This window comes from Gopherus flavomarginatus, chromosome 18, assembly GCF_025201925.1.
Source record: "Gopherus flavomarginatus isolate rGopFla2 chromosome 18, rGopFla2.mat.asm, whole genome shotgun sequence".
In the NCBI taxonomy this organism is placed as follows: Eukaryota; Metazoa; Chordata; order Testudines; family Testudinidae; genus Gopherus; species Gopherus flavomarginatus.
The window spans coordinates 19,550,518-19,616,555 of NC_066634.1; the positions used below are offsets into that span (position 1 = coordinate 19,550,518).

The 66,038-nt window shown below is 60.5% G+C and overlaps 2 protein-coding genes across 4 annotated transcripts; one reads left to right on the top strand and one right to left on the bottom strand.

The window, feature by feature from the left end:
• Nucleotides 1–11,925: 11,925 nt before the first annotated feature.
• Nucleotides 11,926–43,833, bottom strand: RTN2 (reticulon 2). Of its 3 annotated transcripts, none has more exons than XM_050927828.1 (10): nucleotides 43,756–43,833; nucleotides 39,792–39,836; nucleotides 33,331–33,819; nucleotides 28,640–28,894; nucleotides 19,953–20,160; nucleotides 16,814–16,952; nucleotides 13,786–13,855; nucleotides 13,578–13,624; nucleotides 12,907–12,965; nucleotides 11,926–11,988 (listed from the first exon to the last, which is right to left on the bottom strand). In XM_050927828.1, the coding sequence occupies exons 1-10, from the start codon at nucleotides 43,784–43,786 to the stop codon at nucleotides 11,946–11,948; spliced, it is 1,386 nt and encodes a 461-aa protein (XP_050783785.1). In that variant the 5' UTR covers nucleotides 43,787–43,833; the 3' UTR covers nucleotides 11,926–11,945. The 3 variants fall into 3 exon arrangements, with proteins under 3 accessions (XP_050783785.1, XP_050783786.1, XP_050783787.1); XM_050927829.1 differs by having other exon boundaries at nucleotides 33,331–33,842; nucleotides 43,756–43,787; XM_050927830.1 differs by lacking the exons at nucleotides 28,640–28,894; nucleotides 33,331–33,819; nucleotides 39,792–39,836; nucleotides 43,756–43,833 and adding an exon at nucleotides 25,610–25,683.
• Nucleotides 43,834–46,581: 2,748 nt separating this feature from the next.
• PPM1N (protein phosphatase, Mg2+/Mn2+ dependent 1N (putative)) lies at nucleotides 46,582–49,709 on the top strand. The gene is given in 6 exon segments (XM_050928244.1): nucleotides 46,582–46,960; nucleotides 46,963–47,144; nucleotides 47,146–47,492; nucleotides 48,069–48,185; nucleotides 48,803–48,853; nucleotides 49,646–49,709. Coding segments are annotated over 6 exon segments (1,140 nt in total).
• Nucleotides 49,710–66,038: the final 16,329 nt, after the last annotated feature.

Genomic DNA, 66,038 nt, shown 5'->3' on the forward strand with positions numbered 1-66,038 from the left:
TCTATGGGTCCCACCAGCTGCCGGGGGGGCCCCCGGAAGGCAGCGTCACTGAACTGGATTTAGGTTGTGAGCCGCCTTGCCTGGAGCGCAGGGGACTAGACTAAGTGAGTGCTCCCGGTCCCTTCCCGCCCTCCACCTCTGGGACTCTGTGCTTGGAGGCCAGAGAACAGGCTTGGCCGGGCGCGACGGGCAGAGCTCAGCCTGGTTAGCTGAGCAAAGGGAGGTGAGGCCATCACCCGGCTAAGCACCTTTGTGAGGAGAGAATCCCAGGGCCTGAAGGGCTCTTGGACCCAGGCGAGGCAGGACAAGAGCTCAGGGCCGGGGGCTGCAGCTGGACACGTTCGCACTGGGATCAAGGCCCAGATGTTCATCAGGGAGGGTGGAGGCTCCATCTCTAAGTGGTCCCAGGCCAGTCTGGCTCCTTTGGAGAAGACGCTTCAGCCAAGCCTGAGTGATTGGGCCCAGTACAGAGGGGCTGGGCGAGAAGTGATGCCCTGCGTTACGCACAAGGCCAGGCGAGAGGGTTTCATGGGCCCATCTATCAGAGCTGCGGGGGTAGGGTGACCAGATGTCCTGATTTTATAGGGACAGTCCCGATAGTTGGGGCTTTTTTTATATGGGCTCCTATTACCCCCCACCCCACCCCCCCCGTCCCGATTTTTCACACTTGCTGTCTGGTCACCCTATGCGGGGTGGACTTTTTTTGGGCAAATAACAACTTTGCTGAAAAATGCAGTTTTCACAGCTCTCAAAATGATTTACAAATTCCGGTCACACCTGACAAATAGCTTTGGACAAAAAAACTAAACAGGGTTTTTAAGTGTTTCAAAAGAGTGTTTTGCTTAGGAGTTTATTTCAGACAGAGACAGCAGAGCCCAGCAGGGGGCAGCAGTGTTGTGTGAACTCACACCCACCCACCCACCCACACACACACTTGTAAAACAACCCAGCCTGGAAAACCAAACCTCAACCCATTCCAGTTGGTCTCGGGACCCAACAGCCAGCAGCACTCAGTCAGTGCCATGGCTCCCACGGTATAGAGGAGGAAACTGAAGCTCAGTGTCACAGCTGGAGCTAGAGCCCTGGAATCCTGATAACCAGCCCCCCCTGCTCTAACCACTAGGCCTCCCTTCCCACCCCAAGCTGAGGATAGAACCCAAGAGTCCTGGCTCCCAGCCCCCTGCTCTAACCATTAGGCACCACTGCCCTTTGATTAGCACTGCTAAGAGGCATTTGGCGGAAAGGGGCTGTCATGGACAGATAGCTAAGGGTTAATGTCTCGTTCACCTGAGGCGCCTGACCAGAGGACCAATCAGGAAACCGGATTTTTTCAACTCTGGGTGGAGGGAAGTGTGTGTCTGAGTCTTTGTTTTCTGCCTGCCTGCTTTCTCTGAGCTTTGGAGAAGTAGTTTCTACCTTCTAGTCTTCTGTTTCTAAGTGTAAGGACAAAGAGATCAGATAGTAAGTTCTATGGTTTCTTTTCTTTGGTATTTGCATGAATATAAGTGCTGGAGTGCTTTGATTTGTATTCTTTTTGAATAAGGCTGTTTATTCAATATTCTTTTAAGCAATTGACCCTGTGTTGTATCATCTAATACAGAGAGAACATTTGTACTTATTTTTCTTTCTTTTTATATAAAGCTTTCTTTTAAGACCTGTTGGAGTTTTTCTTTACTTCAGGGAAATTGAGTCTGTACTCACCAGGGAATTGGTGGGAGGAAGGAATCGGGGAGATCTGTGTGTTGGATTGCTAGCCTGATTTTTGCATTCCCTCTGGGGGGAATAGGAAAGTACTTTTTGTTTCCAGGATTGGGAACAGAGAGGGAGATTCACTCTGTTTGGGTTCACAGAGCTTGTGTCTGTGTATCTCTCCAGGAGCACCTGGAGGGGGGAAGGGAAAAAGGATTATTTCCCTTTGTTGTGAGACTCAAGGGATTTGGGTCTTGGGGTCCCCAGGGAAGGTTTTTCAGAGGGACCAGAGTGCCCCAAAACACTCTAATTTTTTGGGTGGTGGCAGCAAGTACCAGGTCCAAGCTGGTAACTAAGCTTGGAGGTTTTCATGCTAACCCCCATATCTTGGATGCTAAGGTCCAAATCTGGGACTAAGGTTATTACAGGGGCCACTGGAGGAGGTGTTGTCAGGGGTGAGTGACAGCCCCCACCCCCAGGACCCTCCCATGAGGGTGACACTTTGCTCACTGTGACAGAGAAGTTGGGGACTGGCTGGTGTGAGGTCGCCACTTAATGGGTGGTATCAGGAGTGCAGAGAGCAGCCAGCTCTCTCTCTCGCTCTGTCTCTCACACACACCCATCTCCAGGGAAAGGGGGGTTCAGCCAGGGCCGTCCTTAGGCATAGGCAACATAGGCAGCTGCGTAGGGCACCTGAAAATTTGGGGCACCACTGGGTCTTAGTGTCCACCCTCTTCTTTTCCTATCCTTGTTCTGACCCTTCCTGCAGGCTCCCACAGATGGCTGCTCTAGCCTGGTGAGTCTTCCTTGGGAGGGAATCTAGTAGTTAAAAGTGAAAATACCTCCAGTCTGCCAGACCTATTAGCACAACATTGAAACTGTTAAAGAGACATTCAGGGGGTAATAAAGCCATTTAACAGGCATTTGCCAACCCCAAGGTATACATTGACAGGTTTCAGAGTGGTAGTCCTGTTAGTCTGTATCAGCAAAAACAAGGACGAGTCCTTGTGTCACCTCAAAAACTAAAAAATTATTTGGGCATAAGCTTTTGTGGACTAGAACCCATTTCATCAGATGTCCACAAAAGCTTATGCCCAAATAAATTTTTATACTGTCAGTTTCTGACTTTACTGACAAAAACAGTTGTGCATTAATGTAATATTTACACAGAACATGTCAGTCTACAGGACCTTAGTTTAAAATTTGCTTTAAAAATATTTCATTAGTGAGCTGGTGAAGATTATAAAATCACATTTCTAAAAAATGCTTGCATAGAGTTTTAGATGCACAATCATCTTTAGCCTTAAATGTGTGGATCTTCACACATAGTTTTTTAAATAAATCCTTCAAAAGACCTCCTTTATCTAAAATACACATTTTAATTACTATAGTTAAAAAAAAAAGTGCTTCCAAGTCTTCCTGTCCTTTCTGTCCATCCCTTCACCACCTCTCCCCCCACTCCCCACTGAAGAGAGCCCTTAAAGGGACAACAGTCCTTCCCTTCCAGATAGCTGGACAAAGAGTTCCCTTTCTTTACTTCTGACTATCCGACAAACTAGTTTTAAAAGAACCCTCCAGCAAAATCAGTACCTTAGTAAGACAAAATCCTTGTTATACCTAAAATCTTTGGAAACATATTTTTTTAAAGTTGGTGAAATTTCATAACATGTCTCTTGTTATGGAGATCACACAAAGTAAATTACTGTTCCCTTTTTCTAAAAGCAATGAACATTGTTATGAACACTCTAAACCTCTCTGATTAATTTAAAAGAATGTCTTTGTTTCAGCGAGTTAAATATGTAGTAATCTGGAATGCTGGCTTAAGATTTGAGTACATTTAAAATATAAATTCAACTTAGAAATACTGATGAAGAAAATGTAAAACAGAGAAGAGCTGCATCATGTATTCCATTATATGTAATGTTGTATTCAGCAGGACAGCTGACTCACCCTTACTATGAAGTTTTTGCAAATAAATCTCTGACAAACTTCAGGGCATATCAAAAAACCTGTGACTGACATTTTTTATTCCCAAATTTTAGTTCTTTTAATTAGGTACTTTCTTCATGTCCATTCTGCATGAGGGAGAGGGCATGGAAGTCTCTGCGGGGAACTGTGACTCTCCGCCACCATGAGGCAGGCTGGGCATCTCATTATCCTTTGCTGTCAAGTCCCTCCTCCCCCTCCCCCACCAGGCTGTGAGCTTGGGCTGCCAGCCGGCATAGGGGCACCAGTTTAATAATACTGCCTAGGGCCCCATAAATCCTAAGGACGGCCCTGGGTTCAGCCCCTGCCTGAGACAGAGCAGACTCCCTTGAGTGCTTCTGCCCCACTTTGCAGATCGTGGCAGAGGCTCCCCCAGCCTGGGTGCCCAGCTGTCCCGTTTGTTGCCCCGTGTGACACCCAACTCTTGTGATCCGGGTGCCAGGGCTCTAGGGGGGACCTGCTTTCAAGGCCCCTCTTCCAACAGCCCCATGAGGGGCTCAGTGACAATGTAAGGAACTGATGAGGCACCCCCCCACACACCCCCAGTGTCAGACTGGGAGAGCCAGGCCTGCCCACACCTCAGCCCTGTCTAGGGGTGAACCTTCCAATGAGAGGGAATGCCAGCTACCTGGGGCACTGCCCATTCCTGGAAGGTGGATGAGGGGGCATCCAGGGCACAGTGGAAAAGGACACCTGGGTGGGCATCATTCCAGCCAGGGAGCTGCTGGGATGCTCCATCAGCTGCAGAGAGGGAGCATCTCCCAACCCCCAGCTCGACCTGATGTCCAGGCTAAGCCCAGCTTGGGACTCAGGATCAGCCCCTGATGGACATCAATGCCCCCTCTACCTTTGGTCACCAGCCTATGGAGTCCTGGGCTCAGTTGCCTGCTATGACACGGCCCTCCTGAGCGACCTTGTCTCTGTGCCTCCAACCCCATCTGTCCACTGGGGTCACGGCCCTGCTGGAAAGTGACCCACTGCACCCCAGATCCCTGAGCCCCTTGAATCCTCTGCACCCCCTATCCCTTTACCAGATGAAATTCACCCTGGGATATTTAAGGAACTGGCTGTGGCCATCTCAGAACCATTAGCAAAGCTCCTGAAGGGTGGGTCAAGTCCCAGAGGACTGGAGAAGGGAAAACACATCATATTTATCTTCCAAAGGGGAACAAAGACCCCAGGAATTCTAGACCAGGCAGCCTAACTCTGATACCTGGAAGAAATTACTAAACCCTGTTCACACTGGGAGGATAATTCAGTGATAAGTTACCGCCAACATGGATTGGTCAAAAGCAAGTCATGCCATAGGCGCTGACTCCAGGGTGCTCTGTGGCTGGGCCACCCATGGAAAAAAATAAATAATGGGGGCTCAGTCAGTACCCACCAACCACAGCTGTTTGGCAGCACCCCATATCAGCTAATCAGGGGTGCCACCAAACAGCTGTTTGGCCACTCGGGAAGGGCTCCTGGGAAGGCACACTACTACTCTCCTCCAACTCTAGCAAGGACCTGAACTCATACTGGCCCTGCAGCCCTTTTTATACTGACCTGCTGGGCCCTGATTGGCTGCATCCCACACAGCCGCTCTAGGCAGCTTGGAGGACCTCTCTACTGCCCTTTAACTGATTGGTTTAAGTATAGCTAAGCGGGACTCAAGTTTCACTATATAAACGGGGGTCCAAAAGGCAGTTCTTTGGGAGTTGGTTCTAGGACACAGCCTGGAGAACAGAGGTGCCAGACTCACTCTGCCAACCACACTGCGAAAGTGAAAGTGAAAGTCCCCCAGATGATCTGATCCTCACTGACCATCAAGAAAAGTTCATCTGCCATGTTGGGAGCGGTGAGCACTGTCTGTGTAATGTGTGCATCCTGTTTGCTAATAAATCACAAACCTGCAGAGTGTAAGGTTATGCCCTGAGCCCTAGGCTAGGAACTGAGTAAAGGAGGGTGCCCCTAGAATGTGCAAGTAACAGAGAATTTTGTGCGGGTAACACCAGGAGTCCCCTGTTGCCTGCAGAGCTGGGTTGGGAGGAGCTGACGCAGAGCCTACCTGCCTGCCTAATTGGGGCATGGTAGGGAGAGAGCCGAGGCCCTGGGAGGCTGAGGAGGTGGGATGGGCTCTCATGGGAGGTGAACCCAACCACTGACCCTGCTCCTCAAATGCCAGGCACTGTCAGGATCCCTCCTCCTCCTCCAGCAGCAGCTGCTCTTCCCGCCCTCCTGGTTGCAGAGGCCAATGGCAGTTACTGTGGGAACTGGACATTTGGTGTCCAGTCAACATAACTGACTGGACACTTCATGGGTCTCCTTTTGACCAGACTTTCCAGTCAAAAACCAGACCCTGGCAATCCTAGGACTGAGCAGACCTGGGCTACTCATTGTAGGGTCTCTGGGCTGGAACCCAGGGTTGCAGGTGGGCCCAGGCTCCCCTGCCGGCCATGGGGATAGTGGCCCTGAGTCTGAGGAGGGGCTGAGTGCTGTATGGAGACAGCCTTCGGCCAGGGGTCCTGCTGGACTCTGTAAACCCAGAAGGGGTGGACTAATTGTTGTACTGGCCGGAGGGCCGAGTGCCTGGGAGTAAGGCTGTTGCAGAGCGAACAGCGAGGGGGCACCTGCTGCAGCAAGAGCCCCATTCCCTGATCTAGACACAAAGAGGCACTTTTTTTTTACTCACCTGGTGGCGCTCTGGGTCTTTTGCAGTGGGTCCTTCACTTGCTCTGGGTCTTTGGCGGCGGGTCCTTCAGTGCTGCGGAAGACCCGGAGCAAAGACCCAGAGTGCCACCAGGTGAGTCATCCCCGCCAGGGCCCTGTTGAAACTATTCAAATTGGGCCCCACACTTCCTAAGGAGACCCCGCTCCCGGAAACCCCCCCAGGGCAGGCTCCTGTGCAGATTCAGACAGGCTACAGGGTGTGATTCCCAGAGACCCCCCGCAGGGCAGGCTCCTGTGTGGATACGGATGGGCTACAGGACGTGATTCCCAGAGACACCCCCCCTGCCCCAGGGCAGGCTCCTGTGTGGATACGGATGGGCTACAGGGTGTCCCTCCCAGAGACTCCCCAGGGCAGGCTCCTGTGTGGATACGAATGGGCTACAGGACGTGATTCCCAGAGACTCCCCAGGGCAGACTCCTGTGTGGATACGGACGGACTACAGGGCGTCCCTCATGGACAGACCCCAGCTGTAAGACCTTTAATGCTCTGCCAGGTATGGCCAGGTTTGCCGAAATGAGGTCTGGGTGTGCTGCGCCACCTGGTGGCAGAACCGTACAGTACAGTTTAGCATCCCATTGCGGCATGGACCCCAAGGGGCCGAAGGGGTGGCCTGCTGGAGGGGGGTGGCCTGCCGCAGGACTGGGCAGGGAGGCAGACAAGGTGGAAGTGGTGGCGACGCCCATGGACCTCGCAGTTCACCCCGCAGCCGCTCAGAGGTCACAGAGGGTGGTCGAGACAGGCTGCGATTGGGCCCGGCCCAGACACAGGACTGGCCCCGATGGGCACACAGCCCCAGCTGGGATGGGTGTGGGTGGTGGCAGCAGAGGAGTCAGCTGACACTAGTCACTGCAGACCAGGCCTTGCCAGCGGAGGTCCAAGAGTTCCTGCGGAAGCAGCACCGGGCATGAGGGAAGAAAATGGACAAGGACATCTCGTGGCAGGTAACCTGGAGCAGAAATGAGATGCCCTGCAGAGGGCATCTTCCCCCACGGGCTAATCCTGCAGCAGGGTGTGTGATGGGCGTGCACCCCACCCCAGCCATGAGAGGGTTAACAAAGGCCTGAGATGAGGTCAGTTCGTTCCCCGGCCAGTCCTGGGTGTGGGAAGGCCCAGGTTCGTGGAGATGGGAGCCGAGCTGGGCAGGGCTGGGCCGCACTAGCCAGCCAGGAAGCTGTGAGCAGAAGGGGGCTGCAGCGGGAGAGGGAAGGGGCTGCATTCTCTGCCTGGGATGAGGGAGGTGGGAGTCCAGGGGGAGCCCAAGCCCTGAGAGGCCGCCCTGGAGCAAGGAGTCAGCCACAGGCTGGGATGGGCGAGGGAGCCCCAGGGAGCAGAGCAGCTCCCACGACCAGACAAGAGGAGACGGAGAGGCTGGTAGGAGGCAGTCCAGGGAAATAGCAACAGGGCTGGGGCCTGAGCAGACCTGGGCTGCTCGTTGTAGGGTCCCTGGGCTGGAACCCGGGGTAGCAGGTGGGCCTGGGCTCCCCTGCTGGCCACGGGGATAGTGGTCCAAAGCCCGAAGAGGGGCTGAGCAGTGTCTGGAGACGGCCTTTGGAAGGGGTCCTGAACTCCATTATCCTAAAGGGATGGGCTAAATGGTGCACTGGCCTGAGAGCCCCATGCCTGGGAGAAAGGCTGTTGCAGAATGAGCAGTGAGGGGTTCCCTGGTACGGTGCGAGCTACGTTCCTGACTGAGCTGTGCTAGCAGTGAGTGGGAGTCAGCAGCATGCCAAGTTCTGACAAGCTGGAGCAGGGTGCAGGCACGTGGGGTGAGGGGATTGCTCCCAGGGGGCAGCTGGGTGGGCAGGGGGAGCCATTGCTGTTCCCCTTGGTTGGTCTTTTTGAGGATGTCGCTGCCAGGCCAAGCCCTGCAGTCGTCTCCCTGGGAGCAAGTTGCTCTGGGGTGGATCTGGCATTGCTGGGTGCCAGATCAGCACCATGGAGAGATAAAACCAGCACCAGGTAAAGCCTCTGACATCCATCCCTCCCCCATGCTCCAGCCCTGTGGCTTGCACCTGTCAGACAGAACCCCCATAAGCAGGGGGCTGGGGGAACGGGCTTGAGGGGCTGCCCCATCCTGCTGCAAAAGAGCCACCTGCAGGGACCAGGTTACACTTTCGATCCCAGATATAAACCAGCCGCTGCTCCAGACCAGCATCCTGGGCTGCCGGGAAGCCTGTGGCACAGGGAGACGGGAAGCCGCTGGCCCAGGGACACCCAGGGAAGTGGTGTCAGTGCTCAGATTAGAACCCAGGAGACTTGGGAGCCGTCACCTTTCTCATGGGCCAGGCAGTGCAGGGGCTCAGGCTCTGGCCAGGGAGTGGTGTCTAGTGCAGGGGTCAGCAACCTTTCAGAAGTGCTGTGCCGAGTCTTCATTTATTCACTTTAAGGTTTTAAGTGCCAGTCATACATTTTAACGTTTTTTAGAATGTCTCTCTAAGTCTATATAATATATAACTAAACTAGTGTTGTATTGTAAAATAAACAAGGTTTTCAAAATGTTTGAGAAGCGTCATTTAAAATGAAATTAAAATGTTGATCCTTCGCCGCCGGTCTGCTCAGCCTGCTGCTGGTCTGGGATTCTGTTCCGCTAGGCCGGCAGCGGGCTGAGTGGGGCCTGCGGCTGGGACCCCAGCTGGGAAGGGTCCGGCAGCCAGAACCCCAGACTGGCAGTGGGCTGTGCGGGGCTGGCAGCCAGAACCCCAGACCAGCAGCGGGCTGAGCGGGGCCGGCGGCACGGACCTCAGACTGGCAGCGGGCTGAGTGGGGCCTGCGGGACCCCAGCTGGCAAGGGTCCAGCAGCCAGAACCCCAGACCGGCAGTGGGCTGTGCGGGGCTGGCGGCACGGACCCCAGACCGGCAGTGGGCTGTGCGGGGCTGGCGGCACGGACCCCAGACCGGCAGTGGGCTAGGCGGGGCTGGCGGCACGGACCCCAGACCGGCAGCGGGCTGAGCGGGGCCTGCAGGACCCCAGCTGGCAAGGGTCCGGCAGCCAGAACCCCAGACAGGCACAGGCTGTGCGGGGCCAGTGGCTGGGACCCCAGACCGGCAGTGGGCTGAGCACTCAAGGGTTCCATCCGCCAGCTCCTGCCAGCCGGGATCCCGGCTGCCAAACCCGCTCACCGCGCTGCCGGTCTGGGATCCTGGCCTTGCCCACATACAGTGGGTACCTACCTTCTCCCTGGTTCTGGCCCATTCTCCTCCTCTTTCTCTCTACACTGAGCTGAGGGTCGGGGTGCGCTGAGCACAGGGCTGGGGGTGAAGGAGCAGGTTGGGGTGAAGGGTCTGGCCAGGAGCTAGAATGAGGGAGGGGGCTCAGGGTTGGGGTAGGAGGTTTGGGTGTGGAGTGCTTACTTGGGCAGCTCCCATTTGGTGCAGGTGGGAATGTGGGAGAGGGGTGCAGGAGCTCCTATTTGGTGCTCAGGGTGGGGATGTGGGGGATGCATGAGATGTAAGGGGGGGCTGGGTATATTGGGGGGTGCAAGTGTCAGGGCAGAGGGCTGGGGGCATGTGAGGGGGCTGCAGGTGTCAGGGCATGGGCTGTGGGGGGCCTGGGTATGTGTGGGGGGTGCCAGAGTCAGGACTGGGGTTGGGGGGGGTAGTAAAGGAAACAAGCAGAGGGCTGAGTGTGTGTGAGGGAAGTACAGGGCAGGGGTCTGGGGGGTGTGCAGGGCTCAGGGCAGAGGGCTGGGTGTGTGAGACGGTCAGGGCTCAGGGCAGAGGGCTGGGGGTGTGGGCTGGGGTCGGGTGCTCACAGCAGGGGGCTGGAGGGGATATGCCCCTATCCACCCCCCCTTCCCCAAGGCCTTGCCCCCATTTCTTCTCTGCCTCCACAGCTGATTCCACTCCTCTCTCACCCATCAGCTGATCCGCCAGCAGGGAGGGAGGGAGGGACAGAGGCGGACGAGGGGCAGGAACCCAGCACACTGCGGGAAGAGGCAGGGGAGCTGTTATGATCAAGCTTTTGCCCCCTGCCCCCGCTCACATGCCGTCTTTGGCACGCGTGCCATAGGATGCTGACCCCTGGTCTAGTGGTTAGAGCTCAGCTCACCACAGACAGCAGCGTCACATGGTCACTGTGAAAGGCTGCCAGAGACCTGGGCTCTCTGCACCCGCTGGTCCTGGCCTTGGCTCTGTGTGAAGTTGGGGGGCAGCAAAGGAAGCCACTTGGCTCCTGTCAGTGGGGTGTGGGGACGGGGGGGAGCTCCTAGACACCACATTCCCAGCTCAGGGTGCCAGATGCCATGGGGTTGGTGATGCCAAGTGCAGGGGGCACTAGAGGTACAAACCATGATGTAGCCTGAGCCATGACCCGGCCCTACTGGTCCCCACCCCGTCTCCTACCGGTTCCCTGCTCCCCTCGCTCTGCCCTGCTGGCCCCCCCCCCCCCGCTGGATCCTCACTCTGCCCCGCCGGATCCCACCTCCCCTCCCGCCGGATCCCCGCTCCCCTCGTGCTGGCCCCTACCACCGGTTCTCAGCTCCCCTCCTGCTGGATCCCCGCTCCCCTCGCGCTGGCCCCTACCACTGCTTCTCCGCTCCCCTTGCTCTGCCCTGCTGGCCCCTTGCCCTGGCCAGGGGGGCAGTGTCTCATTTCCTGCTGCTGGTGCCAGGGGAACCCAGCTCTGTGCCGGGTTAAGGGATCACATCTAGGGGGGCACCACAGTGGGGGATGGGCTCCATGCAGCTCCTCCGTCTTGCTCCTGCACCGGTGCCCAAGCTGAGCGGCCCCCTGCCCTGCCACACCCGCTCAGGGGCTGGGTGGGCAGCGATTACGGGGCATGTGGGAGGGGAGGAGCCCGGTGTTGGCCCTTGCTGTGACCCCCTCCACCTATTCTCCCAGCCTCAGGAGCTCCCCCTGCTGGTGTCTGGGTCATTCCCGCCCCCTGCACCCAGCCGTGGCCGCAGTGAAGGACCGTGCCCGGCGGCTTTCTCCACCAGTGCTTTTATTCAAGTGTAAATCTGAGTGGAGCTTTGCGGGCGCCAGGATGGCACCTGCCCCACGGTGCCAGGGGGTGGCCCCAGCCCAAGTCCAAGAAGGGGCCCCCGGACTAAAAACAGCAAGGGGGGCTCAGACACAACAAGCTGCCAGCCCCTGGCCTCCCAGCCAATCACAGACCCTGAATTCACTTGGGTCTGAGCCCCCTGGGAAACCAGACCCCCTCCAGCCCTGAGGAGCCAGGGGCCTGCCCCTTCCCCACCTCCACCCCCACCCCACAGGGCCAGGCCCTGCCGGGCTCACACTGGGACTACGGCTTGGAGGCAGGAAGCAGGCAGGGCCCAGCAGGAGGGTGGCATGCAGGGGCCTCTTGTTATGGCAGGGTGGTGGCCGAATCACGGGGGCCCTTCTCAGTCACCCCCGGAGCCCTGAATGTGCAGGGAGCTGCCTCCTGCCCCAGCCCCACAACACGCAGGGCCAGGGGGGCAGCGCAGAGGCTGAGCTGTAGGCGGGTTCCTGACCAGGAGAGGGGCCCCGGCCCCTTTCCCTGGGGTAGAGGGGTGTCACCGGCGGGGGTGGTTCTGGGGTAAGGGGGGCAGGCGGGGGGGGCAGGGGCAGTCGCTCATTCTGGCTTCGTTTTGGCACTTGGGAGCTTGGCCTGAATCCTAAAGGAGAGAAAGAGAAACATCACCACGGTGGTTTAATCCCCCCTGGCCCGGGCTGGAGCCCCTTCCCCTCCTCCTCAGCACCCATGCCTGGCAGGGCGGGCACAGGGAGGATTACCCATGCTCCAGCCCCATCTCCCCAGGTCTGACCCCCTGGCACTCAGCCCCCAGGGCCAGTCCCTAGAGGGGAGCACGCTCACACCCCGCAGGTCGCCTGGGCTGGGCCGGGCTTGACGGGCAAAGGAGTCACTGGAGGGCCTTGAACCCAGCACCCCTGCAGGGAAATACTGTGGGGACGCCGGGCTGCAGGAACTCACCTCCTGCCTTCAGGGCTGAGCCCAGTACCCCAGAACCATGGTAAGGGCGCTGTGCTGCAGTCGTGGGGTGGGGAGCTCGGCAGGGGGCACTGTGCTGCAGTCGTGGGGCAGGAAGCTCGGCAGGGGCGCTGTTCTGCAGCCGTGGGGTGGGGAGCTTGGCAGGGGGTGCCACACTACAGGGACTGGAGGCTCGGCGGGGGACATCGTGCCGATGGGAAGGGGGCAGGGGGCTTGGCAGGGGGCACTGTGCTGACAGGCGGGGGGTAGGAGGCTCAGTGGGGGGCGGCCTGCTGATGGGAGGGGGGCTGGGGGCTTGGCGGGGGGTGCCGCACAGATGGGAGGGGGATGTGAAGTTCGGGGAGGCACCGCACCGACAAGAGGGGCTGGGGGCTTGGTGGGGGGGGGTTGCCGCGCTGATGGAAGCGGGTCAGGGGTCTTAGCAGAGGGTGCCACACTGCAGGATGTGTGATCTCTGGGCTGCATTGTGGGGTCACTACAGCCGCCTGGGAGATGATGAGCTGTGGCCCGTGTGGCTCCTGGCAGAGCCAGGAGCTTGTCCCCTCCCCCCATGGCAGACACGAGGGGGGTGGGGGGCCCTTACTTGGCTCTGAGGTTACTTAGCTGGTTCCTCACCAACCCCACGTACTGGTCAATCTGTGCCTGGAACAGATGAAGTGAAAGGTAAATGGGGAGGGGGGTTTGGGCAGCTGCCCCCACCAGAGTCCATTGTGCAGGTACAGGGTCCCTGGAGAGCCGGAATCGCTGCCTGGGCCCCTCCCCCGATGCCTCTGGGGATCCCTGAACAAAAGTGAGAGCTCCAGGGAATGTTGGGGTTGGTCCTGCTTTGAGCAGGGAGTTGGACTAGAACCTCCTGGGGTCTCTTTGAACCCTAATCTTCTCTGATTCCATGAATGGGACATGGGGCCTTTCCCCTCTAGGAGGTGCCAGCTCCCACCCAGCCTCAGGATGGGAACTGGCTGGTCCAGGGGGCAGGGAATGGGACATGGGGCCTTTCCCCTCTAGGGGGTGCTGGATCCCAGCCAGCCCCAGGGCGGGGGACTCCCTAGCTCAGTGGGGCAGGGAATGGGACATGGGGCCTTTCCCCTCTAGGGGGTGCCATCTTTCTCTCTCTCCTGCCCTGGGCCGGGAGTAGAGCCAGACAGCTCCTGGGGGTGCAGAGCCGCCAGCAGCAGCCCGTGAGCTTGGGGGCGCTGGCCCCGCTAGCCCATCCCGATGGTGCACATGGCCCTGAGCCACCCCCCGGCCACTCACCTGGTGCTGTCGGTAGAGCAGGGGGAAAGTAAATGCACTTATCACACCTGGGGGCAGAAAGGGGCAGGTCAGACACACACACCCCGCTGCTCCCAGCGCCCCCTGCTGGGGGAGGCCCCCACAGCCAGCGCTACCCCCCTGCTGCCTACACGCTGGTCCAGCCCCACACCCCGCTCCCCTACCCCCCCTTCGCCCCCTCTCGCCTTACCCAGGATGAGCAGCGTCAGCCCGTTGAACACGGCACCCACGTAGGTGAGGATGTAGAACAGGAAGGCGAACTGCAAGCAGGAGAGAGCGCGGTCAGAGCGAGGCGGGCCTCCCTTCCCCCCACCCGCCCAGGGGCTGCAGCCGGCCCCAGCCCCCGACGTGGGGGGAGGAAGCCCGGCTGGTTCTGCTCAGCAGAGACTCACACGGGTCCCTGCTTCCAGCCTCCGGGGAAGCTGGCAGGTGCATGGCAGGGCCGAGGAGTAGGAGCAGTTCCCTGCCAGCCCTGTGGGTTCATGGCTATGGCTCTTGACCTGATGCCTGAGACCCACAGAGACCAGCCATGGGGCCAGCCTGCTGTGACCCACTCTGTCCTCGGCGCATCCTTCAAGCTGGTAGTCCCGCCCGGCTCCCCGTGCCCGCTCCCTGCCAGGGATGCTAGGAACAGGAATCCAACAGGAATCATCCAGAACAGCAGGTCGAAAAGGGACCCTGGCGCCTCTAGTCAGCACCGTTAAAACTCCAGTCGGTGGTGCTGCAGGGCTAAGGCAGGCTAGTCCCTACCCATCCTGGCACTGCGCTGCGCCCCAGAATCAGCCAGGAGGTTCGGCTCCTAGGCGGGGGTGTCCTGGGGCTCCATGCACGGCCCCTGCACCCAAGCCCAGCTCTGCACTCCCACTGGCTGAGAACCACGGACAATGGGAGCTGGGAGGAGGTGGTACCTGCGGGCGAGAGCAACGCGCGGATTCTCCTGGCCCCCCCCAGCCTAGAAGCCGACCTGCTGGCCAGTTCTGGGGCACAGCGCGGAGAGAGGACAGGCCTGAGCCTCTCTGTGCCGCTGATGGGAGCTGCCCAAGGTAAGCCCGCAACCCAAACCCAGAGCAACCCCCTGCCCCAGCCCTGAGCCCACCCCCAAATCCAGAGCCCCCTCCTGCACCCCAAACCCCTCATCCCCAGCCCCACCCCAGAGCCCGCACCCCCAGCTGAGAGCCCTCATCCCCCTGAACCCCCACCTCCTGCCTGAACCCGCAGCCCCCTCCTGCACCCCAAACCCCTCATCCCCAGCTCCACCCCAGAGCCCGCACCCCCAGCTGAGAGCCCTCATCCCCCTGAACCCCAACCTCCTGGCTCAACCCGCAGCCCGCTCCTGCACCCCAAACCCCTCATCCCCAGCCCCACCCCAGAGCCCACACCCCCAGCTGAGAGCCCTCACCCCCCCAAACCCCAACCCCTTGCCTGAACCCGCAGCCCTCTCCCACAATTCAAATCCCTCGGCCCCAACCTTCAGACACACCCACACCGCCAAACCCCTCATCCCCAGCCCACCCCAGAGCCCACACTCCCAGCTGAGAGCCCTCACCCCCCCCCGAACCCCAACCCCCTGCCTCAACCTGTAGCCCCCTCCCGCACTCCAAATCCCTCGGCCCCACCCCCCAACCTGGAGCTCCCTCTTGCACCCCAAACTTCTCATCCCCGGCCCCACCCCACAGCCTGCACCCACAGTCCAGAGCCCTCCCCCGTCCCCCAGCCCAAGCCCCTGCCTCAACATGCAGCTCCGTCCCAAACTCCAAATCCCTCAGCCCCACCCCTAGACACCTCCCCCAACCCCTCATCCCCGGCCCCACCCCACAGCCTGCACCCACAGCCCAGAGCCCTCCCCCATCTCCCTGCCCAACCCCCTGCCTCAACATGTAGCCCCCTCCCACACTCCAAATCCCTCAGCCCCACCCCCTAGACACCTCCCAACCCCTCCTCCCCAGCCCCACCCCAGAGCCTGCACCCCCAGCTGGAGCCCTCCCCCCCTCCCAACCCCAATTCCCAGCCCCAGCCTGGAGCCCCCTCCTATACACCCCAGACCCCTCCTTCCTGGCCCCACCTCAAAGCCCCCTGCCCCAGCCCAGTGAAAGTGAGAGCAAGCAATGTGGGGGGGATGGAGTGGGCAGGGGGTGTGGCCTCTGAGAAAGGGCGGGGCCTTGAGGCAGGGGGCGGGGCAAAGGTGTTCGATTTTTGTGAGATTAGAATGTTGGCAACCCTAAACCCGACTCTGAGTCCCAGGGTCCAGGTGCTGCAGGCGCAGGAGGGTCGCTGCCCGCCAGCAGGGGCAGGGGAGGGCTGCGCGCAGACCGGCCAGCGCTGGGATGGGGAGCACAGCTCAGCCTGCCGCAGGGAACCAGCAGGGTCAAAGCCCGGGGAGGAGTGAGGAATGACCGGCCTCAGCTGGCTCAGCGCTGAGCCTGAATGCCGGAGCAGGAGCAGCCCCAGAACCCTCGGCTCAGGCAGGGGCGTGGGGAGGGCAGCTGGAGGCCTGATCCCTGCGGGCGAAGCCGTGGGGTCCAGTTCTGGTGCCTCAGGGCCAGCTGTGAGTGTGTGGCCCTCTGGGGCTCGGGCGGTGCCGGCGTCTTCCTAGTGCCCTGGCCTGGCGCCCGCCCTGCACCAGCCCCAGCCCCAACCACATGGCCTGGCCATCACCTGGCCGCCTCCCCACCGGCCCCACCCACCTGGCGTGGCCGTCACCTGGCCGCCTCCCCACCGGCCCCACCCACCTGGCGTGGCCGTCACCTGTCTGCCACCTTACTGGCCACATGGCCTGGGCATTGCTGGGCCATGTCCCCAGCCTCAGGCTCTGGCTCCCCCTGCACCCCCATAACTCTGCAGAGTGGGCATCCCCCTCCAGCAGGCCTGGGGGGCCCTTCGCTCGCTCCCCACAACCCCCTGCTAATCACTGCCCCCACCCCCATGGAAAGGAGTCCTTACGTTGCTGACTATCCCCCCAGTTCCTGCTCCCTCCTGCCAGACCCAGGGATAGGTACCACCCCTGTCCCCCCATGACTCCCTAACAGCCAAGGGGAGCATGTAACGGGGGGCGAGAATCCTTCCCTGCTGTGCCCCTGTTCCCATGGGGGGGAGTAAACAAAGGTCAACACTTCTCCCACCCCCACTCCAGGATGCTCACAGGGGGCCCAAGGGCCCCTACACCAGCAGGGACAGGGAGCTGGGGTGACCATTCGGGGGGAGGGAGGGGCAGCACCCACCTTGATCGAGTCCACCAGATCCTCCACCAGGAAGAGGCGGCGCAGGGTGTGGGCGGCCGCCAGGACGTCCTGGCTGAGCCGCGTGGCAAGGCGCTCCAGCTGCTCCTGGGACAGCGGCAAGTCTGCGTCCAGCTGAGCCCTGAGCACATGGGGAGGGGGGGGGTTAGCGAGTGGCAGGGACCCCAGCCCAGCACCCACACAGCATCCCCTGGGAGAGGCCAAGCATGGTGTAGCCAAGAGCTCCACACACAGCCAGCGGCCCGTCATGCTTCCCACAGCGCCCCCTGCAGGGAGAGGCTGGGACTGGCATAGCCGGGAGCTGCTCCCGCCCCGCTCCCCACAGCGCCCCCTGCAGGGAGAGGCTGGGACTGACATAACCGGGAGCTGCTCCCGCCCCGCTCCCCACAGCGACCCCTGCAGGGAGAGGCTGGGACTGGCATAGCCGGGAGCTGCTCCCGCCCCGCTCCCCACAGCGCCCCCTGCAGGGAGAGGCTGGGACTGACATAACCGGGAGCTGCTCCCGCCCCGCTCCCCACAGCGACCCCTGCAGGGAGAGGCTGGGACTGGCATAGCCGGGAGCTGCTCCCACCCCGCTTCCCACAGCGACCCCTGCAGGGAGAGGCTGGGACTGGCATAGCCGGGAGCCGCTCCCACCCCGCTCCCCACAGTGCCCCCTGCAGGGAGAGGCTGGGACTGGCATAGCCGGGAGCTGCCCCTGCCCCGCTCCCCACAGCGCCCCCTGCAGGGAGAGGCTGGGACTGGCATAACCGGGAGCTGCTCCCGCCCCGCTCCCCACAGCGCCCCCTGCAGGGAGAGGCTGGAACTGGCATAGCTGAGGGCTCCCCAGGCAGCCAGCACCCTGCCCTGGTCCCCACAGTGCCCCCTTCTGGCATAGTCGGGTGGCTGCTGAGGGAGGAATTCACTGGAAGGGGGAGGGGGTACTCATTGAAGTGGGAGTCTGGGAGGGGTTAGACCCACTAGAGAGGGGAGGCTCTGAGAGTTAATCTCTGGCTGGGAGGATGGGAGGTTGTAGGGGGCAGGGCTGCCCAGAGGATTCAGGAGGCCTGGGGCAAAGCAATTTCGGGGGCCCCTTTCATAAAGAAAAGTTGCAATACTATAGAATACTATATTCTCGTGGGGGGCCAGGGCAAATTGCCCCACTTGCCCACCCCGGGCAGCCGTGGTGGGGGAGATCATTCACTTGAAGGGGAGAGGATCGGGGAGTTGGCCAGTGGTGTGCTGGGGAACCATGGGGAATCTCTGGGAGGAGGATGTCAGGATGGGGGGTACTCACTGAAAGAGGGGAGGGCGTGTGGTAGGATCACACTCCCTGGCAGAGGGCGTGGGGGGGGGTCACAGTCCCTGGCAGGGCCCCAGCAGAGGGGGGTCGCATTCCCTGACAGAACTCTGGGCAGGGGTCGCATTCCCTGGCAGAGGGACTGGGGGGGGGTCACACTCCCTGGTAGAGGGACTGGGGGGGGGGCGCATTCCCTGGCAGAGGGCATGAGGGGGTCACACTCCCTGGTGGGGATCCCTGGGAGGTCACAGTCCCTGGCAAGGAACTGGTGGGGAGGGTCACACTCGCTGGCAAGGCACCGGGGGGAGGGTCGCACTCCTTGGTGGGGGCCCTGGGACGGTCACGCTCCCTGGCAAGGCACCGGGGGGGTGTCGCACTCCTTGGTGGGGGCCCTGGGAGGGTCACACGCCCTGGCAAGGCACCGGGGGGGTGTCGCACTCCTTGGCGGGAGCCCTGGGAGGGTCATGCTCCCTGGCAAGGCACCGGGGGGGGTCGCACTCCCTGGCATGGCACCGGGGGGGTCGCACTCCCTGGCAAGGCACCGAGGGGGGTCGCACTCCCTGGCATGGCACCGGGGGGGGTCACACTCCCTGGCAAGGCACCGGGGGGGGGGTTGCACTCCCTGGCAAGGCACCGGGGGGGTCGCACTCCCTGGCAAGGCACCGGGGGGGGTGTCGCACTCCTTGGCGGGAGCCCTGGGAGGGTCGCACTCCCTGGCAAGGCACCACGGTGGGGGTCGCACTCCCTGGCAAGGCACCGGGAGGGGGGGTTGCACTCCCTGGCAAGGCACCGGGGGGGTCGCACTCCTTGGCGGGGGCCTTGGGAGGGTCACACTCCCTGGCAAGGCACTGGGGGGGTCGCACTCTCTGGCAAGGCACCGGGGGGGGTCGCACTCCCTGGCATGGCACCAGGGGGGTCGCACTCCTTGGCGGGGGCCCTGGGAGGGTCACGCTCCCTGGCAAGGCACTGGGGGGGGGTCGCACTCCTTGGCGGGGGCCCTGGGAGGGTCACACGCCCTGGCAAGGCACCGGGGGGGTCGCACTCCCTGGCATGGCACCAGGGGGGGTCACACTCCCTGGCAAGGCACCGGGGGGGTCGCACTCCCTGGCATGGCACTGGGGGGTCACACTCCCTGGCAAGGCATCGGGGGGGTCGCACTCCCTGGCATGGCACTGGGGGGGGTCGCACTCCTTGGCGGGGGGCCTGGGAGGGTCACACTCCCTGGCAAGGCACTGGGGGGGGTCGCACTCCCTAGCAAGGCACCGGGGGGGGGGTTGCACTCCCTGGCATGGCACGGGGGGGGTTGCACTCCCTAGCAAGGCACCGGGGGGGTTGCACTCCCTGGCATGGCACCGGGGGGGTCGCATGCCTTGGCGGGGCCCTGGGGGGGTCACACTCCCTGGCATGGCACGGGGGGGGTCGCACTCCCTGGCATGGCACCTGGGGGGGTTGCACTCCCTAGCAAGGCACCGAGGGGGGTCGCACTCCCTGGCATGGCACTGAGGGGGGGTCACACTCCCTGGCAAGGCACCGGGGGGGTCGCACTCCCTGGCATGGCACCGGGGGGGGTCACACTCCCTGGCATGGCACCAGGGGGGGTCGCACTCCCTGGCATGGCACCGGGGGGGGTCGCACTCCCTGGCATGGCACTGGGGGGGTCACACTCCCTGGCATGGCACCAGGGGGGGTCGCACTCCCTGGCATGGCACCGGGGGGGGTCGCACTCCCTGGCATGGCACCGGGGGGGTTGCACTCCCTGGCATGGCACTGGGGGGGTCACACTCCCTGGCATGGCACCGGGGGGGGTCGCACTCCTTGGCGGGGCCCTGGGCTCACACTCACTGGAAGGGGTTGGCGCCGTCGGAGCGGCGCAGGGCCTGCAGCCCCTTGCGGCCCAGCCGCAGGGTGATGGTGATGCCCAGCACGGCCAGGGCGCCGTAGGAGCCCACGCTGACGATGCTGAAGTGCAGCAGGCTCAGCAGAGTCACCATGACGCCGGTGAAGACGAGCGCCGAGGTGCGGGTGTCCCGCCAGTACACCAGGTCCGCCACTGCGGGGGAGAGCGGTAGCGGGGCGTGACGGGGGGGCCTGGAGCCAGATGTGTCCACAGTCTGGGGCTTCCCCTGTCCCCGTCCCTCAGGACCCATCCCCCCACCTGGCCCCCCGGGGACTCCCAGCTCCATCCGAGGACCCCTCTCTCCACCAGACCCCTCAGAAACCTCTCCACCTGGGGACCCCCAGCTCCATCCCTGAGCACCCCCGCTCTCCACCAGACCCCTCAGGAACCCCCTCCACCTGGGGACCCCCAGCTCCATCCCTGAGCACCCCCGCTCTCCACCAGACCCCTCAGGAACCCCCTCCACCTGGGGACCCCCAGCTTCATCCCTGAGCACCCCCTCTCTCCACCAGACCCCTCAGAACCCCCTCCACCTGGGGACCCCCAGCTCCATCCGAGGACCCCTCTCTCCACCAGACCCCTCAGGAACCCCCTCCACCTGGGGACCCCCAGCTCCATCCCTGAGCACCCCCTCTCCCCACCACACCCCTCAGGAACCCCCTCCACCTGGGGACCCCCAGCTCCATCCAAGGACCCCTCTCTCCACCAGACCCCTCAGGAACCCCTTTCACCTGGGGACCCCCAGCTCCATCCCTGAGCACCCCCTCTGCCCACCAGACCCCTCAGGAACCCCCTCCACCTGGGGACCCCCAGCTCCATCCCTGAGCACCCCCGCTCTCCACCAGACCCCTCAGGAACCCCCTCCACCTGGGGACCCCCAGCTTCATCCCTGAGCACCCCCTCTCTCCACCAGACCCCTCAGAACCCCCTCCACCTGGGGACCCCCAGCTCCATCCGAGGACCCCTCTCTCCACCAGACCCCTCAGGGACCCCCTCCACCTGGGGACCCCCAGCTCCATCCCTGAGCACCCCCTCTCTTCACCAGACCCCTCAGGAACCCCCTCCACCTGGGGACCCCCAGCTTCATCCCTGAGCACCCCCTCTCTCCACCAGACCCCTCAGAACCCCCTCCACCTGGGGACCCCCAGCTCCATCCGAGGACCCCTCTCTCCACCAGACCCCTCAGGAACCCCCTCCACCTGGGGACCCCCAGCTCCATCCCTGAGCACCCCCTCTCCCCACCAGACCCCTCAGGAACCCCCTCCACCTGGGGACCCCCAGCTCCATCCGAGGACCCCTCTCTCCACCAGACCCCTCAGGAACCCCTTTCACCTGGGGACCCCCAGCTCCATCCCTGAGCACCCCCTCTCTCCACCAGACCCCTCAGGAACCCCCTCCACCTGGGGACCCCCAGCTCCATCCCTGAGCACCCCCTCTGCCCACCAGACCCCTCAGGAACCCCCTCCACCTGGGGACCCCCAGCTCCATCCCTGAGCACCCCCTCTCCCCACCAGACCCCTCAGGAACCCCCTCCACCTGGGGAGCCCCAGCTCCATCCCTGAGCACCCTCTTCCTCCATCTGGCCTCTCAGGGAATCCCCTACCCACCTGGGGACGGCCCACTCAGTCTCTCAGGACCTTCTCCCCCCACCTGGCCCCTCAGGGAACCTTCCCACCCTGACCTGGGGACACCCGGCTCAGTCCCCCCTCTCCCAGGCTTGACCCCCCTTCCCCAAGCTTGGGTCCCTGGCTGCATCTCCTGCTGGGCCAGAACAATGATCAGCCCAATGCAGCGAGTGCCCAGCTCCCAGGCACAGACCCTCCAGCCCGTGCCCCCATCAGGCCCCCACCCCCTGGGTATTGCAGCGCCTGGCCAGGGCACGAGCTGCCAGCAGGGCCCAGCCAGCCAGACTCAGGCCTGGATGGTTGCTGGGGTTCTCCCCAGCAGCGCCAGGCCAGGAGGGACACTCGGCCACACCTGGTCTGTGGGGCACGGTGCCGGCAGCAGGTGCTGGGGGGAGGATGGGACCCCGAGACCATCCCCCCCAGCAGGCGCCTGACCTGCAGCAGCAGGGCCGAGTCGGGGAGGCTGTGTCTGGGTCGCTGGCGGTGCCTGGGGGGTGTCCTGGGACCGGCCTCTGCAGTGGGCCTGAGGCCTCGGGAGTTTCACTGGGCACAGCCACAGGGATCTGGGGATGGGTCGAGGCCCCCATAGGGTCCTGGGCTCTGCTATGGGGCCCAGGGTGGGCACAGCCCTGGGAGAGACACTCTGAGGGAGGGCTGCGGGCACAGACTGGTGGGGAGGAGGTGACAGACCCTGGAAGCTGCTGCTTAGCCCAGATCCAATGCCCACCCCTGAAGGGGGTCCCCAGGGCCTGTGGGCACCCTGGGGCCATGCCAGCCCTGACTGGGTCGTTCCAGGCCTCCCCACAGGCTGGGCTATAGGATACACTTGGGGAAAAGGAATAAGGGGGCAGGGGGAGTCAAGGCGCCATCTGCTCTGGGATCCCGTCCCACAAGGGGTCTGAAACTGGACCAGGCATCCCACACCAGCTCTGAAACCAGGACCCACCAGGGCCAGATATGGGAGACTCCCTTAGACTATAGAACTTTGGTGTATTTTTAGCACTTAGTTAGTTATCGAGATACAAAACAAAGAATCAAAATCACAGTTCACCTGTGTAGGGGCCGTCTCTCACTAGGATGGTCCGAGGCCTTGTTCGTAGGCCAAGGACTTTGGCTAAGCAGCAGGGGCAACCATAAGCTTAGGGTCACATCCTCACATCCCAAACCAGATCCTGTCCTGATAGCGCCCATCACCGCCAGATAAAGAAAAAGATCTTAAGATGGTTAAGAAAACGTAGTTTGAAAGCATCCGGTCTGGCAAGAAATCACACAACAGTGGTTGTGAAACTCTCATTTCTGTATCGTTTTATCTTTATGGCCCCCACTTTTCTATCGTTAATCAGTCTGGTTCTCTAATTGTTTCTGTCGGCTGTATAATTAATTTTGCTGGGTGCATGTTAATTAGGGTTGTGGGATATAATTGGTTAGAGAATTATGTTACAATATGTTAGGATTGGTCAGCTGAATTTCAGTAAAATGATTGGTTATGGCAGGTCGGCAACCTTTCAGAAGCGGTGTGCCGAGTCTTCATTTATCCACTCTGATTTAAGGGTTCGCGGGCCAGTCATACATTTTAACCTTTCTCAAAGGGCTCTTTCTATAAGTCTATAATATAGAACTAAACTATTGTTGTATGTAAAGTAAAAAAGGTTTTTAAAATGTTTAAGAAGCTTCATTTAAAATTAAATTAAAATGCAGAGCCTCCCCCCGCTGGACCAGTGGCCAGGACCCGGGCAGCGTGAGTGCCACTGCAAATCAGCTCGGGTGCCACCTTCAGCATGGGTGCCATAGTTTGCCTACCCGTGGGTTAAGGTATAGCTGAGAATATTACTATATAAACGGGTCAAACAGGAAGTGGAAGGGAAATTGGAATCGTATTTGCTAAATGGGGGGGACGGGAACAGGGACACAGGCAAGGCTCTGCAGCGTCGGAGCCTGGCAGGGGGACGCAGGGTAAATGCTCTGCGGCGTCGGAGCCGGGCAGGGGGATGCGGGGTAAACGCTCTGCGGTGTCAGAGCTGGGCAGGGAGACGCGGGGAAAAGGCTCTGCAGTGTCGGACACGGCAAGGAGGATGTGGGGTAAACGCTCTGCGGCGTCGGAGCTGGGAAGGGGGACGCGGGACAAATGCTCTGCGGCATCGGAGCCGGGCAGGGGGACGCAGGGTAAATGCTCTGCGGCATCAAAGCCAGCAAGGGGGACGCGGGGTAAAGGCTCTGCGGCGTCGGAGCTGGGCAGGGGGACGCGAGGTAAAGGCTCTGCGGCGTCGGAGCCAGGCAGGGGGACGCGGGGTAAAGGCTCTGCGGCGTCGGAGCCGGGCAGGGGGACGCGGGGTAAAGGCTCTGCGGCGTCGGAGCCGGGCAGGGGGACGCGGGGTAAAGGCTCTGCGGCGTCGGAGCCGGGCAGGGGGACGCGGGGTAAAGGCTCTGCGGCGTCGGAGCCGGGCAGGGGACGCGGGGTAAAGGCTCTGCGGCATCGGAGCCGGCAAAGGGGATGCGGGGTAAAGGTTCTATGCATATAGAGAGAAGCTCGACTGGTGTGAAGGGCTTCGGAATGTGCTTTCTTGGAAACTAACCCCAATAAACATCCCATTGTCTGTGCTTCACACTTCTGGTCTTTTGCTGCCTGCTGTCTGCGTGAGGAGGACCAGAGAAGAGGGCGAAAGGAAAGCCCTCTAACCCACACCTGCTCTGAAACCGGGACCCACTGGGGCCAGATACGGGAGACTCTCCCCGCCCGCCCCCCGCCCCGCCAACAGAGCCAGTGCCCCTGCAGTGCCCACATCTCAGTGCCTCCTGCAAACCCAGTTCCCTCTGCAGTGCCCACATCACAGAACCTCCGCAGTGCCCACACGTCAGCACCCCTTGCAGGGCCAGTGACCTCAGAAGTGCCCACATCTCAGAACCACTGCAGTGCCCATATCTCAGTGCCTCCTGCAGAGCCAGTTCCCTTGCAGTGCCCACATCACAGAACCTCGTGCACAGCCAGTGCCCACATCTCAGCACCCCTTGCAGTGCCAGTACCCCTGCAGTGCCCACACCTCAGTTCCCCTGCAATGCCTATGTCTCAGCACCCCTGCAGTGCCCTCATCTCAGTGCCCCCTGCAGTGCCAGAGCCCCCTGCAGTGCCCGCATCTCAGCACTCCACAGTGCCAAACCCCAGAAGGGCCATCTCAGCGCCCCTGCACAGCTAGTGCCCAACACTCCCCCCCACTGATTCCTCATGCTCAGCCGCACCCCACGCAATGTCCAAGACATGAGACTGCCCCAGCCGCTGGCCCTGCTTGTGCCGTGGTAACGCCTCTCTCCCTGAAAGGCTGCACGTGGCAGCATCCACCCCTCTGGGCGCGCCAAATACTATCCCCCATCAGTGCCCACACCCCTCCCGCGCCACATCACTGCCCACTCCATGCATGTTCCCAGTACCCTTGTTCCTCCCCCTCCTCCCCTGGCAGATGCCACTCTCTGTAACACGAGATGCCCAGGAGCTGGGGACACCCTGTACCCCACCCCCATCCGGCTAAGTGCCACCCCCAGCCCTGCCCCTTTAAATGGTACTGGGGGGCCTTGCTTCCCAGGGGGTTGGGGGGATCACCCCTTTGTGGGCCGCTGGTGGCTAAGTTTAGCTGCCGGCCTGCAGCTGTCGGGATGGTGCCGCTCCCCCTCCCCCACCTGGTAACTGACAGGCCCAAGTGCCAGGCTGGGGACACGTTGCTCACAGACATGGACTGGGGGGGGGCGGTCACAGCCCTGAGGATTGCCCCCCCCCAACAATCACTGTGACCCCCAGCTCTGATCCCAGCCCCCCCAGAGCCTCCGTCCGCCCCGCTCTCACAGCCCAGCCCTGGCTGCAATGTCCCCCCAGCCACTCCCCGGCCCCCAGGAATGACCCAGCCCCAATCCCTGTCTGAGCGCAGCCCCCCAATGCCTCCGACCATCCTCAGCCCTGTGATGCCCCCCCCCAATGGGGCGTCTCTAACCTGCGCTGCCCATCGCGAGCCCTTTGCCTGCAGCGCGATGCGAGGGTCCTGTCGCCTCGGCACACCGTCTCCGGGTGGGGGCTGGGGGCTGAGCAAGGGGGGAAGCCTGGGGGCTATTTATAGCCAACGAATGCCAGCTGCTGTCTCCCATCACCCATCCCCCTTCCTGTCCTGCAGGGGTGCTCGGCTGCACCAGGGATGGGAGGTATGGTGCTGATGGGCAGTGGTGGGGGGCAGGTAATAGCCGGAGGGGGGAGGACGATCCAATGCCTAAAGCACAGGACTAGGAGCCAGGACTCCTGGGTTCTGCCCCTGCCTCTGGGAGGGGAGTGGGGTGCAGTGGTCAGAGCAGGGGGGCTGGGAGCCAGGACTCCTGGGTTCCATTCCCAGCTTTGGCCCAGACACTGTGACTCTGGTCAACATTTTCAGAAGTGGCCACTGACTCTAGCTGCCTGAATTTTTGGTACTGAACTTGACACACACACACACCCCGAAATGGGGAGCTGAGCCCTGCACCCTACCTCCCAGCACCGCTCCCCACGCGTTCTCCCTGACCACAGTAACCGAGCAAGTCAGGATCACTCTCTCCATTGCACAGAGGGGAAACTGAGGCACTGAGTGGGGAAGGGACTCGCTCAAGGTGAACAGCAATTTGGGGCATGTCTGAGGATAGGACCCAGGAGTCCTGGCTCCGTCCCAGGCCCCACTCCTGACAGGAGACCTTGTTCCCTGTAGTATGGAGTCCCTAGTTTGACCCCACAGGCAGCCTGCAGCTGTGTGTGTCTCAGCCTCGACCCCCAGTGCCACCCATGGAGCCTGCCAACCAAGCCCCAGGGCCCTGAGCCAGGGTACCCAGAGCTGCAGTGATTGGCAGGGCTCAGGGACCCTGTCAATGGACAATCCCCAGCCTCTGCCGCCAGGGCCATGGGGCATCAGGATGGGCCAGTGGGGAAGAAGCAATGGGAGCCTTGCTCAGCTTCCTCCCTCCCACCCCTCAGGTTTTCGGATCCCTCCAGGCAAAGCCAGAGAGATGCACTGTGGGGGTGGGGGCTCACTAGGGGTGCTCCCCCCCAAGTCAGTGCTGACCCCAATGCCCTAGTGTGGCTCTAGGGGGCACTGTGCTGCAGGGAGCGGGACAGTGTTTGCTGACCCCAGTGTGGCTCTAGGGGGCTTCCAGGCTAAGCTATATAAGAGAAGCCCCCAGCCTTGGTGGTTATTACAGACCAGTGGTGTCTCATTCAGGGGTCAGTGTGAACCCCAGAATGCTGGGCTGACTCCAGCTGTGATGGATTCTGCTAACTAGAACCCCCTTCCCCTGCGGGATCACTCGGATACACCACGTTCTTCAGTGCTGCACGGCTGTGTAGCACCCCCTGCACACCACCCCAGAGGTGGCTGCATTACAGCACTGGGTGAGGGATCCCTGTATAACTAGCCCTCACGCCTCACCCCAGAGGTGGCTGCATTACAGCACTAGAAGGCTCCCTCTATAACCCTCCCCCGCGCCCAAGCCCAGAGGTGGCTGTATTAGAGCACTGGGCAAGGCATCCCCATATAACCACTTCTCATGCCCCACCCCAGAGGTGTTTGCATTATAGCACTGGGTGAGGGATATCTGTGTAACCAGCCCCCGTAGCCCACCCCCGAGGTGGCTGCATTACAGCACTGAGTGGGGGATCCCCATATAACCACTTCCCATGCCCCACCCCAGAGGTGTTTGCATTACAGCACTGGGTGAGGGATATCTGTATAACCAGCCCCCACAGCCCACCCCAGAGGTGGCTGCATTACAGCACTGGGGAAGGATCCCTGTAAAACCAGCCCCTGAGCCTTAGCCCAGCCTGACCCTGCAGGAGGCTGGAGCGTCCCAGTTCCAGCTGTGGCATTCTCTGGGAGGCATGGGCCAGCCACAGTCCCTCCTCCACTGCTCTGGGATGCGCTGCTGTCAGCACTGGGGCTATGTTTACCTGCTGACTCAACTGTCCTGGGATCCTGCTCGGGCACCAGCCCAGAAGCTGGGAGGAGCTCTTGGGGCAGGAGGCTGAGGCAGCCCTGCCAGCACCCAGCTGGGGACTCCAGGCACTAAGAGCTTCCCCAGGGCAGTACCCAACCCAGAACACAAATGCGGCGAGCTTCCTCAGAGCAGTGCCCTGCCTGGGGATCCAGTGCTGTGAGCTTCCCCAAGGCAGTGCCCCCCACCTGGGACTCCAGTGATGTGAGCTTCCTCAGAGCAGTGCCCTGCCTGGGACTCCAGTGCTGTGATCTTCCCCAGAGCAGTGCCCTGCTTGGGGCTCCAGCGCTTCCCCAGGGCAGTGCCCTGCCTGGGACTCCAGTGCTGTGAGCTTCCCCAGATCAGTGCCCTGCCTGGGACTCCAGTGCTGTGAGCTTCCCCAAGGCAGTGCCCCCCACCTGAGACTCCAGTGCTGTGAGCTTCCCCAGGGCAGTGCCCCACTTGGGACTCCAGTGATGTGAGCTTCCTCAGAGCAGTGCCCTGCCTGGGGCTCCAGTGCTGTGAGCTTCCCCAGAGCAGTGCCCTGCCTGGGGCTCCAGTGCTGTGAGCTTCCCCAGAGCAGTGGCCCGCCTGGTAGGGCCGGCTCCAGGACCCAGCACGCCAAGCGTGTGCTTGGGGCAGCATGCCACAGGGGGCACTCTGCCAGTTGCTGGGAGGGCGGCAGGTGGCTCTGGTGGACCTCTCACAGGCGTCCCTGCGGAGGGTCCGTTGGTCCCGCGGCTCCAGTGAAGCATCCGCCGGAATGCCTGCTGGAGGTCCACCGGAGCCGCGGGACCAGCGGACCCTCCACAGGGATGCCTGCGGGAGGTCCACCGGAGCCGCAGGACCGGCGAGTGGCACAGCGCCCCTCGCAGTGTGCTGCCGTGCTTGGGGCGGCGAAACGGCTAGAGCCAGCCCTGCCGCCTGGGACTCCAGTGCTGTGAGCTTCCCCAGAGCAGTGCCCAGCCACAGCCCTGTTATTCACCTGTCCCTTGCCCCCCACCTCGCTCCCACCTTCTGTGTCTTCATTGGCTGCTCACCTATGATGTATACTCCCAGAGTGTTCCCGGATTGGTCCAGCCCATCCAGCTGCTGTTCTGTGATTGGTTCCGTATCTGCCTGCTCCCCCTCCACCTGTGGCTCCAGCTCCTCCTCCCTTGGGCTGGGGGCGGTTGAGGTCTGCGGTGGGTGCTGGCTGCCCTCGGCGTAAGTGAGCCCAGGGGTGCCCCCTGCAGGACACGGCATTAGGGCCTTGGGTCGCGGGCAGTCCCCTGGCGGCATTTCCGGAGCATCCTCTGCCACAGAGGGGAGTGGAAGGGTCATCACCGAGATCATTGACAGCCCGACACCCCACGAGCCCAGCTGCAGTCCCCCTCCATCCCCCCAGCCACCTCCCTTCCCTTCCCCCCAACAGAGCCCCTCCTCCATCCCCCCAGCCACCTCCCTTCCCTTCCCAACAGAGCCCCTCCTCCATCCCCCCAGCCACCTCCCTTCCCTTCCCCCCAAAAGAGCCCTCCTCCATCCCCCCAGCTACCTCCCTTCCCTTCCCCCCAACAGAGCCCCTCCTCCATCCCCCAGCTACCTCCCTTCCCTTCCCTTCCCCCCAACAGAGCCCTCCTCCATCCCCCCAGCCACCTCCCTTCCCTTCCCAACAGAGCCCCTCCTCCATCCCCCCAGCCACCTCCCTTCCCTTCCCCAACAGAGCCCCTCCTCCATCCCCCCAGCCACCTCCCTTCCCTTCCCCCCAACAGAGCCCTCCTCCATCCCCCCAGCTACCTCCCTTCCCTTCCCCCCAACAGAGCCCCTCCTCCATCCCCCAGCTACCTCCCTTCCCTTCCCTTCCCCCCAACAGAGCCCTCCTCCATCCCCCCAGCCACCTCCCTTCCCTTCCCCCCAACAGAGCCCCTCCTCCATCCCCCAGCTACCTCCCTTCCCTTCCCCCAACAGAGCCCCTCCTCCATCCCCCCAGCCACCTCCCTTCCCTTCCCCAACAGAGCCCTCCTCCATCCCCCAGCTACCTCCCTTCCCTTCCCCCAACAGAGCCCCTCCTCCATCCCCCAGCTACCTCCCTTCCCTTCCCCCCAACAGAGCCCTCCTCCATCCCCCCAGCCACCTCCCTTCCCTTCCCCAAAAGAGCCCCTCCTCCATCCCCCCAGCCACCTCCCTTCCCTTCCCCAACAGAGCCCCTCCTCCATCCCCCCAGCTACCTCCCTTCCCTTCCCCCCAACAGAGCCCCTCCTCCATCCCCCAGCTACCTCCCTTCCCTTCCCTTCCCCCCAACAGAGCCCTCCTCCATCCCCCCAGCCACCTCCCTTCCCTTCCCCCCAACAGAGCCCTCCTCCATCCCCCAGCTACCTCCCTTCCCTTCCCCCCAACAGAGCCCTCCTCCATCCCCCAGCTACCTCCCTTCCCTTCCCCAACAGAGCCCCTCCTCCATCCCCCAGCTACCTCCCTTCCCTTCCCCCAACAGAGCCCCTCTTCCATCCCCCCAGCCACCTCCCTTCCCTTCCCCAAAAGAGCCCCTCCTCCATCCCCCCAGCCACCTCCCTTCCCTTCCCCAACAGAGCCCTCCTCCATCCCCCCAACCACCTCCCTTCCCTTCCCCCCAACAGAGCCCCTCTTCCATCATCCCAGCCACCTCCCTTCCCTTCCCCAACAGAGCCCCTCCTCCATCCCCCCAACCACCTTCCTTCCCTTCCCCCCAACAGAGCCCTCCTCCATCCCCCCAGCCACCTCCCTTCCCTTCCCCACAACAGAGCCCCTCCTCCATCCCCCAGCTACCTCCCTTCCCTTCCCCCCAACAGAGCCCTCCTCCATCCCCCCAGCCACCTCCCTTCCCTTCCCCCCAACAGAGCCTTCCTCCATCCCCCCAACCACCTCCCTTCCCTTCCCTAACAGAGCCCCTCCTCCATCCCCCAGCCACCTCCCTTCCCTTCCCCCCAACAGAGCCCTCCTCCATCCCCCAGCTACCTCCCTTCCCTTCCCCCAACAGAGCCCCTCCTCCATCCCTCCAGCCACCTCCCTTCCCTTCCCCAACAGAGCCCTCCTCCATCCCCCCAACCACCTCCCTTCCCTTCCCCTCAACAGAGCCCCTCCTCCATCCCCCAGCCACCTCCCTTCCCTTCCCCTCAACAGAGCCCTCCTCCATCCCCCAGCTACCTCCCTTCCCTTCCCCCCAACAGAGCCCTCCTCCATCCCCCCAGCCACCTCCCTTCCCTTCCCCAACAGAGCCCTCCTCCATCCCCCAGCTACCTCCCTTCCCTTCCCCCAACAGAGCCCTCCTCCATCCCCCCAGCTACCTCCCTTCCCTTCCCCAACAGAGCCCTCCTCCATCCCCCCAACCACCTCCCTTCCCTTCCCCAACAGAGCCCCTCCTCCATCCCCCCAACCACCTCCCTTCCCTTCCCCCCCAACAGAGCCCTCCTCCATCCCCCCAGCCACCTCCCTTCCCTTCCCCAACAGAGCCCTCCTCCATCCCCCAGCTACCTCCCTTCCCTTCCCCCAACAGAGCCCTCCTCCATCCCCCCAGCCACCTCCCTTCCCTTCCCCAACAGAGCCCTCCTCCATCCCCCAGCTACCTCCCTTCCCTTCCCCCAACAGAGCCCTCCTCCATCCCCCCAGCTACCTCCCTTCCCTTCCCCCCAACAGAGCCCTCCTCCATCCCCCCAACCACCTCCCTTCCCTTCCCCAACAGAGCCCTCCTCCATCCCCCAGCCACCTCCCTTCCCTTCCCCCCAACAGAGCCCTCCTCCATCCCCCCAACCACCTCCCTTCCCTTCCCCAACAGAGCCCTCCTCCATCCCCCCAGCCACCTTCCTTCCCTTCCCCCCAACAGAGCCCCTCCTCCATCCCCCAGCTACCTCCCTTCCCTTCCCCCCAACAGAGCCCTCCTCCATCCCCCCAACCACCTCCCTTCCCTTCCCCCAACAGAGCCCCTCCTCCATCCCCCCAACCACCTCCCTTCCCTTCCCCCCCACAGAGCCCCTCCTCCATCCCCCCAGCCACCTCCCTTCCCTTCCCCACAACAGAGCCCTCCTCCATCCCCCCAACCACCTCCCTTCCCTTCCCTACAACAGAGCCCTCCTCCATCCCCCCAGCCACCTCCCTTCCCTTCCCCCAACAGAGCCCCTCCTCCATCCCCCAACCACCTCCCTTCCCTTCCCCCAACAGAGCCCTCCTCCATCCCCCCAACCACCTCCCTTCCCTTCCCTTCCCCCCAACAGAGCCCTCCTCCATCCCCCCAGCCACCTCCCTTCCCTTCCCCCCAACAGAGCCCCTCCTCCATCCTCCAGCTACCTCCCTTCCCTTCCCCAACAGAGCCCCTCCTCCATCCCCCAGCTACCTCCCTTCCCTTCCCCCCAACAGAGCCCTCCTCCATCCCCCCAGCCAACTCCCTTCCCTTCCCCAACAGAGCCCCTCCTCCATCCCCCCAACCACCTCCCTTCCCTTCCCCCCAACAGAGCCCTCCTCCATCCCCCCAGCCACCTCCCTTCCCTTCCCCACAACAGAGCCCCTCCTCCATCCCCCAGCTACCTCCCTTCCCTTCCCCCACAACAGAGCCCCTCCTCCATCCCCCCAGCCACCTCCCTTCCCTTCCCCAACAGAGCCTTCCTCCATCATCCCAGCCACCTCCCTTCCCTTCCCCACAACAGAGCCCTTCCTCCATCCCCCAGCTACCTCCCTTCCCTTCCCCCACAACAGAGCCCTCCTCCATCCCCCCAGCCACCTCCCTTCCCTTCCCCCCAACAGAGCCCTCCTCCATCCCCCCAGCCACCTCCCTTCCCTTCCCCAACAGAGCCCCTCCTCCATCCCCCCAGCCACCTCCCTTCCCTTCCCCAACAGAGCCCTCCTCTATCCCCCCAGCCACCTCCCTTCCCTTCCCCGCAACAGAGCCCTCCTCCATCCCCCCAGCCAACTCCCTTCCCTTCCCCAACAGAGCCCCTCCTCCATCCCCCAGCTACCTCCCTTCCCTTCCCCCCAACAGAGCCCCTCCTCCATCCCCCAGCTACCTCCCTTCCCTTCCCCCAACAGAGCCCCTCCTCCATCCCCCAGCTACCTCCCTTCCCTTCCCCAACAGAGCCCCTCCTCCATCCCCCAGCTACCTCCCTTCCCTTCCCCCCAACAGAGCCCTCCTCCATCCCCCCAGCCACCTCCCTTCCCTTCCCCAAAAGAGCCCCTCCTCCATCCCCCCAGCCACCTCCCTTCCCTTCCCTTCCCCCCAACAGAGCCCTCCTCCATCCCCCCAGCCACCTCCCTTCCCTTCCCAACAGAGCCCCTCTTCCATCATCCCAGCCAACTCCCTTCCCTTCCCCAACAGAGCCCTCCTCCATCCCCCAGCTACCTCCCTTCCCTTCCCCCCAACAGAGCCCTCCTCCATCCCCCCAGCTACCTCCCTTCCCTTCCCCCCAACAGAGCCCCTCCTCCATCCCCCAGCTACCTCCCTTCCCTTCCCCCCAACAGAGCCCTCCTCCATCCCCCCAACCACCTCCCTTCCCTTCCCCTCCAACAGAGCCCTCCTCCATCCCCCCAACCACCTCCCTTCCCTTCCCCAACAGAGCCCCTCCTCCATCCCCCCAACCACCTCCCTTCCCTTCCCTTCCCCCCAACAGAGCCCCTCCTCCATCCCCCCAACCACCTCCCTTCCCTTCCCCAACAGAGCCCTCCTCCATCCCCCCAGCCACCTCCCTTCCCTTCCCTTCCCCCCAACAGAGCCCTCTCTCATGGTTCCCACCTGAATGTGCGGTGAGGGCTCCCGGCTGCTCTGCTGCCCCAAAAGGGGGGACGCCATGCCAGCCCGCGCCTGGCATGATTTGTGGTTCCTCCCACCCCAGGGAGCTGGGCTCATCTGCGTAGCTCAGCGGGGCATCCCAGGCCGAGAAGGGTTCCAGCCCCTGGCACTGCCCGGCCGGCAACCCCTGCTCGCCCTCGGGCGACTGGCACAGGCTGGGGATGTTCTCCAGGCTGTCATCCAGCATGGGCACCAAGGTCTCGCAGGTCTCAGGGCGGGGCAGAGGGCCCCTCACACGGCGGGCCAGGGAGTCCCGCCGCCCCCGGGGGCCGGGCTCGCTGGGAGGGATGGCGTCAGGGCCACCCGCGAAGGTGATGTAGGAGAAGGTCAGCTCCCTCGGGGTCCCCCAGTCCTGGGACGTCTCCTCCTCCTCGTCCTCGGAGAACTCTCGCGCCGTCTGCAGCTCCGGGAAATCCGACTCATCATTACCGCCTGCCGAGGAGGCGCAGGGGTTACTGGGGCAGAGAGGCCAGGCAAGGAGGGAAAACAAACCTCAGACCCCAGCGAGGGACCGGACTGTGGGGGATCCAACCCCCTAAACCTCACCAGGGGCCAGGCTGTGAGGGGATCTGCCCCCCCCAGCCCCCTGATGGGGATCAGAGTGTGAGAAGTTCTGCCCCCGTCAACCCCTTGTTGAGGTCCAGACTGTGGGGAATCCAACCTCCCAAACCTTGTCAGGGACCGAGCTTTGAAGGGATCTGCCCCCCCTTCAATTCCCCAATGGGGACCAGACTGTGGAGGATCCAAGTCCCCAAACCATACCAGCGACCGGGCTGTGAGGGGCTCTGCCCCTGTGATGCAGTGGTGGGGGGTCTTGTTTTTTTCAATGGTTTGCATGCAGAGGGGGTGGGACTCAGTTTCTCTGGGTGTTACTGGTTTAACAAGGTGATGGGAGGCGGAGTTTGTTGTTACAGAGGACCAGCAAGGAAACTTGGGACCAGCCAATGGCCTGGAGAATGGAGACCCCAGTGACCGGTGACCGGGAGGCCAAGCTCGGCAGTCACAGCCGGTTCGGCCAGTGGGAGGACAATGGGCTGCGGAGAGAGGACCCTGGTGACCTGACCAGCTGGTTCCAGCCAAAGGGGGACAGAGGACAGCTGAGAGGAGAGGCGGCCCAGGGGACTCTGTTTACCGGGAGAGAAGACAATGGACAGAGGCAGGGCTTGGGGGAGGTGATAGCAGACGCCCAGCTGGGAAGCAGGGGGGCTCAGGACTGGAGAGAGAGATCAGGCAGAGCCCACCTGGATGCAGGGGAGACCTAGATGTGCTGTGCTGATGGAAGCCAGGCCTGAGGATCCTGAGAGTTTCCTGTGCTGTGTTCAGACACTCAATAAACCCTCCTGTTTTATGCTGGCTGAGAGTCACTCTGGGCTAGAGAACAGGGTTGCATTATTCCCTCTGGGACCGTACGGGGCCAGGAGCGGTCATGACCTATGAGTCTGTGACAACGTGGTAGCAGAGGATGGTTGGCAGATGCACCCTGCAGCGGGTGGGCTATGAGTGCAGGCACTTTGCAGTGAGTGGCTGCCAGTGATAAAACGAGGAAATTGAAGGAACTAGCATGGAAATGGCCTATAACTGGCTCTGTAAGAGGGACCTGGCACGTCTGTGCAGAGGGAGAGGACTGAGCATGGAGAGGCTCACTGAGGAGCAGCTGATGACTCAGCTTGTAGAGAATGACCGGTCTGAGGAACAGGCTCCAGATCCCCGGGGGGCTCCCAGGGCGCCTGGAGAGCTGGGGAGTAGCTGTGGGGGCAGCCCGTGTAGCAGCCAGGAGTCTATGAGACCCAACTCCCCAGCAGCACGGGGTGGGACAGGGGCAGGGGCAGTCAGGTTTCTCCCTGGAGGAGCTGTGGGGACTGGAGCTGGAGCTGGAGGAGCAGAGGCTGGTGGTCCGTTCAGAACAGCAGAAGCATGAGTTGGAGTTGGAGGAGAGGTGGGCCAAGGGGGCCTGCCGGGGGGTAAGAGGAGAAGGGCTTTGAGACGCCAGCTTTGTGGGGAATCTAGACACCAAACTGCTGTCCCAGGATATTGATGCTGTGATAGACCCAGGCCAGTTGGGTACAACAAAGTAATCGAAGGGAGATATACTGGCCACTGGATTAGCAGTTTTCTGTTCCTGACTGACCAGAGCAGGGGCTTCTCCAGGCTAATGAGAACACCTGACTCCAATTAACCTGCAAAGAGTCAGGTGAGGCCATTAAGGTAATGTGACCACCTGACCCTAATTAAGGCCCTTTTGATACTATAAAAGGGCTCACTCCAGTTAGGCTGGGGAGCTAGAGGAGAGGAAGTGTGGCTGAAGGGCTGGTTAATGACAACATGGTAAGGGAGCCCTAAGGTAAGGGAGAAGCAGGAGAGCTGTGGGGAAGTGGTCCATGGAAAAGTAGCAACTCTGGCAGTGAAAGGTTGGCTGCCAACAGCTGCTACCATTAGGGTCCCTGGGCTGGAACCCAGAATAGAGGGCTGGCCCGGGTTCCCCCCAATCCACCACTACAGGAACATCTCCTGGGAGGGGAAGTCAGGCCCCTGTCAGGACAGGCGGATAAACTGTTCTGAAACAAGCCCCTAGGGACAACTGAGACTGTGGGAGTTCTCTCCCCAAACTCCTTGCAGGCCTATGATGAAAAGGGCTCAGTGGACTGTAACCCTGGCCCTAGAGAGAGAAGGGCTACGTGGAGGGTCACAGTGAGCCACTGAGGCTAGCAATAACCGCCTAGAAGTGTGGGACCCACGGGAGCAAGGTCAGAGCTCTGCCACAATGCCTACCTCACAGCCTTTGAGCAGGCTTGTGATCTGAACCAGATTGACCCCCAGACAGGCTTTGCTGTCTGACCTCCCTGCTGGGTCCCAAGGCCATGGAGGTGTTCAGCCAAATGGATTGTATTGAGAGGGGGGGCTATGACCTGTTCAAACAGGCTTTGCTGCTGAAGTTTGAACTGACCCCTGGGGCGTACAGGCAACGGTTCTGGGGTGTACACAAGACCTCAGGTATCACTTACAAGGAGGTTGCCAACCTGCTGGGGGAATATCTCAGTAAGTGGGGGAAGGGCGCAGGGGCCACTATCGCCAAGGACGTGTATAACCTGGTGGGGTTGGAGCAGCTGTCTGACATCTGCCCTCCAGAACTTAAGATGTGGTTAGTGGACCGAAAGCCCAAAGATCTGTGCAGTGGGATGAGTTTGTAGAAAGCAGATCAGGGGCAGGAGGGAGACCCGCATCAGGAACTCAGAAGGGAAGTCACCCAGAGACCTCTCAAAAGGGGGACTCCAGGAAGCATGACTCAGGGGTGCCCATGAATGCCAGGGCAGGTTGACCCCCCTCATGGGACTTGAGGGACCTGAAATGTAATTACTGTGGCCAAAAGGACACAAGGTGGCATAGTGCCTAAAGATGAAGGAAATGGTGGCCAAGCAGAACCTGCAGGGTCTCAACTGGGTGGAAGCCCACCGAGAGGGGGCACCGCCAATCCAGGGGTTCTGGGACATGGGCGCAGAGATGACACTGGTGTGGCCTGAGGTGGTGGACCCAGAGCTAGTGCCCAATGCCTACATGACCCTGAGGGGAGTATTCAGGCCCCCCATCAAAGTGCCTGTAGTGCACCTGAAATGGGGGGCTGAGGAACCCAAAGGGGTTGGGGTGCACAATCACCTGCCTACTGAGCTGGTAATGGGTAATGACTTGGAGAACTGGCTGGATGGCACTCAGAGTGCCCTGGTCCTTACCCAAAGCCAATGAGAGACGCAGGACCTTCTGAAGGGGGGGGACTGAAGGTGGGGCTTGACAGGGCTGGGCTGAAGTCTCTGTCCCAAGGTGGGGAAACTGAGGAACTGCCAACCACGGATGAAGCCTCAAACCCAGCAGCTGAATTCCTGATGGAGCTGCAGGAGGATCCCTCCTTGGAGAAGCTGAGGGCCCTTGCTGGCCACAGCAGTGCAGGATCCCAGGGGGAGGACCGCCAGGAGAGATTCCTGTGAGAGAAGGGATTCCTGTACCGGGAATGGGCTGGTTCAGGGCAAACTGAACCTTGGAAGGCCAGGAGGCAGTTGGTGGTTCCTCAGAGGTACCGCCACAGACTGTTCTACTTGGCCTATAATATCTCCCTTTCAGAGTATCAGGCGCACCAGGCACAGACTGCCCTAGAACTTTTACAGGCCTGGGATCTTTGACGCTGTTTAACAGCATTGCAGGTCCTGTAACTCCTGCAGAGGGTGGGGAAGGCCCAGGATAAGTGTAAAGCAGCTCTGAGACCTCAGCCCATCATAGAGGAGCCTTTCCAGAAGGTGGCCATGGACACAGTGGGGCTCCACAGCAGGGCGACCCACTTGAGGAAGAAATACATCCTGGTGGTGAGTGGGAGAGGAAGGCCTCTCCTGATGGAGAATCAGTGGTGGAATATGTACTGACCTTCCAGGAAAAGCTCAGAGCTCATGGGCTTAGCCAGGGGAAGCCTGGCCAGGGCACAGAGGAACCAGAAGGTCTGGTATAACTGCTCAGCACGTGCCCGCTCCTATGCTACCGGAGACCAGGTGATGCTTCTCATCCCCGTGAGGAAGAACGAGCTGCCTGGGATGGCCCCTTTAAGGTCATCAGACAGGTAAACGAGGTGAACTATGTAGTGGAACTGTCCAACCAGGCACAGAGCCATGTCAACATGATGAAGCCATACTGGGACAGGGAGAAGTTGGTGCTGGCTGTGTGTAGATGACTAAGAAGCTGCTGCCCCGGGCGCAACACTATGCGGCCATGGAGAAGGAATGCCTGGCCATGGGGTGGACCCTTAAAAAGCTGCAGCCGTATCTATTTGGGCGGCACTTCACTGCGCACACTGACCGTTCGCCCCTGACGTGGCTGCACCAGACGAAAGAGGCTAATGCTGAGCTCCTGAGATGGAGCCTGCTCCTCCAGGGGTATGGCATGGAGGTGGTTCATGTGAGGGGGAGGCCAATGTTATAGCCGATGCTATACTGTGGCAGGAGCCCTGAACTTCCCCAGGTCATTGGCTAAATGACCCCACTCAGTTCAGACTCAAAGGGGGCAAAGATGTGATGAGGTGTGTGTGGGGGGGTTTCTTGTTTGTTTCTATGGTTTGCATGCAGAGATGGTGGGATGCAGTTTCCCTGGGTGTTACAGTGATGGGAGAGGGAGTTTGTTGGTACAGAGGACCAGTGAGGAAACTTGGGACCGGCCAATGGCCTGGAGAATAGATAACCCAGCGACTGGTGACCAGGAGGCCCAGCTCAGGAGTCACAGCCAGTTCTGGCCAGTGGGAGGACAATGGGCTGCAAAGAGAGGACCCTGGTGACCTGATCAGCCAGAGGGGGACAAAGGACGGATGAGAGGAGAGGAGGTCCAGGAGACCCTGTTTACCTGGACAGAAGACACAGGTCAGAGGTGGGGCTTGGGGGAGGTGATATCAGATGCCCAGCTGGGAAGCAGGGGGTGGGGGGAAGGGCTTGAGACTGGAGAGACAGAGCAGGCAGGGCTCACCTGGCTGCAGGAGAGACTTAGATATACTGGGCTGAGGGAGGCCAGGCCTGAGGGAGCAGAGATTTCCTATGCTGTGTTCAGACGCTCAATAAACCCTCCTGTTTTACGCTGGCTGAGAGTCGCTCTGGTCTAGAGAGCAGGGCGGCATTATTTCCTCTGGAAGGAAGGACCCGGGGGTCCAGAGCGAGTGGACTCCCTGAGGGGGCCACAGAGAGAGACAGGCGTGCTAAGGCTCAGAGAGGTGTGGTTCCAGGAGGTGGAGGGGCCTAACCCCCAAGACAGAGTGGACCCCCGAGAAGGGCTGTCACTCTGAAGGGGCTTCCTTGCAGGGACCGTACAGGGCCAAGAGTGGGCACGATCTGTGAGACCGTGACACCCCCTCAACCTCCCGATGGGGACTGTACTGTGGGAGATACAACCCCCCAAACCCCGCCAGGGACCAGGCTGTGAGAAGATCTGTCCCCCATCAACTCCCCGATGGAGACCGGACTGTGGGGGATCCAACCCCCCAAACCCTGACAGGCACTGGGCTGTGAAGGGATCTGCCCCCCTCATCCTCCTGATGAGGACTCAAGCCATGGGGGATCCAACCCTCCAAACCCCAGTGGGGCCCCAGCTGTAAGGCGATCTGTTCCCCCTCATGGGGACCAGGCCATGGGGGATCCAATGCTCCAAACCCCACCGGGGACCAGGCTGTGAGGGGATCTGCCCCCCTCACGATCAACTTCCCAATGGGGACCGGGCCATGGGGGATCCAACCCCCCAACCCTCATGGGGGACCAGGCTGGGAGGGGATCTGCCCCCCCAGCCTCCAGGCTGTGGGGGATCCAAACATCATCAGGGATGGGACTGTAAGGGGCTCTGCCCCCTGTGCTGGGAGCTCTGCGGACAGCGTGTGGGGGGCCGAGACTCACCATCTGTGGAGTCTGGTGTGGTGGAGACAGTAGAAGGAGATTCTTCTGCAAGAGAGAGAGGGAGGCCTTGGGGTCAGTTCACTCCTGAGCCCTGGACAAGGAATGAGTCCTCTCATCCCTGAGCCCCCCAGCCCTCCACCCCACTCCCTGCAGCACAGTGCCCCCTAATGAGCACCTCACCCCGCTCCCTGCAGGGCACTGAGCAGTCCTGGGGGGCTCAGCCATTTTGCATTATTTACTACCAGACCAAACCCTGAGCCGTGATTCCAAGCAGCACAATCTAACCCACAGACTCACTCCATGCCCAGGCTGGGGGAAGGTGCCGACTAGAACATCCATTGCAACAAACTCTCTCCTGTTCCCGGCCCTGCTGCCCAGCGTCCTCACTAACCCAAGGGGAGGATGCCCCCTTTTGCTGCTGGATGTAAGTACCTGTGTGCAAAGACCCAGGGGATCTTTCCAGCACCCGAGCTGCATCCTTCCCCACCCCCTGCTGTCCCCCACTGTGCTCCTCTCCCTCCCCAGACCCCTTCCAACCATACCGCCCCCTTGCTCTAACTGCCCCCCAATACACGCAGGCTTGTCTGTCTGCAGCAGACCCTTTCTATGCAGGGGCAGGTTGCTGGGGAGAGTCAGAGATGGGTTGATCTGAGCTGGGGTATTTGGGGTGGCTTTACCCTGCAACCCCTCTGCCAGGACACTGACCCTTGGGGCAGCCCCTAGCCAGACCCAGGGGGCCTATTTCAGGCTGCCCAGCAGGGGGCACCATTGTGCGAGCCCCACTGGCCGAGGCAGGTCTCTCTCCTCACAGACGGGCGGGCAGGTGCTGCCACCTCCCACCACAGTCTGTTCCAGGGCCTGACATTACCCCCTTCCCACAGCTGCTCAGAGCCCAGCTGTGTGCAGGCCAGGGGGTTAATGCAGGAGCTGAGCCAGTGCTAGGGCCCTGGTGGGTGAAGAAGCCTCCTCCTGCCCCAAACTGTCTGGCTCCCTGGCAGGTCTGGTCAAGACAAGGGGGTCAAGGCAAAGCCCAGTTGCTGTGAGAAAAGAGCCGGGGGTGCAGGGAGGGGCACTGTGCTGCAGGGTTCGGCAGGGGGTGCCATGCGGCCAGGGGCAGGGTTCAGTAGGGGGCGCCGTGTGGTTGAGGCAGGGCTCAGCAGGGGGGCCGGTGTGGCCAGGGGCAGGGCTCGTCAGCGGGTGCTGTGCTGCTGGTGGGAGATTGTTGTCCTTTGAATCACTGATATTAAGGTCCTGACTCATTCACCTTCCAGTTCCCCAGGCTCCTCCCCAAAGGGCTGAGTCCTGACCCCCGGGCTCTGGCCAGCCTCTCGCTTGGGGAACAGTCAGTAACGCTGGCGCCCTGGGGCCAGCCCAGCCTGCAAGTGCGCTCCAGAGCACAGTGCCCCCTTGCGCGACTGCGGGAATGGGTCAGCCCTGCCTGTGCCCTATAGCACAGTACCTCCTAGTGTGCACTGCAGCAATGGGTCAGCCCTGCCTGTGCCCTATAGCACAGCACCCTCAGTGTGCACTGCAGCAATGGGTCAGCCCTGCCTGTGCCCTATAGCACAGCACCTCCTAGTGCGCACTGCAGCAATGGGTCAGCCCTGCCTGTGCCCTATTGCATAACGCCCCCTAGTGTACACTGCCGGAATCAGTCAGCCCTGCCTGTGCCCTATAGCACAGCACCCTCAGTGCGCACTGCAGCAATGGGTCAGCCCTGCCTGTGCCCTATAGCACAGCACCTCCTAGTGCGCACTGCAGCAATGGGTCAGCCCTGCCTGTGCCCTATTGCATAGCGCCCCCTAGTGTACACTGCCGGAATCGGTCAGCCCTGCCTGTGCCCTATAGCACAGCACCTCCTAGTGCGCACTGCAGCAATGGGTCAGTCCTGCCTGTGCCCTATTGCATAACGCCCCCTAGTGTACACTGCCGGAATCGGTCAGCCCTGCCTGTGCCCTATAGCACAGCACCTCCTAGTGGGCACTGCAGCAATGGGTCAGCCCTGCCTGTGCCCTATAGCACAGCACCTCCTAGTGGGCACTGCAGCAATGGGTCAGCCCTGCCTGTGCCCTATAGCACAGCACTTCCTAGTGTGCACTGCAGCAATGGGTCAGTCCTGCCTGTGCCCTATTGCATAGCGCCCCCTAGTGTACACTGCCGGAATCGGTCAGCCCTGCCTGTGCCCTATAGCACAGCGCCCCCTCCTGCACACTGCAGCAATGGGTCAGTCCCGCCTGTGCCCTATAGCACAGCACCCTCAGTGCGCACTGCAGCAATGGGTCAGCCCTGCCTGTGCCCTATAGCACAGCATCCCCAGTGTGCACTGCAGGAATGGGTCAGCCCTGCCTGTGCCCTATAGCACAGCATCCCCAGTGTGCACTGCAGGAAATGGTCAGCCCTGCCTGTGCCCTATAGCACAGCGCCCCCTCATGTGACTGCAGGAATGGGGTCAGCCCCAACCACACCCCTGATCAAGTGCCCGTGAATGACGGCTGGGAAATTAAATTCCTGTTTTACCAAATACTTAAGAGTTTTGGGAACTTTGTTCTTAATCTGTGACTGGGACCAAAACCCTCCGGCAAGTTCCTGAAGCAGGAATGAAGTGGGCTCCCTGGGGTGCGTCTAGGAAGCTGCCCAGTGCCAAGCGCCATGAAGCCTCGGCCACCCAGGGGCAGAGGAGCCAGGGGGCTAGGAATGATTTTTCTAACAGAAAATGGAAATTTTGCAGCAAAATTGACATTTTCCTGAGAAATTTTCAATGTTGCCAAAAGGGAATTTCCCTTCAGAAAGTCTCAGTGGTAAATTCCCAAGAGGGATGTTTGGCTCTGTGTGTGTGCAGGGCCTGGCACAGTGGGGCCTGCCCCATGGCTGCAGGTCCAAGGCCCTACCATAATGCACCTAATAGCTATAAAATGTACAGTTACCTGGCACAATGCAGCCTGCCCCTGTGGCTGGGGGTTCTAGGCACTATTGTAATACACCCAATAGCAATAAAAATGTACAGCCCCTGGCACAGTGGGGGCCTGCCCCATGGCTGGGGCTCATAGATGGTACCGTAATGCACCTAATAAACGATAATGGTTCCTCCCTGCACCTCTTGTACTCTGCTGCTTGATCCTTAGCAGCCTTAGGCCTGTGACTCCCCACAGCTCCCGCGGAGCCCCCACCGGACCTGGGCTGGAGTCGGGGGGCGGGGCGGTGGCTGGGTCACCCCCCGGCCCCGCTGTCGGATTTCAGCAATGATCCTCGGCCCCCCAGCTCCCCAGAGCAAAGCGCCCAGCAGCGCAGTCCCTCGAGGCAGGCGGGGAGCAGAGCCCACGGGGGCACCCGCCCCAGGCACCTCCCGGGGTCCCTGCTTAGCTCAGCCCAGGGCCCTCGGCTGCCGCTCTCCGCCCAGCCCAGGTGCTGAACCGGCCCGGAGCCCGCGCCGCGCCCCTGCAGCCCCGGGGAAGCCGCCTGCCGCCGCGCCCTCGCCATGGCCAGGCCCCGGGGCGCAGAGCAGCCGCCAGCGGAGCCGGAGAGAGATTCCCCGGCGGCGGCTCCCCAGCGGCCGGGCTCTGCCGGGGACCCCGCGAGCCCCGCAGCAGGAGCCGCTGGAGCGCCAGGCAGGCCAGCGAGGCTGGGCTGGTGGCGCACGGGGGCATCGGACCCGATCCCGCCACTCCCGGGCCCGATCCCGCCGCGGGCCGATCTCCCAGCCTGTCCCTGGTCCCCACGCCCGGCTGGGCCCGATCCCCCCCCGTGCCCGATCCCCCACACTGACCCTGGTCCCCACGCCCAGCCGGGCGCGATCCCCCCCCCGTGCCCGATCCCCCACACTGACCCTGGTCCCCACGCCCGGCCGGGCCCGATCCCCCCGCCCAGTCCCGATCCTCCCCCCCGGGCCCGATCCCCACCCTGACCCTGGTCTCCCCGCCCGGCAGGCCCGATCCCCGCGCCCCGCCCCGCCCGGCCCGCTACTTACTGCAGTGGGCGAACCCCAGGACCTGCCCCATCGCCCCGCAGTTCCCTTCATGGGGCTCGCGGTGCGCTGCGGCGGCGCTGCCCCCCGGCGCCCCCCGGCTCTCATCTCCCCGGCCCCATGCTGCTGCCGCCGGCCGGCCGGGTGGGGAAGCCGCGGCTGTGCAGCTCGCTGCCCCCTCGGCTCCGCTCCGCGCCGGCCCGCGAACGATTGCTGGGGAGGGGGGGCGCTGCGGAGGAGGGCGGGCGGCGGCTTACAAAGGCGAGAGGCGGGGAGCGTCGCAGACAAAGGGGGACGGAGACAAAGGCGCAGGGGAAGGGAGAGAACGTGGGGGGCAGATCCTGGTGGGGATGGGGGGGGGTAGATCCTGGAGGGACGTGGAGGAATGATTTAGTTGGGATTGGTCCTGCTTTGAGCAGGTGATTGGACAAGATACCTCCTGAGGGCCCTTGCAGCCCTGATCTTCTGTGATTCTATGAGGGTGGAGAGGGAAGGGTGGGGTAGCTCCGTCCTGGGGTGGGTAGAGAGAGAGGGATGGGGGTAGATCCTGTGCTGGGTGGAGAGGGAGGGGTGGGGGTAGGTCCTGAAGGGGTGGAGAGGGAGGGGTGGGGGGGTAGAACCTGGAGGGGTGGGCAGAGGGGAAAGGGTGGGGGTAGGTCCTGGAGGGATGGAGAGGGAGGGGAGGGAGTAGGTCCTGGAGGGGTGGAGAGGGAGGGGTGGGGAGTAGATCCTGGAGGGGTGGGCAGAGGGGAAAGGGTGGGGGTAGGTCCTGGAGGAATGGAGAGAGAGGAGTGGGGGGTAGATCCTGTGCTGGGTGGAGAGGGAGGGGTGGGAGTAGGTCCTGGAGGGGTGGAGAGGGAGGGGTGGGGAGTAGATCCTGAAGGGGTGGGCAGAGGGGAAAGGGTGGGGGTAGGTCCTGGAGGAATGGAGAGGGAGGGTGGGGGGTAGATCCTGGAGGGGTGGGCAGGGGGGAAAGGGTGGGGATAGGTCCTGGAGGGATGGAGAGAGAGGGGTGGGGGGTAGATCCTGTGCTGGGTGGAGAGGGAGGGGTGGGGAGTAGATCCTGGAGGGGTGGGCAGAGGGGAAAGGGTGGGGGTAGGTCCTGGACGGATGGAGAGGGAGGGGTGGGGGGTAGATCCTGTGCTGGGTGGAGAGGGAGGGGTGGGAGTAGGTCCTGGGGTGGGTACAGAGGGAGGTATGGGAGTGGGACATGGCTCAGAGCACTCTGGGGAAAGAGGAATTAATGGCATGATGGGATGGGAGTGGGGAGGTAGTCGTGGGGACCATGCAGGGCGAGGGTAGGCACCCCTCCTCCACCTGGTCACTCCAAACCCCTGCCCCTCACCCCATGCCATGCCACCTGGTACTCTGAGCCCCTCCTCACTCACTCTCGTGCCACCCCAAGCACCCAGACCTGCAGCCCCTGGCTCAGCACCCAGGATGCAGGTGGTAGGGCCTGTGGGGATGGGGCATCTCCATGGAGATGGTGGTGGGTGGCACAGTGGGACACCAGGCATCAGCCGCCCCTGGTGGGTTGAGGGAAAGGCCAGAGCTGAGCATCTACCACAGGTGCAGCCCAGCCTGGGACTCAGCGCTGCCCCTCGCCAGGCTGAGCAGGGTGGCACGGACCCTGCGCTGCCCCACCCCCTACCTGGGGACCACCGGGGACAGCACTGCCCCCTTCTGGGCATAACAGAGTCACCACATTAGTAATCACCCAACACTTCTCTAGCGCCTTTCCCCACGGATACCACCAGGGCCCCAAGAGCCGGTGCTGCCAGAATGCCATGCAGCCATCTCTGGGGTGGGGCGTGGGGCTGTTTATACAGGGATCAGTCGGCTGGTGCTGAGATGCAGCCACCTCTGCGGGGAGGTAGGATCCATAAATACAGTCACCCAGCAACAGTGGCCAGCAGTTTGGGACAGGAAGTGAAAACAAGTCAAGTTTCTATGTGAAGCTATGCGGGGAGAAGCCCTGAATTCAAGCTGGGAGAAAAGCAGCCTAGGCCAGGTGGGCCCTGCTGCTCCACCCCACACCACAACCCCAGCTGGGCCCTGCTGCTGCTCCCCCAGCCCTGAAGGGAATGGCCCCCGGACAGCTTGCTGATGGGAAAATGGACACTTTAATGATGGCACCGTAGGCCTAGTCCCCTCCTTGCTTATGTCTCCCCCCTGCCCATCCCCCACCCCTTCCAACTGCTCTGTCTCTGTAGCCCCCTCAATCTCCCTGGTGCCACTCCACCGCCCACCCTGTCCCTCTCCTCCACACCCACCCACCCACGCACCCATCCTCTCCCTCCTGCTCTGCATTCCCACCATCCCCCTTATTCCCGGCCCCTCCCCATCCAGCCACCGCTCACAGCTCGCTTGCCAATCTGTCTGCACTCTGCAGAACACGCACAGTGGCTAGGGCGGGGTGGGCCCGGGGTCCCGCTACCCACACACCAACCTCGTACGGCCCAAGCTGCCTGCTGGGCCATGGCCGGGCAGGGCTTAGGAGATTTAACATTCCATATTTAGCTACAGGATGAGGAATTATGGTGCCAGGGAGGACAGAGCCACGGCAGCCCCTGCAGTGCATGTGTCCCTGGGGCTGCCAGGGGGCAAGCCGGCTGCAGGGCACCATGGGGGGGACGCCAGGAAGGCCCCAGGGAGTTGGCAGGTGCATGGGTCAGCTCCTGGGGCTGAGAAACTGAAACTTGCAGAGATCAGAGGGCTGGTACCAAGTGGTGATGGCCCAGGGCACCAGGCTCGGGCACTGGATGATTCCCCACGGCAGTTGGTTGGGGGCACCAGGCCTGGGAACAGGGTGAGTACCCAGGGCACAGGATGGCGACCTTTGTGCGGCTGCTGGTGTCGCAGGCGGAGCAGATGGTTTCACGTCTCTTCAAGGTGGAGCGTGGCAAGGGGCCTGGCTCCTTCCTGGAGGCACCACGGATGGAGAAGCTGCTGGAGCGGGGTGCGGGAAGTGGGCTGTGCTATGGGCTGGGCGCCATGCAGGGCTGGCCGGCACACATGGAGGAAGCTCACAGGGCTCAGCCCCAGCTGCCAGGTGCTGTGGCCACCTGGGCCTTCTTTGCCGTGTACGATGGGCACGCGGGCAGCACGGTGGCACAGTTCTGCGCCCACCACCTGCTGGGGGAGGTGGTGGTGGGCGAGGCCTGCACAGGGGAGGCAAAGTCACCTGGGCTGGTGAAGGAGACAGTGCGGGGGGCTTCCTGCGCATTGACAGCCGCATGCAGGCGCTGGCCCATGCCGAGGGGTGGGAGCACGCTGGCTCCACCGCCGTGGCCGTGCTGGTCTCACCGCGCCACCTCTACTTCATCAACCTGGGCGACTCGTGGGCGCTGCTGTGCCAGGCCAGACGCCTCACCTTCTACACGGAGGATCCTCAAGCCCAGACGGCCGCGGGAGTGGGAGCGCATCGAGAACGCCAGCGGCACCGTCCTGCTGCAGTGTGTCAACGGCTCCTTGGTCGTCTCCCGCGCCCTGGCTGACTTTTACTACAAGGTCGTGGCCTGGCGGGGCCAGACGGAGCAGCTGGTGTCGCCCGAGCCCGAGGTGTACGAGCTGGCGCGCTGCCCTGGTGAGGATGAGTTCCTGGTGCTGGCCTGCGACGGCGTCTGGGACGCCTTCGACACCGAGGGGCTCTGCACCTTCGTCCGCTCCTGCCTGCTGCTCGGCGGGGACCCGCAGGCCGTGTGCGAGGAGGTCCTGGACGCTGGGATCTACAAGATGAGGCAGGGATGGGGGGCAGGGCCACTGGGCTCTAGCGGTCACTGGCTTCCAGCCAGCAGCAGAGTGAGGTGGGGCAGGGAATGGGACCTTTCTCCTCTCAGGGGCACTGGTTCCCTTTTGCCCCCAGGGCAGGGACTGGCTGGCTCAGGGGGAAGGGAGTGGGACATGAGACCTTTCCCCTTTAGGGGGCGCCGGTTCCCATCTGCCCCCAGGGCAGGGACTGGCTGGCTCAGGGGGAAGGGAGTGGGACATGGGGCCTTTCCCCTCCAGCAGCCAGTGGTTCTGTTATCTCTGCCTGGCCAGAGGTTTGGAGCAGGGGTGGGGGGAGATGAGGGACCCCCCCCCAACACTGTCTAGTTGGATGGATTTCTTGCGGTGGGCTGGGGAAGTGCAGATCAGGCTGCTCTCCTTATCTGGCTGTTGTATGGGCCCGTGGGCTCCACACTGGGCCGTATCCAGGCATAATGCCCCCATGGGCTCCCACCATTCCAGTGACTCATCAGAGCCCCCTACAGCCACCTGTCCCCACCCTCAGTCCCCCCCCCCCGACCCAGTTGATTCTCTTCTGCCCAGGGAAGCCGCGACAACATGACCTGCATGGTGGTGTGTTTCCGGGGGGCCCCTGGCACCTCCCAGGCTGCCCTGCAGAAGGAGAGGGAGCTGGACGCACACCTGGAGAGTCGGGTGGCAGGTGGGTGAGGTCAAGCTCTGGGCAGCACCAGGCCTTTGGCTATGGGGCAGCTAGACCATGGGACCCAGATCGGGAGGCGCCCATGCCTGCCTGTGGCAGCTACTGCCCCTCAGGCCATGGGAGGCCAAGGGCAACAGGGAGGGAAATGGGGGAGGGCAGGGGCAGCAGGGGGAAGGCAGGGAGAGGGCAGAGGCAGATGGGTGAGAACGGGATGGGGGCAGGGGCAGCGGGGAGGGGATAACCAGGTACGGTGGAGGGCAGAGCGGGGCTTTGAGTGCCTGGGCAGAGCCAGTCACGCGCCAGCCCCTCTCCCCACAGAGCTGTATGGGGAGCTGCAGGAGCAGGGGGCTGCCAGCCTCGTGGCCACCTTCCGGTGCCTGGCGTCCGAGGTGAACCCCAGCCTGCCCCCCGGCGGGGGTCTGGCCAGCAAGTGAGTACAGACCCCCCACAGCGAGCGCACCCCACTACATGGCAGCCCCAGCACACGGGCCTGAGGGCCTGCCCTATGACTCCATGGGACAAGAGGGGGTGAGAACCCCCTGGCCCTCAGGGGACCCCAGGGGTGGGGTAGCGAGGGGGCCAGGCACTGCCTCTGGGCTGACCCCTGCTGTCCCCTTGCAGAAGGGCCGTGATCATGGAGGCCTGCGACGGAGCTATGAGGCCCAGATGTCGGTAAGGACTGACCAACCCATGGCCCCCAGCCCCTGCTCCTTCCACCCACAGCTTCCAGCCCCCACCCCTTCTGCCCCCCAGCCCCTGCTCCCTAAACCCCCAGCTTCCAGGCCCCACCACCTCCACCCCAGCCCCGTCCATCCCGGGTCCCCAACCCCCGCTCCCTGTGCCCCATGACCCCCACTCCCACCGCCCTGCAGCCTCTGCCCCCTCCACCCCGTGGCCCCCACCCCAGCCCCCGCTCCCGCCACCCCATGTCCCCCTGCTCCCTCCACCCCACGGCTCCCACAACAGCCCCCTCTGCCCCATGGCCCCCAGCCCCTGCTCCCTCCACCCCGTGTTCCCCAGCCGGGACCGGGGACCTCCCGCAGGCAAGCCGCCAAAGGCAGCCTGCCTGCCCTGCTTGGGGCGGCAAAGTACTTAGAGCCGCCCCTGTCCCCAGCCCTCCCTCCTCCGCCCCATGGTTCCCAGCCCCTCCCTCCTCTGCCCCATGGCCCTCAACTCCTGCTCCCTCCGCCCTTGGCCCCGAGCCCAGCTCCCTGCCCTCTCCACCCCAGGGGTCACATCCCCCAGCCCAGCCCCCTTCCCCTCACCCCATGATCCCCTTCTCTCTCCACCACACGACCTCCAACCCAGCCATTCCCCTCCCCACCCCAGCTACTCTGTCCCCCATCCTATTCCCCCACCCTTGCACTCCCAGCATCCCCTGTAAACCCCGGCCTGTAGCCTCTGCCCCCCGCCCCTCGGGTCTGGGCCCATGTGACATCCCTGTTGCTGTCTGCTCCATTGCAGGGACCCTGTGAGATCGGCGCCCCCGGCTGAGCAGACCTTTAGGGCAGAGGTGCCCATGAGATGAGGATACTGGACCACCCCTTTCCCTGACAACATGCTGCCCCCCCCGATGGCTCTGCCGGGACCCCCGACATTCCCCACCCCAACGGCTCTGCTGGGCTCCCCGACATTCCCCACCCCCAACAGCTCTGCTGGGCTACCTGACATTTCCCACCCCCGATGGCTCTGCCGGGACCCCCGACATTCCCCACCCCAACGGCTCTGCTGGGCTCCTCAACATTCCCCACCCCCGAGGGCTCTGCCGGGACCCCCGACATTCCCCACCCCAAAGGCTCTGCTGGGCTCCCCGACATTCCCCACCCCCGATGGCTCTGCTGGGAACCCCGACATTTCCCACCCCAACGGCTCTGCTGGGCTCCCCGACATTCCCCACCCCCAACGGCTCTGCTGGGCTCCCTGACATTTCCCACCCCCGATGGCTCTGCCGGGACCCCCGACATTCCCCACCCCAACGGCTCTGCTGGGCTCCCCGACATTCCCCACCCCCGAGGGCTCTGCCAGGCCCCCCGACATTCCCCACCCCTGACAGCTCTGCCGGGCCGGGGGCTCCCTGCCTGGCCCTGTGCTGGCGCCAGAGGAAACACCACAGCACAAGGGGATGGATGCTGCCAGGGCCTGCGCATGGCCCCCCGTTGCTGCACTGGAGTGCATGGTGCAGGGAGGGGCGCTGGAGGTTAGGGGGCAGCCCGGGGCTCAAAGACAGGGGCAGGGCTGAGAGCAAAGGACTCCCCCACCCCAGCAAAGATCGATGCCCGTTGCCAGGCACTTGGATCCTGCCTCAGCCTCCCCTCAGGGCAGCTGGAGACCTCCCCGTCTGGTGCCCCCCAAGGGGCCGCCCCGTTACTGTTTGCAGTGACCCCAGCGTCCCCCCGTCCCGAATCCCCCCAAAGCAGCTCCCAGCCATGCCCAGCCCTCGCCCGGTCACCGTGTAACGGGGCTGGACAAACGCTCTGAGCCCAAGCCCAGCCCGGCCCTGGTGTGCAGGAAAAGCCCACCAGCAAGTCCTGGCCCCCCGGCCCGAGGACGAAGCGTGAACCAGCACAGGTAAAACGCGCGTCTGTTCAGCAGGTTTCTCACCCCTGCCAGTTTCTCCGCCCTACTCAGCTCCCCAAGACCTCAGCCCCCCCTTAGCTGAGAGCCCCCAAAGTTCTGTGGTTTCAGGGGCTCTGGTCCCTTGCATCCCCCCCACGATAGACAGCTCCACCGGCTTTGTCCACCCCACCCCCCGCCTGGTACCCCAGAGTGGATTGTCTCTGTTTGGAGAGCCGAGGAGGGGTCCACTTCCTAGCCGTGGCCTTCCTATCCCCCTCCTGAATCATAAGGAGACGGGGGCTTCCCTTGATCCCACACTGCTCAGTCTCACTGGGGACAGGTAGGCGGCTGTGCCCAAGCCTCCTGCCTGGTCCTCCCTGGGCTTGGTCACAGCCGTCTAAGTAGAGTGTGGGTGAACGTCCATAACTGCCCGAGCGGCGGGAATGCAGCCCTGTGACAGGGATATTCCTCACCAGCCACCACTGGCTTTTGGAACAGCCCTTACTTGCCGCTCAGCATACCCCAGCACGCAGCCAGGATGGCCCCAGCTTTATGGCCCAGTGACACCGCATGCGGCCAGGATCGCCCCGAGCTTTATAGCCCAGTAACGCTGCACGCAGCCAGGATCGCCCCCAGCTTTATAGACCAGTAACACCGCAGGGAGCCAGGATCACCCCCCGTTTTATAGCCCAATAACGCCGCATGCAGCCAGGATCTCCCCCAGCTTTATAGCCCAGTAACACTGCATGCAGCCAGGATCGCCCCCAGCTTTATAGCCCAGTAATGCCGCATGCAGCCAGGATCATCCCCAGCTTTACCACCCAGTAATGCTGTATGCAGCCAGGATCTCCCCCAGCTTTATAGCCCAGTAACGCCACATGCAGCCAGGATCGCTCCCGCTTTATAGCCCAGTAACGCCACATGCAGCCAGCTGCTGCAACGGCTGGTCGCTCGAGTGTCAGTCTGTCACGGACTCACAGATCATGCCCACTCTTGCCGTGAGGGGAACCCCCTTCAGTGTGACAGCCCTTCTCCTGGAGGTCCACTCTCTCTCCTGGAGCCGCACCTCTCTGAGCCTTAGCACGTCAGTCTCTCGCTGTGGGCCCCCTCAGGGAGTCCACTTGCTCTGGACCCCCAGGGTTCCAGCCCCCCAAAAGGGGATGATGCAACCCTGTTCTCTAGACCAGCGTAAAACAGGAGGGTTTATTGAGCAGCTGAACACAGCACAGGAAACTCTCAGGCCTGGCCTCCTTCAGCACAGCACATCCAACTCTCCCCTGCATCCAGGTGGGCTCTGATGGCCTCCCCCTGTCCAGCCCCCAGCCCCCCTTCTTCCCAGCTGGGCATCTGATATCACCAGCCCCAAGCCCTGCTTCTGTCCATTGTCTTTGATCCAGGTAAACAGAGTTGCCTGGGCCTCATCTCCTCTCTTCTGTCCTCTGGCTCCTCTGGCTGGTCAGGTCACTGGGCCCTCTCTCTGCAGCCCATTCCTCCCACTGGGCAGAACCGGCTGTGACTCCCGAGCTGGGCCTGCTGGTCACCAGTCACTGGGGTATCCATTCTCTAGGCCATTTGCTGGCCCTGTGTAACAACAAACTCCCTCTCCCACCACCTCATTAAACCAGTAACACCTAGGGAAACTGAGTCCCACTTCCGCTGCATGTGAACCATTGGAAAAAACAAGAAAATCTCCCACTCTGTCACACAGTCCCCGGCTTTAAAGCCCAGTGACCCTTTGCAGTGGATTCTTTGGGAAGGAAAATGCAGACCAATGTGCTCTCTGTAGCTGGGTCGATGTCCATCTGGCTCCTCCCTGGCTCGAGAGCTCTGGTTACCTGCCATGTGAATGGTACTCCTGAGGGCCTTCTGCACCAAAAAAAATTAAAAAAATTCCATGCACAATATTTTAAAATTCTGCAAGATTCTGCAAATGTTATTTGTCAAAGATGGCGGTTCCAGCATGGCATTGGGGAGCAGAGGCCGCTGGCTACACAGAGATAGGCGATCACTCTGCCGTGACCAACCCTGACACAGCGCAAGGACTGGGTTGGGCAGGGCCCTGGGGCTGCAGGGCCGGCCTCACCTGGCTCGGCCATCCCATGTGCCCTTCCCTTTGTCTAGGGGGGTCCAGGCCGGGTGGCAGCAGACCAGGGTGGTGGGTCCTTTCCCTGCCCTGGGAGAGGGGAAGGTCTGGGTGGCTGGGCTACACAGCTGGTGGTGGGGCATGGGATGCAGGACATGTTTGGACTGGGGCGCGGGCTCCGTGACTCCTGACGCACCAACCCAGAGTTCCCAGCCGTGGCGGGGGTGGGGTTGTCTGTTACCCAGCCCAAATCTCCCCTCAGTGCAATAGACAGGGGGGTTTGGGGCACCAGGGTTTCTGGCATGGACACAAGACTGGAGAGAGATGGGATCATGCCATGGGGGGTGAGGTGGAGGCTCTGGGACTTTGCCTGTCCCAGAGTGGGTGGATTCCTGCTCCCTCCGGGAGCTTAGACCTGGAACTGAAGGCATCCTGTGGACTGACATTCTCAGCCCTAACACAGAAAAACAGCTGTGCTCCATATATATTTTGTGGTGAGGAGACCATCCTATTCTATCGGGAACTAAAGTGAAACACCGGTTTCAATCGGCAGGACCAGATAACTTGCACCCAAGAGTATCAAAAGAATTGGCTGAGGAGCTCTCAGGACCATTAGTGGGGTTTTCTAACAGATCTTTGACCTTTTGGGGAAGGTCCAGGGATCTGGGGAAATGCCACAGTTAAAAGCAGGATGATTTGCCTACTAGGCTGGTTAGTGAGACATCGATCCTGGGCAAAATCCTGGGAAGGCTGATCCAGGAGACGATCAGTACTGCACTGAAGGGCATCAGTGTAGTTAACATGCGACATAGGGTTTGGCAAACACTTGTTACGGGTTTTTTATGAGATTGTACGTTTCATAGCTACAAGTGACCCTACTGGCAGAAGTGGGTCAGCCCAGATCAGGCACTTGACTCTGTGTGATGGGAAATTTCCACTCTCTGGGATCCACAGAGTCTATATTATACGTTGGCTAGTGCCCAAAAAGGCATTGGTAAGGGGGAATTGTCCCCTGTGTGGCATGTCTACTGGGGGATTGGGTCTCAGCCCGACACACATCAGTGTCTTTATCAATGATCAGGAGGAAAAGATCGACACCTGGCTGGGGAAAGCTGCAGATGCCACCGAAGTGAGGGCAGTACATGATGGCATCACCAGTGGCGGATTAACAAATTTGCCACTCTTAGGCCCTCAAAAAAGTGCCTCCCCTCCCCCTCCACGTGCTAGCTCACCTCCACTCCCCCACGGCGAGACTGGGAGGGAGGGGGGAGAAGAGGAGCTGCGGGGCACTCGGGGGATGGCAGCGGTGGAGTGGAGGTGAGTTGGGGCGGGGAGCAGGTCCCTGCCCCCACCCCCATGAGTTACTTCCCACGCCCGCCGTCCCGAGCTCACCTCTCCTCCGCTATCCTCCGATTGCACCACTACTCGCTTCTCCCTCCCTCCCAGCGCTTTTGCGCGGCAAGCCTGGGAGGGAGGCGGAAGGAGGGAAGCGCGGTGCGCCTGGGGGCGGAGGCAGGCCGGGGATTTGGGGAAGAGGTGGAGTTGGGGAGGGGGGGCGAGCAAATTTGCCGCCCTAGGCCTAGGCCTTGTTGGCCTAGATTACAAGACACTGCTGGGCGTCACACGGGGCCAACCTGCATTTTCACCAAATGCAGGGTCACCTCTCGGAGCCGGGGCTGTCGGTCACGTGGCCAGGATGGGGAGCAGGACCTCAGGAATAGCAACTCTGGAAGCATGTGGGGGGGGGTCCCAGTGAACCAACTGACCTTGAGCTCCCTGGGGTGCACCAGCAGAGAAATTGTGGGCTGGCCTGCACTGTGCCAGCCCAGGGTTACGAGCCCATAGTTAACGGGGCTCTAACAGTCACACACTGACGCAGACAGTTCTGCAAATTGCTGGGCCGCACCAGGGCCAAGGGGAGGGTTAGAGACAAAGTGGGGGGGAAACGGAGGGTCGGTATGTTCTGCCCATTCTAAACTTTTAGGATGTCTACTCCGGCTCGGCGCTGCACCAAAGGGCCTTCCCCAGCGGGTGCGACTGGCAGCACCAGGCCAGGGAACCTAGAACTGCTGCGATGCTCAAGGCATTTTCCAGCTCTAGGAATTGGCCCGGCTGCGGGGTGTCCATTGGAGAGATAGCGTTGTGCCGGTGCCAGAGCCCGTGGGTGATCACCAGGTGGAGACACAGATCTGGTGTTAGGAGCAATGACATCACCACTTGGCCTCTCTCCTCCCTCATCTCAACATCTGGAAGACGGAGACTTTGAACTGGGGAGATTGGTCCCAGGCTGGCAGGGAACCCAGCCTTTGTATGGAGACTGTGAGCTGCCTTCAGCGTCTGTGAGAGCGAGACACTGCTTGATTCAAATCTTGCTTAGTCTGTAGGATTTACACTGTGAATTAGCTTTTTCTTATGTAACCAGCTTGGCTCTCTCTGCCTGCCACCTAGAATCATTTAAAATCTGTCTTCCTGGGGTTAATAGATCTGGTTTCTGTTTTACCTAGAGCAGTGTGCTTTTGGCTGAAGTGCTTGGGGAATCTCAGCGCAGATTACAAAGGCAGGTGCATGGCCACTTCCCTTTGACAAACTGGCTGTCATGGACTCACAGGCCTTGTGCCCTCTTGGCTCCATATGGTCCCTGGGGGGAACCCCCTTCAGTGTGACAGCCCTCTCGGGGGTCCACTCTCTCTCAGGGGTTAAGCCCCCTGTCATAAACAGATAGCTAAGGGTTAATGTCTCTTTCACCTAAAACACCTGACCAGAGGACCAATCAGGAAACCAGATTTTTTCAACTTTGGGTGGAGGGAATTGTGTGTCTGGGGTCTTTGTTGTCTGGCTGCTTTCTCTGAGCTTTGGAGAAGTAGTTCTGTGTTCTAATCTTCTGTTTCTAAGTGTAAGGACCAAGAGATCAGATAGTAAGTTCTATGGTTTCTTTTCTTTGGTATTTGCATGAATATAAGTGCTGGAGTGCTTTGATTTGTATTCTTTTTGAATAAGGCTGTTTATTCAATATTCTTTTAAGAAATTGCCCTGTATTGTGTCATCTTAATACAGAGAGACCATTTGTATTTTTTCTTTCTTTTTTATATAAAGCTTTCTTTTAAGACCTGTTGGAGTTTTCTTTACTGCAGGGAAATTGAGTCTGTACTCACCAGGGAATTGGTGGGAGGAAGAAATCAGGGGAGATCTGTGTGTGTTGAAGTGGCTAGCCTGATTTTGCATTCCCTCTGGGTGAAGAGGAAAGTACTTTTTGTTTCCAGGATTGGGAACAGAGAGGGAGATTCACTCTGTTTGGATTCACAGAGCTTGTGTCTGTGTATCTCTCCAGGAGCACCTGGAGGGGGGAAGGGAAAAAGGATTATTTCCCTTTGTTGTGAGACTCAAGGGATTTGGGTCTTGGGGTCCCCAGGGAAGGTTTTTCAGAGGGACCAGAGTGCCCCAAAACACTCTAATTTTTTGGGTGGTGGCAGCAGGTACCAGGTCCAAGCTGGTAACTAAGCTTGGAGGTTTTCATGCTAACCCCCATATTTTGGACGCTAAGGTCCAAATCTGGGACTAAGGTTATTACATGAGTGGCAGCTGGTGGGATGATATAGACAGAATCCAGAAGCCAGTGGAAATATTTTATTTTTCTCTTCTCTGCTAAGGGCTTTTTAGCAGAGAGAAACAGTTGGTTTTAAAAGGGAACCAGAGAGAATTTTTTTTTTCTGCTCTCTCTGGCAGTTTGTGGCTTGCATGTTAAGCAGAAGTCGTTAAGGACTATTAACAGTCTTTTGTCACACAATAGCACTCCCATTGAGAGTCATACCAGCACTATATGAATGCAAATAAAGTGGTTTTTCAGGTTTACTTGACATTAAAGATTAGCTAGAGAGAGAAAAGGAAAAAAGCACTGTTGCTAGGCAGACTTCAGGAGGCAACAGAGAACCTGCAGTTCAGAAGATAAACACCGGAGGGCACCCCAACACAAGAAAACAGGAATCATGACTTCTAAGGCAAAAATTGCGGCCGAAGAACAAATCAAAGAAGCTGAACACAGGCGACAGATGGAGATGAAAGAAAGAGAAGAACAGATCAAAGAGGCAGCACACAAAAGAAAACTAGAAGAAGAAGAGATGGCCTACCGAAGGAAACAAGCAGAAGATGAGTTGGCCCACAGAAGGAAGCAAGAAGAAGAGGAGGCGGCCCACCGCCGAGACATGGAAAAACACCAAAAAGAAATGGAAAAACAACAAAAAGAAATGGAAAAACAACATGAAGAGAAGGAAAAACAGAGAAAACATGAACTGGAGTTGGCAAAAGCTGGGCTGCATGTGCCAGCCAACCCTAACAACCCGGCGCCCATTATTGCTCCGCAGCACAGGAAATTTCCCACCTACAAGGCAGGTGATGACACCGAGGCCTTCTTGGAAAATTTTGAAAGAGCCTGTCTTGGGTACAGCATTCCCGAAGACCAGTACATGGTAGAATTGAGGTCACAGCTCAGTGGACCTTTAGCAGAGGTGGCAGCTGAAATGCCTAAGCACCAAATGAATGACTATAAACTTTTTCTAACCAAGGCCAGATACAGGATGGGGATAACCCCAGATCATGCCCGTCGGCGCTTCAGAACCCAAAAGTGGAAACCAGAGGTGTCATTTCCCAAACACGCCTACTGCATTGCAAAAAACTATGAGGCCTGGCTAACAGGAAACAACATTCAAACCTTGGAAGAACTGAACCTCCTCATACAAATGGAGCAGTTCTTGGATGGTGTTCCTGAAGACATCACACGGTACATACAAGATGGAAACCCCAAGAATATCGCTGAGGCGGGGGAGATTGGAGCCAAATGGATGGAACTGGCAGAAAGCAAGAAAGCTACTGTCAAGGGGAACGATTACCCCAGGGGGCACACAGACCATAAACCCTACAACCGAGGACAGCCAAAGACCCCACATACCACCCAAGTAAAGCCACAGATACCCTACCCTTCAACCTCACCAGTCTCCAGTAACTCACCTCGGCCCAGTGACCCATCAGATGGAAGATGCTTTAAGTGTAATGAACTGGGACATATCAAGGCCAACTGTCCCAAGAACACCATGCGAGTGCAATTCATTACACCACCATCACACCAAAGATCCCCAGGCCCGGATGCCTCTCAAATACCCTTGGAGCGAAGGGAAAATTTGAGAGTGGGCGGAAAGAAGGTTACTGCGTGGAGAGACACGGGGGCACAAGTGTCAGCTATCCACCAATCCTTCGTTGACCCCAAATTCATCAACCCAAAGGCCAAAGTTACAATTTACCCCTTCATGTCACAAGCTGTAGATTTGCCTACAGCTCAACTGCCTGTCCAGTACAAAGGCTGGTCAGGAATGTGGACTTTTGCAGTCTATGACAATTATCCTATCCCCATGCTACTGGGGGAAGACTTGGCCAACCAGGTGAGGCGGGCCAAGAGAGTGGGAATGGTTACACGTAGCCAAACCAGGCAAGCTTCCAGACCCATTCCTGTTCCTGAACCGTCCACAGAGGCCCCGTCTGTGTTACCAGAGACCCAGACAGAGGTAGTGGACCCGGATTCCATGCCTACCACTGAAACAGCCACAGCATCTCCAGTCCCAGGCCCGGAACTGGAACAGCAACCAGCACCAGCAAGTGCAACCACATCTTCAACCTCAACGCCAGAGGGCGCCAGCAAGCCAGAACTGGCAGAAGCAAAAGACAGCCATACCCAAAAGGCTCAGCCAGAGCCTGAAATACCCTCAGGTGCACCAGCGGAGAGCGGTTCACCAGCAACGGAAACAACCCCATCACCTACATCGCTTCCAGAGGGACCAAGCCCAAGTCCACAGTCTGAGGAAGAACTGGTGACCCCAGCCTCAAGGGAACAGTTCCAGGCTGAGCAGGAAGCGGATGACAGCCTTCAAAAAGCTTGGGCGGCGGCACGGAGCACCCCACCGCCTCTCAGCTCTTCTAATCGATCCCGGTTTGTTATAGCCCAAGGACTTTTATACAAGGAAATTCTTTCTGGTGGACACCGGGAAGAATGGCAGCCGCAAAAACAGTTGGTGGTTCCAACTAAGTACCGAGGGAAGCTCTTAAGCTTAGCCCATGATCATCCCAGTGGCCATGCTGGGGTGAACAGAACCAAAGACCGGTTGGGGAAGTCCTTCCACTGGGAGGGGATGGGCAAGGATGTTGCCAAGTATGTCCGGTCTTGTGAGGTATGCCAAAGAGTGGGAAAGCCTCAAGACCAGGTCAAGGCCCCTCTCCAGCCACTCCCCATAATTGAGGTCCCATTTCAGCGAGTAGCTGTGGATATTCTGGGCCCTTTCCCAAAAAAGACGACCAGAGGAAAGCAGTACGTACTGACTTTAGTGGACTTTGCTACCCGATGGCCGGAAGCAGTAGCTCTAGGCAACACCAGGGCTAACACTGTGTGCCTGGCCCTAACAGACATCTTTGCCAGGGTAGGTTGGCCCTCTGACATCCTTACAGATTCAGGGTCTAATTTCCTGGCAGGGACCATGGAAAAACTGTGGGAAACTCATGGGGTGAATCACTTGGTTGCCACCCCGTACCACCATCAAACCAATGGCCTGGTTGAAAGGTTCAATGGAACTTTGGGGGCCATGATACGAAAATTCATCAACGAATTCTCCAATAATTGGGACCTAGTGTTGCAGCAGTTGCTGTTTGCCTACAGGGCTGTACCACATCCCAGTTTAGGGTTTTCACCATTTGAACTTGTGTATGGTCACGAGGTTAAGGGGCCATTACAGTTGGTGAAGCAGCAATGGGAGGGGTTTACGCCTTCTCCAGGAACTAACATTCTGGACTTTGTAAGCAACCTACAAAGCACCCTCCGACACTCTTTAGCCCTTGCTAGAGAGAACCTAAAGGATGCTCAAGAAGAGCAAAAGGCCTGGTATGACAGACATGCCAGAGATCGGTCCTTCAAGGTAGGAGACCAGGTTATGGTCTTGAAGGCGCAACAGGCCCATAAGATGGAAGCATCATGGGAAGGGCCATTCACGGTCCAAGAGCGCCTGGGAGCTGTAAACTACCTCATAGCATTTCCCAATTCCCCACTAAAGCCTAAAGTGTACCATGTTAATTCTCTCAAGCCTTTCTATTCCAGAGACTTACAGGTTTGTCAGTTTACAGTCCAGGGAGATGATGCTGAGTGGCCTGACGGTGTCTACTACGACGGGAAAAAAAGACGGTGGCGTGGAAGAGGTGAACCTCTCAACCACCCTGGAACGTCTGCAGCGGCAACAAATCAAGGAGCTGTGCACTAGCTTCGCCCCATTGTTCTCAGCCACCCCAGGACGGACTGAACGGGCATACCACTCCATTGATACAGGTAATGCTCACCCAATCAGAACCCCACCCTACCGGGTGTCTCCTCATGCTCAAGCTGCTATAGAACGGGAGATCCAGAACATGCTACAGATGGGTGTAATCCGCCCATCTACCAGTGCATGGGCATCTCCAGTGGTTCTGGTACCCAAACCAGATGGGGAAATACGCTTTTGCGTGGACTACCGTAAGCTAAATGCTGTAACTCGTCCGGACAACTATCCAATGCCACGCACTGATGAGCTATTGGAAAAGTTGGGACGTGCCCAGTTCATCTCTACAATAGACTTAACCAAGGGGTACTGGCAAGTACCGCTAGATGAACCTGCCAAGGAGAGGTCAGCATTCGTCACCCATGCGGGGGTGTATGAATTCACTGTCCTTCCTTTCGGCCTTCGAAATGCACCCGCCACCTTCCAGAGGCTGGTAGATGGTCTACTAGCTGGACTGGGAGAATTTGCAGTTGCCTACCTCGATGATGTGGCCATTTTTTCGGACTCCTGGCCCGAACACCTACTACACCTGGAAAAGGTCTTTGAGCGCATCAGGCAGGCAGGACTAACTGTTAAGGCCAAAAAGTGTCAAATAGGCCAAAACAGAGTGACTTACCTGGGGCACCAGGTGGGTCGAGGAACCATAAACCCCCTACAGGCCAAGGTGGATGCTATCCAAAAGTGGCCTGTCCCACGGTCCAAGAAGCAGGTCCAATCCTTCTTAGGCTTGGCCGGATACTACAGGCGATTTGTACCACACTACAGCCAAATCGCTGCCCCACTGACCGACCTGACCAAAAAGACCCAGCCAAATGCAGTTAAGTGGACTGATGAGTGTCAAAAGGCCTTTACCCAACTTAAGGCGACGCTCATGTCGGACCCTGTGCTCAGGGCCCCGGATTTTGACAAGCCATTCCTAGTAACCACAGATGCATCTGAGCGTGGTATAGGAGCAGTGCTCATGCAGGAAGCAACAGATCACAACTTCCATCCTGTCGTGTTTCTCAGCAAGAAACTGTCTGAGAGGGAAAGTCACTGGTCAGTCAGTGAAAAGGAATGCTATGCCATTGTGTACGCCCTGGAAAAGCTACGCCCATATGTTTGGGGACGGCGGTTCCAACTACAAACTGACCATGCTGCACTAAAGTGGCTTCATACTGCCAAGGGAAACAACAAGAAACTTCTTCGTTGGAGTTTAGCTCTCCAAGATTTTGATTTTGAAATTCAACACATCACAGGAGCTTCTAACAAAGTTGCTGATGCACTCTCCCGTGAGAGTTTCCCAGAATCCAGTAGTTAAAAAGTGTTCTTAAAATGTAGAAGTCTGTTAGTTATATACTTAGGGGTATATGTAACGGTGCATGTGTTGTATTAATCTGTTTATTTTCAAGTTCTAGAAGGAAATCGCCGCCAGTGAGCTTCCCCACTGTCTGCAATTTGGGGGGCGTGTCATAAACAGATAGCTAAGGGTTAATGTCTCTTTCACCTAAAACACCTGACCAGAGGACCAATCAGGAAACCAGATTTTTTCAACTTTGGGTGGAGGGAATTGTGTGTCTGGGGTCTTTGTTGTCTGGCTGCTTTCTCTGAGCTTTGGAGAAGTAGTTCTGTGTTCTAATCTTCTGTTTCTAAGTGTAAGGACCAAGAGATCAGATAGTAAGTTCTATGGTTTCTTTTCTTTGGTATTTGCATGAATATAAGTGCTGGAGTGCTTTGATTTGTATTCTTTTTGAATAAGGCTGTTTATTCAATATTCTTTTAAGAAATTGCCCTGTATTGTGTCATCTTAATACAGAGAGACCATTTGTATTTTTTCTTTCTTTTTTATATAAAGCTTTCTTTTAAGACCTGTTGGAGTTTTCTTTACTGCAGGGAAATTGAGTCTGTACTCACCAGGGAATTGGTGGGAGGAAGAAATCAGGGGAGATCTGTGTGTGTTGAAGTGGCTAGCCTGATTTTGCATTCCCTCTGGGTGAAGAGGAAAGTACTTTTTGTTTCCAGGATTGGGAACAGAGAGGGAGATTCACTCTGTTTGGATTCACAGAGCTTGTGTCTGTGTATCTCTCCAGGAGCACCTGGAGGGGGGAAGGGAAAAAGGATTATTTCCCTTTGTTGTGAGACTCAAGGGATTTGGGTCTTGGGGTCCCCAGGGAAGGTTTTTCAGAGGGACCAGAGTGCCCCAAAACACTCTAATTTTTTGGGTGGTGGCAGCAGGTACCAGGTCCAAGCTGGTAACTAAGCTTGGAGGTTTTCATGCTAACCCCCATATTTTGGACGCTAAGGTCCAAATCTGGGACTAAGGTTATTACACCCCCCCGGCCTCCTGGAACCGCATCTCTCTGAGCCTTAGCACATCTGTCTCTCCGGTGGGCCCCCTCAGGGAGTCCACTCGCTCTGGACCTCCAGGGCTTCCACTTCCAGAGGGAATAATGCAACCCCGTTCTCTAGCCTGGAGCGACTCTCAGCCAGCGTTAAACCAGGAGGGTTTATTGAGTGTCTGAACACAGCACAGGAAACTCTCCAGGGCCTCAGGCCTGGCCTCCCTCAGCCCAGCACATCCCAGTCTCCCGGCCTCCAGGTGGGCTCTGCCTGCTCCTCTCCCCCGTCCTTCCAGCCACCATCTGATATCCCCACCCCAACAGCTTCTCCCCTGTCTTTTGTCTTCTGTCCCAGGTAGAGAGGTCGCTGGGGCCATCTCTCCTCCATCCTAAGTGCCCCTCTGGCTGGAACTGGTTGGTCAGGTCACCGGGGTCCTCTCTCCTCAGCCCTTTGTCCTCCCCCTGGCCAGAACCAGCTGGCTCGCAAGTGGGTCTGGGCTGGGTCTCCCAGGCACCACTTGCTGGGGTACCCAGTCTCCAGGCCATTCCTTCGGGGGTCCCAGCTGCTAGGCGAGGTCACATCCCCTCCCACCGCCCCGTTACACACGCAGCACGCGTGGAAACCGCCTTTGCCCACTAGAGGCCGCTGTGGCGCCATACGAAGGGCAGCTGGAGCCTCTTCACCTGGCCCCGAGGGTCTTAGCAAAAGTCACCCACCCTTACTCCCACCACCCTGGGCATTGGTGCAGCACACAGGGAAACTGAGGCACACATAGTATTCATGCACAACGGTAAGACTCACATAGGCTCCCGTACAACATAATAAGGAGGAAAAACCCAGTTGGTCACAGGGGCCCTGGCAGAGCTGGGGGAGCCTAGGGCTGGACTGGCAGGGGGCTGCGGGTCGGGAGTGAGGGGCATCGGCAGAGCTGGGGGAGCCCAGGGCTGGGCTGGCAGGGGGCTGTGAATATGGAGTGAGGGGCGCCAGCAGAGATGGGTGGGAGGGGAGCCCAGGTCTGGGCTGGCAGGAGGCTGCGGGTCAGGAGTGAGGGGCACTGGCAGAGCTGGAGGGATCCCAGGGCTGGGCTGGCAGGGGGCTGTGAATATGGAGTGAGGGGCGCCAGCAGAGATGGGTGGGAGGGGAGCCCAGGTCTGGGCTGGCAGGGGACTGTGGGTCAGGAGTGAGGGGCACCGACAGAGCTTGGAAGAGCCCAGGGCTGGGCTAGCAGGGGGCTGCTGGTTGGGAGTGAGGGGCACTGGCAGGGCTGGGGTGATCCCAGGGCTGGGCTGGCAGGGGGCTGCAAATATGGAGTGAGGGGCACCAGCAGAGCTGTGTCTGGGGAGGGGCACTCTGCTGGCCCCATCCCTGGGCCGAGCCCTGTGCCAGGGGCTGTGGAGTGCAGGATTCAGTCTCTTCTCTTTGCCCCTTAGCCCTGCAGTGGCTGTGCCCCCTCTGAGCCAGGCCGGAGTGTGGCTGCCTCCCAGTGGGTGGCTGGAGCAGCTGCCGCAGGGCCCCACCAGCTGAGCAGTGATGAGGGAGAGGGTCAGGCTGACATTCTCATGACCAAGCTCTGTCTCAGGTGTGGGTTGGGGAGAGATAGGGGCCTTCACCCACCTTCTGCTGGCCACCATTCTCTTCACCCACCTGCCCTGCTCCCCCACCCCTGCCATACCCTGCTGGCAGGAATCTGCCTTCCACATCCCTGTCTCCCCTGACTTGGGTGGCCAGGGTTGCGGGGAGCTGGGGGGTGAGTGTGGGGCCTGAAGGGGGCAGCCAGGGATCCACATGGCCCCAGAGCAGGGGGCGGGTGGTCAGGATGACCAATGTCCCAGCACTGACCCTACTAAGGAATTGGAAAGCAGCGAGGGTGCAGACATCCCTCCTCCTGCCCCAACCCACAGTGGCAGGAGCCTGTTGGATTTGTGGGGGGGGGGGGGGGCAGTCACAGTTGTGGGACCAGATGGTGTGGGGCCTGGGGATCCCCTAGGAGCTGCCTTCTAAGAGGGGTGAGAATCAGGGTAGGGCCCCCGATGGATAGACGAAGGGAGGAGGCTGTTCCTCATGCCCCAGAGAGGCCAGGCGAGTCAGGGAGTCAGGCGCAGCTGGTGGGGAGCAGGGCCTGGGGCAATAGGCAGGGGTCAGCCCATGGCTGCTCTCTACTGCCCCTGTGTTTGAAATCAGCAGGAGGGACAGGCCAGGTTAGGGGGGCTGAGGGAGGCCAGGCCCAGAGCCAGCAGAGCCTGGGGGATGAGGGGAACGAGGGGCTCGGGTGCCCAAATCTACATCCACATAAACCCTGGCCACCATCAACCCCCTGCCCCTCAATCAATATCCCCCTGAACGCGCCCACCCCATCAACTCCCTGCCCCCCTATAAACATCCCCGTGAACCTGGCCTCCCATCAACCCCTTACCCCCATCAACATCCCTCTGAACCCCAGCCCCAAATCAATTCCCTGACCCTCAATAAATATTCCACTGATCCCCAAACCCCCATCAACTTCCTGCTCCCAATCAATGTCCCCCTGAGCCCCGGGCCCCCCATCAACTCCTAACCCCCCAAACATTGTTACCCTGAACCTTGATCCCATCAAACCTCTGCTTCCCAATCAATTTTCCCATAAACACCGGTTCCCCATCAACTCCCTGCCCCCCAATCAACATCCCCCTGAACTCGGCCCCCCATCAACTTCCTGACCCCTCTATCAACATTACCCTGAACCCTGAACCCCATCAACTCGCAGCCGCCCACTCCACATTCCCTTGGCCCTCCCATCAAATCCCTGCCCCCCATTCAGCAATATCACCGTCTTCCCTGGCTGCGGGACGTGAGTGTTCCCATTCATGGATTTTTGGAGTGATGGGGTCATTGGGGACGGGGGTTCTGGTTCTGCTTCTCTAGCAGGTCCAGGTGGTGTTTTCACTCTTTCTCCCTTTCTTCCACTGCCCCTCTGTGTGCAGCCTCCTCTCCTCTGAGCCTGGATTCTGCCTGAACCTCCCGGCCCTTTGCCTGCTCTTCCGCTTCCAGCCTGGCCAGCTGCCTCACTGGGACGCATTTTCCTGCTTTTCTGTTCCTGCTTCCCCCTCCCGAAATAAGCAGACGGAAAACACAAAGGGGTGACCCCCTCCGGACTGTCCCCAGCCACTGCACTGAAAGCGCTTAAAGGGAGACTTCTCTTGGAGTAACAGGCCGCTCATACGCCCTGCCCCTGCACCACTGGGACGCTGCCCGGAGATCGCCGGGGTCCCTGCACCCTTGTCTGGGCAGCCTTACCCTGCTCTGCTTCCCCGAGGTACAGTGCATCACCCCCGAATCAGCGTTCCCCTGAATCCCAACCCCCATCAAGTCCTGCCCCCGAGTCAACGTCCCCCTGATCCCCAGCAACCATCAACCCCCTGCCCCTCAATCAACATCCTCCTGCCCCCAATCAATGTCCCCCTGAAACATGGCCCCCCATCAACCCCCTGCCCCCAATCAACATCCCCCTGCCTGCCAACCAATGTCCCCATGAACCCCGGCCACCATCAACCCCCTGCCCCCAATCAACATTCCCCTG

Bases quoted from the DNA above. Each gene is read 5' to 3' on its own strand.
- RTN2 (XM_050927828.1), bottom strand. From the start codon at position 43,786: ATGGGGCAGGTCCTGGGGTTCGCCCACTGCA. The intron at 20,161-28,639 runs GTGAGCAGCCAA...TCTCCCCCGCAG, and splicing joins TCTGGGAGTATACATCATAG to TGGCGGACCTGGTGTACTGG. The intron at 16,953-19,952 runs GTGAGTGTGAGC...CCATGTGCTCAG, and splicing joins GACGGCGCCAACCCCTTCCA to GGCTCAGCTGGACGCAGACT.